Source organism: Pyrus communis, chromosome 6 (assembly GCF_963583255.1).
Source record: "Pyrus communis chromosome 6, drPyrComm1.1, whole genome shotgun sequence".
Lineage (NCBI taxonomy): Eukaryota > Viridiplantae > Streptophyta > Magnoliopsida > Rosales > Rosaceae > Pyrus > Pyrus communis.
In genome coordinates, this window is record NC_084808.1 from 10741540 (window position 1) to 10813628 (window position 72089).

The 72089-nt window shown below is 37.4% G+C and overlaps 2 protein-coding genes and 1 pseudogene across 3 annotated transcripts; all 3 read right to left on the bottom strand.

The window, feature by feature from the left end:
* Positions 1 to 6875: 6875 nt before the first annotated feature.
* Positions 6876 to 9196, bottom strand: LOC137736583 (uncharacterized). Its single transcript, XM_068475828.1, has one exon. The coding sequence runs from the start codon at positions 9025 to 9027 to the stop codon at positions 7075 to 7077; it is 1953 nt and encodes a 650-aa protein (XP_068331929.1). The 5' UTR covers positions 9028 to 9196; the 3' UTR covers positions 6876 to 7074.
* A 3087-nt stretch (positions 9197 to 12283) lies between these two features.
* On the bottom strand, positions 12284 to 20761 carry LOC137736019 (8-amino-7-oxononanoate synthase-like; annotated as a pseudogene).
* A 14078-nt stretch (positions 20762 to 34839) lies between these two features.
* Positions 34840 to 39634, bottom strand: LOC137737791 (syntaxin-61-like). Of its 2 annotated transcripts, none has more exons than XM_068477346.1 (6): positions 39407 to 39634; positions 38294 to 38408; positions 37222 to 37896; positions 36881 to 37013; positions 36192 to 36264; positions 34840 to 35254 (listed from the first exon to the last, which is right to left on the bottom strand). In XM_068477346.1, the coding sequence occupies exons 1-5, from the start codon at positions 39487 to 39489 to the stop codon at positions 36239 to 36241; spliced, it is 1032 nt and encodes a 343-aa protein (XP_068333447.1). In that variant the 5' UTR covers positions 39490 to 39634; the 3' UTR covers positions 34840 to 35254; positions 36192 to 36238. The 2 variants fall into 2 exon arrangements, with proteins under 2 accessions (XP_068333447.1, XP_068333448.1); XM_068477347.1 differs by having other exon boundaries at positions 34972 to 35187.
* Between the last annotated feature and the right edge of the window lie 32455 nt (positions 39635 to 72089).

Consider the following 72089-nt stretch of genomic DNA (forward strand, 5'->3'; position numbering starts at 1 on the left):
AAAAATCATTGAATATAATCTTTCCAAAATACATATGCATATATCATCGGAGCTCAATAGCTCAAACATCATATCATAAAACATATTCATAGTATATAGTCATTAATCATATATACTACGAAGAACGTAAAGTCGATAAAACATGAATATCATAAAGCGTAAATCCAATTTACTCATAAATGTTTCATAAAACATAACCATTAAATCATGCTTTTCATGTATGCATTTCTAATAGTAAAATATGCATTTTAGAAATGGTCCACTCACAGATATTCCATCATCGAAGAGATGTGTGAAATAAGAGGGATGGAAACGCCGCTAATAATCGTACCTAAGCACATAAAGGGTCCAACTAATAAAATTCTACCATAACGATTGAATTTCAGAAAATGGACATAATAAATGGATTCAGGACGTCAAAAAACACAAGGGGGCACCTCGAGTACCCCCCCGGGTGGTCATTGCCATGGATGATGGCAGAGCACAGTGCCTTCGGTAGAGGCGCATGTGTTCCACGTGCCGGCCAAGACCGGCGCCTACGCGTAGGCCCATGCGCGGCCCACATTCCAACTGGGATCTGGGCTTCGGCTAGGTCTAGGCTTCTGGGCTTAGGCCTAAGCTTTAGGGTTTTGGGCTAGGCTAGACAATTGGGTTGGGTAATAACTCAGGCTTGGATTGGGCTTTAGGGTTATTGGGTTCAGTTTAACCCGTTTTTAGGCCAAGGTTTGCTCGGTTTCTGGGTAACTTCAAATGCCTATAACTTCTCTGATATTCAACCAAATCAAGTGATGAAAAAACCAAAGTTGTAGTACTCAACGAGATGAAGAGAAAAACCAAAGTTGTAGTACTCAACGAGATGAAGAGAATGGTACCTTGCACAATGGCTAACTTGCTGTGATTTGGCCAGAAAACGCCTCGAAAGTGGCGGTGCTCACCTGAAAACTAGGAAAAGCTACTATGAGCTATTTTTTTGCGTTTAACAAGTATGTACAACTTAAAACAAGCTTCAATCCACTCTTAAAACACATCCCAAGTGTTTCTAGAAGCTTACCAATGTCAAAAAATCACGAAACATATCGGGGAAGATGATGAATATTGACAACGTCGCTATAAGGTTCCTCGGCTTGGCACGGGTTTCCGAAGCTTCTCCGTCCATGTGGTGGTGGTTTGGGGTTGTTTTCTGTGTGTGTTTCAGAGAGGAGAGAGGAAGTTGCAGAGAGAGAGAGGTCGGGGAGTGAAAGGGTCCAGGGGTGAGGGTTAAAGAGAATGAGAGAAGTGAGAGAAGTGAGGGGGGGAGAGAGAGAGAGAGAGAGAGAGGAAGTTATAATAATAAAAAGATATGAAAAATATCCCAAAAGGGAAAGGGGGAATCCAGGTAGGGTGAGGGGATAAAGGGACATAATTTCCATTTGGGTGCCCCTTGGTTCGTAGATTAAGAACATGAAAGACGAAGCACAAAATATCCGAAAACATTCGACGTTCAGACGTAGAATCTTCATTATAAATCTGATTTCAAATCCGTTCATGCCTACACGCTCGTGGCGATAAGTATGTTAAGAATAAATTAGTAACATTAAAACTACGCGTTTTGACGAGGCAGTCAAACAAAGTCAACTCAAGGGTAAAAAGGTAATTTCATAAATCTGGCAATATGAAAGTACACTAATTTTGGGACGGGGTTTCACATGGCTAATATGTTAGCAATGACATTCCTTTCTCGAAATATATGAGAGCAATGGAAAACCATGTATTGCAACTAGAAGCAAAGTAAGATATCACACTAGAACAGTCACTTTCAAGTCATAAATTTTGCTAACCCTGCACAAGAGCCAACTCCACAGCAAGGGTGACAGCATGAAGATTCGCATAGAAAGAAGTATGATGCCCCAAACTCAAGGAGAAAGCACCAAGAAAATAACTCGCAGGATCTCAAAAAACCCCACCACTAGCCCCAAGACTTGGTTACCTTTAGCAAGGCCATTTGTATTCATTTTGGCTCAAGAAAATAAAGAAAGATGTCAAAAAATAAGAACCCTAAAAAAAACTTTACAATACTCACCCGAGATTCCAAAAGGTTATCACCATTCTACACTTCACCAATAAAAGCAAAGAGACGCTTTACGACTTTTAGTGTACCAAAAATCACACACTTTTTAATCATACTTTGTCATTAGATTAACATCATCAACACCAAAACAGAATCTCGATCCAATAAATTTAAGGGGTTTTTGAACATTAGTCCTTGCAAAAGATTAAAGTTTAAAAAAAACCTGGTGCTAGATTAAATATTCAATTTAATCCCTTGAAGAGTGCTTTTATCAAAATTTACATTCAATTTTTGTTATTTAATGTGTATTTTTATTTAATCTCTCCATATTAAATTTTAATTTTATTAATATGCACATATTTAGTTTTTTAATTACAAATGAATGTAAATAAGAAAATATTAAAAGACATTTGTGATACAAAAGTATATAAATACATAAGTGTACAAAAATGACTGTGCCGAAATATATAAAATTGACTTTTTTGTTCCGAAATATTTGTACCTACATGATTGTAACGAAATATATTATAATGAACCTAAATGTATGTACCGAAATGTATTATATTGAATTAATGTACCTAAATGTCAATACCGAAATGTACGTACCAAAATGTATGTACGAAAATGTACGTACCTAAATGTCAATACCGAAATGTATACACCTAGATATCAATACCGAAATGTATGTACCAAAATGTACGTACCTAAATGTATTTACCGAAATATAATATATTGAATTAAAGTACCTAAAAGTCAATACTCAAATGTGTGTACCAAACTGTACGTAATGAAATGCATTATATTGAATCAATGTAATTACATGTTTGTACTGATGGATATACCGAAATATTCAAATATCTTAATGTACCTAAATAAAGAACATACAAAATTGCTACCGGAATATAAATTATAAAAGAATTGGTTACCTAAATGTAGACATTAAAATATATTATGATGAATGAAATAAAAATTAAATTTAAATGTAAATGATACATTAAAATAAAAGTAAAAAGATAAATAAAACATAAAAATATAACTAATAAATGATATGATTAAATGTACTAGGGATTAAAATTGGATTTTAATCTTACATAAAGTTCAAGTCTAAAACTCATTTTTTTAAGGATTAAAATGAATTTTTCTATAAATTTAATTACAATAAAATTAGTTGATGATATTTTCGAGACTTATTCTAAAGTTGTACGTGTGCCACCTATTTGCATTGGTTGACGCATGCGTCTTCCATGAAAAAAGAGATGAACTCTACAATAAATAACATGGGTGTTTTGTATTGTATCGAGCCCCCAACATGGTAGCGTTCCAACTAAAGTATAACTTACATATCACAGTTACATCTTCATGCAGTGGCGAAGTTATAGAGGATCAAGAGGGACGACGACCCTGTTGCCAGAAGTGATTGTCATCCCCTCGTGTGTTGTCAGAAAAACTGCAACTTGGTGAAGGCATGCCTAATGTTGCATAGCCACACATAGTGTATTTTTCTAAGAAACCCAAGACCAAAACGTAACGAACATTGTCGTTTTGCCTATGTGGTTTTGGAGAATTAAAAATAAATAAATAAATAATTAACAAAAGAATGATCACTTGTCCGAGAGAGTTTTCTGTGACAGATACATGGGGTGATATATCACGTGTCATAATATAAATGGTGGGATATGTGTGTTAAAAAGTTAATAACTTAAATAATAAAATTTCTCACCACTTACATAAAAACAAGCGGTGTAATACCTCGTATTCTGATCAAAATAAAAAATTTCTCCACTCGCGGTCCATTAACTCTCACGCATTCGCCCAATCGTCTGCTTTCTTTCTGTCCTATTCTCTCATTGATTGAAGTGCAACAACTCTCAGCATCTATTTTCCTTTTTTGCCGCCATTGCCAACCCCCTCAAAGGTAAACCTAATTTTTTAAATTATATTATTAGTTCCAAGAGTTTAATATAAAATTTTGCTCAATTAAAATAGAATTATAGCGCAATATGAAGATTAATTATTGATACGAACCATGTGATTATTGATGAATAGAATTGTTGATTACTAAAAAAATTGAATTCTTGATTATTGACTAATTAAATTATTGATTATTGAATAACCTATATCTATATAATTATTGATATTGGTCAATTGAATTGAAATTTTGCTTATTAAATAATTTATATAATTATTGGTACTGATTAATTGAGTTGTTGGTTTAATTAGTTACTAGTCATATGGTATACTCTACTCTAGGATTAAGAGTCTAAGATTTAATGGAATGATACTATAAAAAAACATTGCTTAAATCTCCCTTCAAATATTATGGGTAGTCTTCCTTCAAATATTCCGAGTAGTCCTTCGAGTATTGATACATTATAGACGTTCCTAATATTGTCTAATATATATATACGAATTTGGTTGTCTACATTTTTTCTAACTTTGCACTCTTTTAAATTCGTTCGTCCCCCAAACAATTTCTAACTTTGTCACTGTCGTCATGTGATTATTGAAATCCCACTATAGTAATGCCAATAAAAATAGAAAATGGGAGACAAAAAGTAATAAGAAAATGATTTGTAATTGTAAAGTTATAAGGTATCATACCCTGGAGATTATGAAATAACAAAAATGTAAAAGTGATCAAGATACGAGGGAAAAACTTTTGTTTAACATTTCCAAAAAGATCACCTATAAATTTTTGAATGAAAATCATGGTAGAGGCTTATTCAGCTCTATCCATGGCATTGTTGGCTTCAAAAGGTTTCTCAACTTCTCGATAATTAAGTGGAAGTTCAAAACTCATACCCGCATAAAGTAGTTTCAGCAATCTACTAAATGGAGGGAACAAGTCGTGGTTGATGCTATGAGAAATTAAAATAGGTTAGAACATTCAGGTTCTAAGACATAGTTTGGTTTAACAAATTAATTATGGAGAACTTCAGGGTTCAACATAAGTGGTGCGGTTTTAGGAAACACAAAAGGTTTCTATGGCAAGCCTCAAAATTTCGATTCGAAGTTTAGTATGAACTTCAGGTTCATTGTACATGTATTATCGTAACAATACAGTAGCACAAATACACACAAGCAATTCAATTGATAAACATGTACAATAAAATTTCCAGATATAATCCCCATTTAAAGAAACTAATTTAATAGATAACTTTGGAGCCTATGTATTTTTGGGGTGGGGGGGCTCGTCATCGGGTATTTCAAGCTTCAAGCTTAATAGGTTGGGCTACTGGCCTATAAAAGACACGGATGTGTGGGCTAGATAGGTAACTATTCCAATAGCAATATGGCCAAGATTATCAGATTTTGACACATCCGATCAATCGTATAAACCGACATACCTAAAGAGCTCCACTGATGTTATTATCATGATGTTTGCAAAGCGGTCACCTTCATAGAAAAAACCTACATCATACACCATAGTGAAGGTACCCGACCGATCAGTTGTCGATCGAGGAATGCTTATGGACCTGTTGGATATCAGGAGAAAGAAGCTCCTTCAGAGCACCTTACATCTAATTAATCTACACCATTACATTCTTGGTTTAACAATTTGCTCTTCCCAGAGAAGAGAAAAATTGAAGCTACTCCTGCATAACTAAAATTTGATTAAATACCTAAACTTATGCTTTTAATTCTTCTACTTTAGGCCTAACTGCAGGAGAAGTAAAACTAACAGGGATCAAAAGAATCAAAGCAACTACAGGAGAAGTATAACTTTTTACCCGACTTCAACTTGCTGCTACATGTTGCCCTGAAATTCTACAAGTACAAAAGCGAATTATCAAACTGAATTACCAGTAGTCATGGATCTTGGGTTCATAAAATACATTTGCAATCAATTTAGATACTACGGAGAATGACCTTTAAAGACTACAGGAGACGTCACTGAGTGCAGACTGCACTGTTAGTTATGATTGGCAGAAACCAAATGGCTAATCCATCGTATGCTTAGCAGACTATTTCAGCAAATAGGACGCTTGTGAAGAATTCTGATAAATTGTAGCCTGATTAGCCCTTATCTAACTTCTAATTCACATGTTGGAAAACAAAAGATAGCTTGCTTGCATTTTTCTGAAAGGTAGCACTTTCCAGCTAGAGCTACATCGTACAAATACAATGATACAAACTCACTCTGAATTTTGGATGCCCAAACATCGAAAACTTCAACATGTATTTGAATGAACATTTAAACAAAACAACATAACCAAATGTTCAATGTGATAGGCAAATGTAAGAGAGGTCTTTAAACTCAAAAGGAACCAATAGTGGAAGTCCAATGTTTTGACCAAGTTCACACTCGGTCATTTTACCATATTATTTCTTACATCTTTTTATTCCTGATCACAAAATAAATTATTAAACCAATGGGCAAAGATGTATGAACACAATACACAAAATGCATAAAAGCAACCCGTATTTTCAACTTTGGAAGCTCAGATTATCATTGAACTATTCAAGTAGTAACTGCTTAAATCAGTTGGACATGGAAAGAGGTATATACGATTTTGTCACTATGTTTGCAGATTCACACATGCAATACAAGAGGAATTAAATTGTTTCATGAAAGCCTCAGGCATTGGTGTCTTGCCAAAAAGAAGAAACAAATAAAAACCATTACAAAGTTTCAAGTTGAAAAGGCCATGTAAAACAAGTGAAACAGAAGTTTAGATGGTTCAAAACTTACTGACCATCTACGGCACCAACTTTTATGAACATTGCCGGTAATGTTTTATAAGTTTCATTATAATGTTTTATCAGTGAATTACAAAACCTACACGTTCATGTGATTGTAAGATTAATAAACCAAGAGACGGAAGACAGCATGTAAAGAGAAACTTGTATATCCATTCACACAATACACAAAGACATAAAGCTTTCAAATGACCGATAACTAAGCTACAAGCTCATAATCAAAGAATGTTACAACAAGATACAATCAACAGAAACCTCTCAAAATAAACAACAAAAAAGGAGACACAACCCTCTACTCTACAGTGCAACAGTGATTTCATCATGTATCAATTGCACATATATAACCCATTCTCGTACCTGTGATTAACCTCATAAAAGTCTGTATTACCCTCGGAAGCTGGCCGCAAACAAATTCCAGACAATGATTTAGTTCCTTGCCAAGAAAACTTCACATAAGCAACAACTTCAATCTCCTCACTGCCATCTCCTTCATTAGAATCCACAGGCATCCTTGCCCTCAACCGACCAGGAGATCCATTCAACGGAATCTCGGGGATATGCCATTTCAGTTCTTTGTCAGACCTACTTAATATAGCTTTTGGTGATACCTTCAACAATGTAGGATCAAGTGGGAGCTTTAAAACAAATGTCACATCAGTCAAAGGCGCTGGCAACTCAGGGTTTGACACATACTGTATCATCACAGAAAGTAAGCTTCCTGTATGGCGTTGCACAAGACGAACCCTCAAGGGCAGTGGTGTCAACCTAGGCAACAGACTGTACTTCAAAATGGGTAAAGGCTCATCGGAGGCTGCAGTCCTCACATGAAACAATCCGTTCCCTAGACTACTAACTCGAGAATTCTGCATAATAAACCTCTTAACCGGGCTGGTTCCCTCAACCCGGAAAGAAAATTCGGTTTCTTTATCAGCACTAGTTTTGGTAGGCAAAGTTCTCAAATAAACAACACCCACTAATCCTACTCTAGCAAGCAATGACTCTCTAAACTCAGCACTGATCTCTTCCACAATGTGCATCTCAGGACCCTTCATTTCGCTTTTTACAAGGGTATCAAGGGGAGTACCTGCTGCTGCACCACCTGCAGTGGCACCAGCAGTTTTTGGAGCATCAGGCCCGGTCTGCAACAATTCAAGCCCGCCCAGCCCTTCTTTCTTCGCAACCTTCTTTGATCCAACAAACTCAGAAGCATCCAACCCACCTCCCCAAGCATCACTAAACCCTTCAAAAGTCTCACCCAAAGAAGCTTGGTCATTCCCAAACTCAATCCCACCATACTCCCCTTCAAACCCTTCCACCGCAATATGGGTACTCTGGGTCGCCTCCGCGGGGGGCAATGTAGTCACTTCAAGTGTCGCCAGCGCTGTTGTTAAGTCCGTGGCGGAAGGATCCTTGTTCTTCTTGAACCCACTCACCAGCTCTTCAGGCTGATTAATCTTCTCGCTTGCGGCAAATGGGTCCTTCTCAGCTTGGCTCTCTTCCTCATTCTCTAAATTCTGATCCTTCTCCTCACTCTGCACCACCGGCGCCAAGCTAGCAGCCACCTCATCCCCAGCACCGATCGTCTCCGGCGGCAATTCAAACCCTAAATTGTTGAACGCCACAATGCCCGCCTCGTGTTCGACGGAAAGCGCCTCAACGGCTCTCCAATTCTCCGCCCCACGGATCTTGTTCTCAGTGTCCAACGCCGAGTGCACCATCTTGGCAATGCCGTCGCCGTGCATCGACGAAAGCATCGCCGCCAATCGAATATTGCTGACACCTCTCAGAACAATGTCGAGAGCCATGTAGATCTCAGCGTACTTCCGACTCAGCTTCTCCGGAGTAACATCGACGCCGCGGCAAGCGGTGACTATGACGCTGACGGCCTGGTTGACGATGTGGATGCACTCGAAGACGTTGATCGAGTTGTCGTGATCGGCGGTCGTGACGCCGAGGACGTAGATGGAGTTGACGAGGCGGTAGACGACCCGGTACCGAGATTCGACACCCACGATGAGCTGGCCGCTTGAGGCGGCGAGTGGGTCGTCCCCGAGGGAGGCGACGGAGTCGGCAGTGGTATCGGAGGAAGAGTCAGAGTGGCTGTGGGAATTGTCTTTGGTGGTGAGGAGTTGTTGCTGCTTGGCGGCGGCGAAAGCTAGGCGGGTCTGGCGGAAGGAGGAGACGGCGACGAGGGCCCGGGCAGGAGGGAACCATTCTCGGGTTTGGAGCAGGATGTCGGATCCATTGGCGGGTTGAAGAGAGAGGGCTAAGCAGGACATGGTGGGATCGGATCAAGGTCGGATCGGATCCAGGGTCTCGGGTTGCGACGTTTTGCTATGCTGTGATTCTGTGAAGTTGCGAGAGATGACGACTCGGTGAGACTCGGATGGGGAAAGCTCACAGTTTCATGGGGAAGACGGTGGTTATGGGCCGGAAGCGAATTTAACAGGCCGGCCTCACCTAGATGCAAATGACTACCCGCTGGCCCATTTAGCTCAAGCATTGATCCATCCAATTTCATGATTATTTAATTAATTTGTCTTAATTTCTAAATTAGGAGATTATTCTTCTTCAAAAGAAAAATTAGGAGATTATTCTTTTGGTCAATTAGAAAACGGAAATGTTTTTTTTTTATGCAACGATATCCATCACAACGGGCTAGCCATTCAGTATGTATCCAATACTCCAATGAACGCCTAAAGCAGCTTTAACAGAAAGTCATCGACTACCATGGTTTCTCTGTATTATTTACCACATTTCACAGAAATTTAGGGTCCGCTCAGTAACTATATGGTTTTAGGTTTTTATTTCAATTTTTATTGTTTGAAACTTGAGGCCTGTCTGGTAACCATTTGGTTTTCAATATACATCTATATACTACTAATTAATGAAACCCTCTTTATCAATCAAAAGAGGGTGAAAAGACAAATTAGTCTTCTATCACACAAATTAGTCTTCAATATATACCTATGAAATTACATTATTGCCCATCATTGTTTTTGTGTGATAGAAGATTAATTTGTCTTTTCACCCTCTTTTAATTGGCAATGAGGGTTTTATTAATTAGTACAGATAAAGTGAGAAAAATAAAAAGATAAAACATTCAAAATACCCTCATTTCAAAAGAAAAAATAATAATAATAATAATAATAATTATAGGACTATCCTAATATAATACGGTTAAATGGTAATACACAAATATAATAGGGTTAAAATTGTCATACAAAAAATAAAACATTGAGAGATGTTTAGATGCGGACAATATATCTGCACATATCATAAATGAGAATTTACAACCATCAAACGCAAGGCATCAACACTTTGAAATTAATTGAGACCCTTGGATTACCCATCACATAAATAATGAACTACATCCTTTCTTTCTACAAAAGCACCTTTCTCCATTGGAATTTCAAAAGGAAGAGAAGGACATAATCTCTTCCACATTTTCAGCATTAACAGCTCATTCTTTGCAGTTACATGGAGAAGCAATAACACTTAGTTTTAAACTGCTATTTTCGATTTCCAATCTCCCACGTATTCACATGAAACTCACATGAATTTCATTCCGATAAGTATTAGAGTTTCAGTTTTAGGCACTTTGGAAGCATGAGACCGTGCTATACTATTTGGATTAATTTGGGAAGATTCTTGACGCAAAAGGCTTTTGTTAACCATTCATATCCATCTTTGGTAAAATCTCATATCTCAAATTCTATTTTATAGTGAAAGCTTCGTGCCATTTTATTGGTTGTAATTAGATTTTTTTTTTAGTGGTTTTAAATTTGTTTAATTTAGGAAGGATGATGTTTGAAGAATTAAACAATAGATAGTTCATATTATGAACTTCAACTCTGATATGTGTATAAGGGTTGACCCAAGATTTTTCAATGGGGTGGGCTAATATATTTTTTTTTAATTCTTTTTTTTTTTTTTTAATTTTTTTTTTTTTTTGTTTTGTTTTGTTTGAACAAGTGATAATATCTACATTAAGTGCATTACATCGAAAATTTGAGTTCTAGTGCATAAAGATAAAAAAAACAATCAAGATAAAGGACTGAAATGCACGGCGTGAGCATTACAAAATCACTAAATAATATTTGTCAAATAACTCTTTTCAAGTTATTCATCTACATTAAGATCATTGCATCTAGTTATTTTAATAAAGAATTAAGTACCAAAAATCCCCCAACATTTTAATGTCAATCCAAATTAGTCTCAACCTTTTTAAACATTCCAAACAAGTCCCCAACCTATTGAAAATGTCACATCTGTTAAGCCTAGTTAAAAATCTGTTAGATTAACTAGGCTTACTTTGTTTCTAAAATCAATAGAAGGCGATGGAAGCATTTGCCTCCACCATCGGTTACCACCACTCTCATCAAGCCATCACCTCTAAACCCAACGCAACACCATCAACTACGCCTACACCTCAAGCCGCCAACATCAGAAAAAGGTCATGGAGGTTGGTGAAATAGTAGACTGCCATGGTGCGACTACAATCATGCATCTTCATCGTCCACAAAAAAGAATTGGAAGTTTTACGAATCAAGAATCGGCAAAACACGAAATCACATGAGTAGAAACAAGCTTCTTGAAACCCTATCTGAATTCTTAACCCTTTTCTTTGTTAAGAGATTTCCCTCCTAATGTAATTCTAATTTAGGTCCATGTTCTATTCAATTCAACACCTCTTTGATCATTTGGTTCCATAAATATTACATAATTTATTTTTGAAATTTAGATTTTGAGGCAACTAATTTTAATATTGTCCATGATATACCCAGTTGGTGGGGTTGAATATAATCTATGTTTGAAAAATTAATTGGGGTTTAATGAATGTTATATTTTTAATAGGTTAGGTACTTGTTTGGAATGTAGGTTGAGATCAATTTGGAATTAATGACACTAAAAGATTAGGGAGTTTTAAGTATTTAATCCTATTTTAAATCTACTTATCTAAATTTTGTATCCATTGTTACTAAGGGCTAGTTTGGTATTGTTGTGCTCTTTTTTTTTTTTTTTTTTTTTTTTAATTTATTTAAAAAAAAAAACTATTTTTGTTGTGCTGTGAGAATAAACATTTATAAAATAAAGTTATTGAGTGTTTGGTAATTTATTTATTTTTTTTTTTTTTGTAAAAGTACATTTAACAAAAAAATAGGATTTGAGTGCTTGGTAAACTTTTATATAAATTGATGTAATATGTTAAATGACTAAAAAAGATATGATATTTAATGTGATACAATAATTGTCAGAGAATAATGTAAGGGCAATGATTGTAATTTTGTAAATATTTTGGGGTATACTTGCCATTTGAAAATTTCATTAAATGGGCATTGATTACTATGTTTTGAAAAAAAAAAAAAAATTTTTAGAAGTATAGTAGGCTGTACTTCTGCTTTCCTATGATTTTTGTAGTGTCATTGACAACATTTTTTTTTTTAAAAACCACTTTTTTTTGTTTTACCAAACACATTTGATGTTCCAGATTTTTTAATAAACTTTTTTTTTTTTTTTTTAAGTACTACAATCTCAAACCAGCCCTAAAAATGATGTAGAATAGAATGGATCGAAAAGATGTGCACATATCCGATCGAAGTGATGTGCACAGATCTGACAACAAATTAAGTCCATGTGTTGTAGATCTGGTTTCTAAGTAACACTTTAGTTCGGAGTGAGGATCCTCGCTGGATCCTCTTTGTGAGGATCACGGGGATCCTCAAATCATATCCGTTCATCGTACATCGTGCGACCAATTTTTGTCAGGTACTATTTATATTCAATATTAAATAAAAAAATTTACAATGATTTTTAACCGCACGATGTACGATGAACGGATATAGTTTGAGAATCCCCGAAATCCGGACAAAGAGAATCCGGCGAGGATCCTCTCTCTTTAGTCCCATAACCCGTCATTTGAGAGAATGACGTGAACACATGGCATTTAATGCCGAATTTCCAGATTAATTTACAAGGTTGCAACAGCATTTTAAGTTGTAATGATCTTTTTGTATTTTTATTTTAGTATTTTGTTTCTCATTAGGATTCCTATCAAGCCTAGGATTGAGATACACTATAAAACGATTGGTGTTAGGGTTATTCGACTTTTCTCATGCTTTTTTGGTGAATTCCAATTTTCTAATTTGTCAAATTATACTTCGATTTCTATCTTATTGTCACCCAGCATTACAGATCAAGGTCGGACCAACAACTATATAAGATTTTCAGTACCGGTGACTTGATTAATTTAAGGAATAGAAAGGGTATGTGTGTGTAGGCTCTTTATGCAAAGGGATTCTCATTTTTTATTTTAAATGGGAATTAGGTGTGGAGCTCACTCTACATCGAGCTTCAATAATCTGAGCCGTCTATTTTGTAAGTCTCGTTTCTTAGATCATCTTTGCAAAAATACAATTTAATCCGAAATTATTTGCCTATTTAATTATCAATATAAAATTTCATTGTTTCTTATATAACAAAGTATTCGTTAATTTCTTTGCACTCAATTAGATGTCTTAAACATTTCCGATTTGGCTAATACTTTGCAAGAATGATCTATAAGGTACACCTTGAGAAATAAACGGTTCGGATCGTTAAAGTTTGATGTGGTGTGGCTCCCACAACTAATCCTCATTTTTATAATAAAAAATAGAGATTCCTTCCCTTAAAGGTTTCCTATATATATATATGGCCCTCCCGATGCCGAGCCCTTGGCAGTCGCCTAACCTGGCGCCCGACATACACGGTTAGCCTTGGTTGACTTACATCATCAATAACAAACAGAAGGTGATGCTGTTTGCGTAGCTTCACAAGCTCAACCATTGGTGCAAAGTCTCCATCCATACTAAACACGCTGTAGTCGACCATAATTTTAATAAGTTATAGAAAAGATAACAGAAAACATAAGAGACTTTATATATATAAAAGATTGATGTTGTTTTTTTTTATTTGGTCTCATATAAAGATGAAACTGATTCGAACTAAAATATAGAAAGTACGTAGAATTGTAAAAGAGCATATGACTTGCGTACCTATCAGTCACGACTACTTTCTTCCTCATTGTGCAACTTGATCTGCATGTCAAAGCACAAATGTATTATGTATCGATCCCATAAACAGTGGCATACAGAAAGATTGAAACAAAAGTTTAACTAAGACGTACAACAATGCATTAAGGTGAGCCATGTCACAATGTTTATAGATGAATGTATCTACAGATTTTTACCGTGCAGCAATACAAAGACAATCGATTATCGACCCATGGTTCAATTCGTCAGAAAAAATGGCAATCTTTTCATCTGGTAAGGGTGATTTTTTTCGCCGCCAAGAAAGAGCCAAGAGATCCCAAAGCTGCCATCAAGGCTACATTGGCAGCATATCCTGTAGGACAAAGAACACAATCCTACAAGTACAGTGGATGGAAAGTTAAACAGGATTGCATCAGTTTTCAGCTAAAACACATATAGATAGAAGAGAATTCAAACAAATCATAGAGCAAATACTTTAGACCTTCAAACAACAACAGTCCAAGGGTTTCAAATAAAAACTCAGATGCCTAAACCAGAATGAATGATAAATCATGAATGACAAATGGTGACACTTTACCTTGTGTACTATTTTACGTGTTATAACACAAAAGTACCCAAATGATATGGTTTATATGTCTCACTTTTAGAGTATATACAAAATATGCGTGTTATAATTTGAGTTGAATAATAATATCACGTGATTGTGCTCCGGATACACTGAAAAATTATTAACTATAAAAGGCATGGAATGAATAACATGGTCCACTTAAAGAACTGAAAGTAGTGAAAGCAGTAGTTTCTACATGGTATTCATCTTCAATTGTAAGTGAGAGATTTTAGATTCGAATTTTGTAAAGGAGTGTGCTATTCACACACCCCTTGTTACTTCTCACACACCCCTTGTTAAATTCTGTCATTTGATCTTATTTAATTAAGTCGATTTGACGACCGCAAATTAAGATGGTGTGTATGAAGTAAAAAGAGATATGTGGATAGGACACCCATTTTGTAAATAACAAGTTTGATATCAAATTATTAATTCACCCTTTAAAATATATTATATAACTAAAAGAATAAATATAGAGATTTCTGGTATGATATAAATATAGAGTAAATTATACCTCCAGCAGTAAATACCTCGCACGCATAGTATGTACGATATTTCTAGTATGATATTGTTTGGACCCAAATTTACACCATCGGCCCATGCAATCAAGGCCGTTGGTTGAGCATAGTTCCAGACCGACGAATGAAAAGGTGAAGATAATTTTGTTATTAAAAGATATTGTTATGATTTTATCATAATAATTATCTTTTAGTAAAGAATTGTTTTTATATAAGATAAATGGGATGCAAACTATACCTCAAGCTTTGAGACTCTTATCTGGTTAAGCAACAATTTGCGTGCAAATTAAATGTTGGTCAGATAAAGACTATGAGGAGATACATATGAGATTGAATGGGTGATTGATTGATGCCGTGCAAGAATTGGATGCCATGTATTTGATGGAAGATGGTTTTTAAAGTATCAGATAATAAGCCATGCATAATGGGATTATATTTCATTTTATTATACATGCATGGGATAAAGGCTACTGATGGAGTTTTGGTGATGAGATGAGAAGCCTAGGTGGGCTAGAAATGTGATGTGATAAGCCTAGATGGACTTTTATTAGGTTTGAAAAGTCTTGGAACAAATCCCACGGCTCAGTTTGAAGGATGTGCCTTGGTTTCTGGTTTTTGATGCGAATCAACTTCAAGAATTAGAGTTGCAATTAAACTCTGCAACATTATCTGACCGTGCCAAGCAAGTCCATCAGTCCTATAAATACAGATGCAATGGCAACTGAAGAGGCACCTCCAACTTAACACACAATTGCTCTGCGCAAACCTATCAAACATCTTGAGATTTTTTTATTTTCTTTTTCCCCCGACACATCTTCAGTTTAGATAAACAGCACTATGAAGGCAACCGGCGAACATCTTCAGTTTGGATAAACAACACTGTTGCCGTAGAATCAGCCGACCGAAGAGCACCTTCAGTTTGGATAAACAGCATTGTGTCGAGGCCGACTGGTTACCTATCCAAGTCTCGGTCGAGAAGGATTTTCGAATCCTTATTGGTAGAGGTCATCTTGATATTGAACTTCGCAGAACTAGCAGCCTTGTCTTCAGGCTCTAGAACCCGAAGGCCGAGACGTGTTCCTTCCTCGGTCGCGGTCGCAAGATCAAGAAGTTAGCAACGCACTCAACGCAGCATCAACAAATTTTACTTCTCGGCCGAGCTCGGCCAACGAGTTGGCACGCCCCACATCAACCGAATGACGTAGTTAGCTTATTAGTTACTTGGCCTGCGCGCCACGTAAACTTTGTAATTTTTAGGGGCAACATTTTGGCACGCCCGGTGGGACCCAGTGCTAAAACTACGAAGTTCATATGATATATCAAGATTCCGATTTGGCTCAACGTAGCCAATTGTATGAGTGTCTAGAGGAATTGAGAAGACACAATGAGGAACGAAAAAGATCTTTGGAAGTGGAAAAAGTTCTTCGTGGCCATAGAGAGATGCAAAAGTCATTTGCTTACATGTAGAGAATAAAAGCTCCTGTTACCCTGCAAGAGCAATGGGTAAATGAAGACAGGGCTCGATTTAATGCTTGGCTAAATGGAGAATATTTTCCTTATGTTTTCAACTACAAATTGATTCCATTTGAGGAATGGTTGGTTGAAAAGACCGGGGGGCAATTTTCCACTCTGGCCGTAATCAGACATCGGCCTAAGAAAATTGTTAATTTGGCCGAAGAACAAAGGCCACCTATTTTTTCGGTCGAGACTAAAAAGTGTGGTAGGCCTAGAAGAAAATGTTCAAGTTTCTGAGCCAAAAATTGACTCAGAAAATGATTCGTCAGAGGAGTGTTCCAATGACGAACAAGACCAATACATAACTTCAGACCATAAAACCACATCAATTGATATGGTAATTGGAGACATGGTTTTAGACGCTGAAACTACGCCAATCGATATGATTATTGGTGATAAACCTGATATGGTGATAAACCTGATATGGAGAAATCCCGTTGGCGAAGAAATTATGCTTATGGGGCATAATAATTATTCAACACATTCAGTGGCTAAAAATGAAAAATATTTCACCAAGGCAAAAATATTTGGAGAAAATTGTTTATTCGGCCTAGGGCGAAATCAATTTGAGAATTTTGCTATTAAAAGATCTTGGCTTGGAATAAAGCATCATTGGCCTCCGCTTGATTATGGTTCGACCACTTATTTATTTATTTAAAAAAAAAAAAAAAAGAACAAGAATTTATTTTCTTCACCATTTAGCTATTCAGTCGATGCTTAAGAAGATGGTATAATCGACGTTGCTGACTTTGATTGGTCGAGCTGCCATTTTTCTCAATAGGCCAAGCTATCACGAATAAGAATTTATTTTCTTAACCATTCAGCTGTTCAGCCAAGGCATAAGAAAATAAAGGGGCAACATTTTATATGCGGCAATCCAAAAGATGGCATCACATGACTTAACTCGGCCTCATTTTCCTCGGCCCCATTTGCAAGTCAGCATCCACTTTAGGTGTGTCAGATGGCCCATCAACAACATCACAACATATGAGATAGAAAAAGAGATGGCAGTTCTCGAAAAAAATTAATAATAATAAATAAATAAACATTTTGGCACAGGCCTGCACTCGGCCAACCATTAGGCCGAGGTCGAAGATACATGCATGGCAGACATCATCATTACAGCCGATAGGCCAAGATTTGAGTTTATGGCTTTGGTACCGTGTGTGTCTATATATATATATATATGCCAACTGCATGACTAGCAGATCCATTAGACAATCATGCTACTTTTATAAATATGTGTATATAGGCAGGCCGAGCTCCAGGAACAGTTTTTATCGACCTCGACCCCAGTTCTTTTCTGCCGTCTGCTCTCCATTGCAACTTTTCTGCCATCACAGATGGGCTGTTGAAAATAATTGGTCAGATAAAGACTATGAGGAGATATAGATGAGATTGAATGGGTGATTGACTGATGTCGTGCAAGAATTGGATGCCATGTATTTGATGGAAGATGGTCTTTAAAGTATTAGATAATAAGGCATGCATGATGGGATTATATTTCATTTTATTATACATGCATGGGATAAAGGCTAATGATGGAGTTTTGGTGATGAGATGAGAAGCCTAGGTGAGCTAGAAATGTGATGTGATAAGCATAGATGGACTTTTATTAGGTTTGAAAAGTCTTGGAACAAATCCCACGGCTCAGTTTGAAGAATATGGCCTGGTTTCTGGTTTTTGATGCGAATCAACTTCAGGAATTAGAGTTGCAATTAAACTCTGCAACATTATTTGACCGTGCCAAGCAAGTCCATCAGTCCTATAAATACAGATGCAATGGCAATGGAAGAGGCACCTCTAACTGAACACACAACGACCATGCCCAAACCTCTCAAACATCTTGAGATTTTTTTTTCTTTTTCTGCCGACACATCTTCAGTTTAGATAAACAGCACTGTGAAGGCAACCGGCAAACATCTTCAGTTTGGATAAACAGCACTGTTGCCGTAGAATCAGCCGATCGAGAAGCACCTTCAGTTTGGATAAACAGCACTGCGTCAAGGCCGACTGGTTACTTATCCAAGTCTCAGTCGAGAAGGGTTTTCCAATCCTTATTGGCAGAGGTCATCTCATTAGCCTTCTCGGCGAAGTGAGGTGTTACAAGTTACTACATTCGGCACATTGAAAGCCGAATTTGATATTGAACTTTGCAGAACTAGTAGCCTTGTCTTCAGGCTCTAGAACCCGAAGGCAGAGATGTGGTCCTTCCTCGGCCGCAGTTACAAGATCAAGAAGTCAGCAACGCACTCAACGCAACATCAATAAATTTTACTCCTTGGCCGAGCTTGGTCGACGAGTTGGCACGCCCCGCATCAACCGAAGGACGTAGTCAGCTCATTAGTTACTCGGTCTGTGCACCATGTAAGCTTTGTAATTTTTAGGATCAACAGATATAAATATAGAGTAAATCATACATCTTTTTTCTTTAGGCTGCCAGGCATGACTCCAGTCGCCTATGGTAATCGGTATATCCACAGGCTAAAGCAGAACCCCTTGGTCCCATTCCATGTTCAAAGGCTGCCTAGGAATCATGGTTTGCATTTAAAATTTTAATTACAACATGCATGGTTAATTCAAGATACATACAAATCTAATCACTATACACACACATACACACATATATACCTTAGCAGCAGCATTTTGAATTGCAGGATGTGAACTCAAGACCAAATAGTCATTTCTAGAAAATAGTAGTAGCTTTTTTAACTTGTGCGTGCCTTCCTCCAACTCATCTCCTATAAATTAATTCCAGCAGAAAAGGGTAACTGTAAATAGTTCATAATCTTAACCTAAAAAATTTAAAATTAATTGAATTAAACTGAACCATGCATGATGCATGCATGCATATATACCAGAACTGGGAATTTCATTGAGCCACTTTTGGAACATAGGTTCCAGAATGTGAACCTCCACAGATGATCGATCCCACGGCTGAATCTCATTGTGCACCTCGAATTCATCTTCATCGACAGGTTTTTGGGTATCATCTTGGGTTCTATGGAGGTAAATGGGTCTGATAGACCCAATGAGTTGCAAGCGTTCGAGTTTCTGAAGACCCTCTTCGACCCAACTGTCCCACGCCGCCATCATCTCAAATAGTTGTGCAATATCCCAAGAGCAAAGAGAATGTGATCGCCTCTCTACATTTGGTTAATTTGCACTTTGCTTTGGCATATGTTTCAGAACGGTACCAATTAATGTGATTTATAGTAAAGAGTTGTGGTACTTCTGGGTGAAGTCCAGTACTTCTGCATTTGTGTCAACTGTAAATTACAACTGAGGAGGATCCGATTATTTTCCCTTCTCTTACATCGTCAATATTTGGAATGGACAGAGAATTGACATTTCTTTCTCACGTGCTGGTAGGTCCTTGATCTTACGTTTTGTTCTAGAAAGGACCTCGACGTTTCTATGAGAGCAACCCGGTATTTCTAAAATGATTTATGCTAAGATAATAGGGGTGGCAATACAGCCTGTCTGAGACACAGATGTGCCATTTCTATAATCGTGAAAGTTACAGATTTTGATAATCATATACCTGTAATTTCCCTTACTTATTTCTGTTGGCGGGGCAATGCATTCCCTATTGTGCAACGTTTCTTATTATTATCAACGAAAAAATAATCTTGTAACTATGTATGAACAATTCTCTATCGAGTTTTGAGACGTTGAGGCGGTAATTTTAGCATCATAACTGAAAATATTGAATTTCAAGGTTTGTATATTTATCATGAACTTTACAAGAGAGAGAGAACAAAGCTCATAGAAAGAGCCGGAGAACAGATTACATTTTAGTGGATTTCAGCCACTACCTACCACATGATTTCTACCTTAAAAACTGGACACAACAAGGACTAAACAAATAACAATAAACAAGTAAGGAAATCCCAGATTTTAGGGAGAAATATTGACAAAGAGAGAAGTATTGTTGAACAAGAAATGAGATGACAAGTTGGAAGCTTGTAGCCATCACTTTAACCCATAACTTAGCTATAGTGATAATTACAACCCATACTTGTGATTTTGATCTATTCCAACACTTCCCCCTCAAGCTTGGATCGAGGATATTGATTGATCCAAGCTTGGACAACAGGCCTTGAAACACAATAGTAGCCAATGGCTTGGTGAAGAGATCAGCAAACTAACGAGAACTCGGAGTGTAACGAGTTTGTATGATCTTGGATTGAACCTTTTCACGGATGTAATGGCAGTCAACCTCGATATGCTTGGTCCTCTCATGGAAGATAGGATTAGAAGCTATATGCATGGCTGCTTGTTATCACACATGAGCGTCATTTGTTAAGAGCTAGGAAACCCTAAATTAGAAAGAAGACCCTTGAGCCAGATTAATTCACAAGCAGTAGTTGCCATAGCCTTATACTCAGCCTCAGCACTAGATCAAGCAATCACACTTTGCTTCTTGCTTTTTTAACTTACTAGATTACCTCCAACAATAGTTGACTTGCGATCCAAGAAGTTGCCTGCCTAGTCCACGTCACACTGCAACAGTTTGGGTCTTTTACGACTTGACAAATACGGCGTACAGTACTGGTATGCGTTAAATAATATCATTCACGACATTCATAAAGTTCATGTCGTAATACTTGTGCATAATCTCGCATTCACGGCAGTACGTTTGTGTAAGTCGTTAAACATAAATATTTACGGCTTAAGCGTTGTGTGTCGTATTTGACAATTTATACGACACATTTTCCTTCTCTTTTAAGGCTTCAGGTTATGTCGTAATGTGAATTTTTCATATATTTGTGTCCCTACCTTTTATGACACGAATGACATGTCGTAAATAATGAATTTAACTTTGGAAAATTAATATGTTAAAACAAGCCAAAATTTTCTAGTCAATCAAAGGACATTTTGGCGCTGAAATTTTTCTAGTTCCCGCAAAAATTTTCCCACCCCACATTTTATTATTTTTTATTGGACCAATTCGTGTGTTTTGGGGTGCCCAGCACCATTACACTTTAGTTTCAATTTCCAAATGCAAAAAAAAGAGCTTTTTGGTTTTTTGACTCTCTAGTTGATTCTCTTTTCTTTCTCCAAAGGATCCTCAGCTTCTACGATTCGTCAAGCTCCCCAGTGATGGTGATTTTCCTAATCCAACACATCTCTCTTTTCTCACTTGTTTATTCTTTTTAGAAAATGCAATTTCAATATTTTTCTTGAAACTTTTGTATTTTTCACAATTTGGTTTTACCCCTTTCAATGATATAAATGTTGAGTTTGCAATTATGAAAAATGAGGTTGATTTCAATCTTTTGTTTGGTGCTACATATGCATTTGTGAGTATTTGATTACTGTTGATTTTGGTTATTTGCAAATGTACAATTTCATAATTCTAAACCCTCAAAACCCTAATGGGAAATCTAAAAGAATCTTGCAAGTTTGAGCAAACCATGTCAGACGTCCCACCAGGTAGAGCTACTGTTTGAGATCCTGGTTCGTCTCCCTCCCAAAGATCTTATTCAAATCATATTTTTGAATGGTGCTCTCAATTGGGTGATGTATAACCCATTAGATATAAACCAGAACATAATTTTGACCTTAGATCTTGCTAGTGAGAAATATAACCAATTTCCGACTCATACCGTCGTTGATGCGGATATTATGTCGTTGGAGGTATTGGGAGACTCTTGGTGTTGCTGTTGTCTTTGTTGCGTGATCGATGGGGTTCTTAGGTATGGTCGACCTCTTTCTTCATACCAACTCTTGCAATTTTATATGTAAGATATGTGGTTTGTGATCCTTGTTGAAGACTAACCATTTATAGGTCTAACATGCATGTCCCGGACCTCCAGGTCACATGGGGTACTCAGCAAGGTTCTACTTTTGCAAAGAAGATGGAGATGTTACAAACTTACATTGATACTGCAATCCAAATAATCTGTTTTGGAAATCCAAATAATCTGTGAGTATGTTGTAGTAGTAGAATAACACTCGGGCTTAGCCCAGTACTTAAACTATTGACTTTGTTGATTAGCCTAGTACTCTGTGAGTTTGTTATAGTAGTAGTGTAGTACTTTGTTTAGTTTGTACTATCAAATAAAAATGATAATTTGATTGAGTTCCTATGGTATGATTTATATTCACTTATTTATTCTATTTCTTTTTACTATTTTTTAGGTGGCATTCAAGTCTTTGGTGAATTTTTAAACGAAGAGGTTGCAAATGTAGCGGTAATGAGTGGAAAAGTTTATACTTAATTTTATTAGTATTAAAGTCTTTATCAATTTCTAAGTTAACATGTTGTTTTGACTAGCTCTTAACTTACCAACCAATTCCATCTCCTTTGACTAGCTAGAGTATCTTGGTTGGGAACTCTATCCGTTCCAAGTGCCTAGTTTCCAAAGATGAAGTTGAGACATGTTGGGAACTCTCTCTTTCTCTCCTTTTGTTTTAGTTCCCAAGAAAGTTGATTGGATTGAAGAAAATGGAACAAAAAGAAATGAAAAAAAATTGAAATTTGTTGGTGTTTTTGTTGATGTTGAATTTGTAATATATTAAGACCCAAAAACTAGATAAATGGCTAACTTTGATGTAAATTGATACAGCAAGCCACTAGGTCAAAAAACAATGAGTCTTACCTTAGAGTTTTAGGGGATATCATAATTGATAACCATATCCACTGATCGAATATCCAATCTTCTACTTGCCGCATCAATTCTTCATGCGTGAAATGTTAGAGACTCATAAATTTATCTACTCGCAAGTATATGATTTTTATGCAGGTTATAGGAAACAATAAAAGTGTAAAGGCATAATTTGTGTATATTTTAGTCATTTGATACGTGTATGAGTGTAAACAATAAAACTGTGAAGGCATAATTTGGGATTTAGGTTTGTATGATAATGATTAGATTTTTCTTTCAGTGTCACTTTTCTTACTTGAGATTAAATGTGTATTTCTACATATGGCAGTACAATAGATTTTATTTTGCTTCATGTACTTATGTTTATGCAGATAGAGATAACAATTAGTGTGGTTCAAGCATTAGGAGCAGTATTTCACTCTCAAAGGATTTTGTTTGGAGGTGTTCAAGGAAGAGTGAAGTCTTTCAAGTGATAAATTTCTTTGTTATTAGAGGCTTATTTGGTATTTCATGTGTAGTTTGATATTGACCTTAGCTTTGTTCAATTTGTAATACATTTTGACAATATGATTATTTATGAAATTATTGTATTATAGTAAATGTGTAATTTTGTCGATTCTTATATATATTAATTAAAAATTAAAATTAAAATAACTGTAAATTACTGTATGCAAAATCAACAGTAATTGTTGATGCTAGTCTTCGTTTACGATGTACGATGTATGCTGTAATTACTTTCACAGTATTACAACACTCAACAAACGTCGTATCAAATATAAATTACAGCACACAGGTATGTTGTAATTGTTTTCACAGTATTACGACACTTCATTAACACTGTATCTAATACCAATTAAGGCGTACAAGAAACGCCTTATGTAAGATCCCACATCGCCCAAGGGTGAGGAACATGTAAGCCTTATATGTATATTCTCATCTCTACCTAGCACGAGGCCTTTTGGGAGCTCACTGGCTTCGAAGTCATCGAAACTCCGAAGTTAAGCGTGTTCGCGTGAGAGCAATCCCATAATGGGTGATCCACTGGGAAGTTCTTGTGTGAGTTCCCCGAAAAAAAATCGTGAAGGCGTGGTCGGGGCCTAAAGCGGACAATATCGTGCTACGGTGCAGTCGAGCCTAGGATGTGGTGGGGGCCCGGGCCGGGATGTGACAATTTGGTATCTGAGCCAATCCTTGGCCGGAAGTATGCCGACGAGGATGTCGGGCCCCTTAGGGGGGTGGATTGTAAAATCCCACATCACCTAGGGGTGAGGATCTTATAAGCCTTATATGTGTATTTCCATCTCTACCTAGTACGAGGCCTTTTGGGAGCTCGCTGGCTTTGGAGTTCATCGGAACTCCAAAGTTAAGCGAGTTCGCGTGAGAGCAATCCCAGGATGGGTGACCCCACTGGGAAGTTCTTATGTGAGTTCCTATAAACAAAACCGTGAGGGTGTGATCGGGGCCTAAAGCGGACAATATCGTGCTACAGTGGAGTCGAGCCCGGGATGTGGTACGAGGCCTTTTGGGAGTTCACTGGCTTCGGAGTTCATCGGAACTCCGAAGCTAAGCGAGTTCGTGCAAAAGCAATCCCAAGATGGGTGACCCACTGGGAAGTTCTCGTGTGAGTTCTCAGAAACAAAACTGTGAGGGCATGGTCGGGGCCCAAAGCAGACAATATCATGCTACAGTGGAGTCAAGCCCAGGATGTGGTGGGGGCCCGGGCCGGGATGTGACACCTTAAAAAGCATTTACGATGTGTTTTTCTTAAATTATTCACAGCTACTAGAAAGTGTCGTATTTGACAAAACATCTTGTACGACAGGGGCTTTTACTGCTTGGGGGCTCACGCCATGAATAACCATTTACGGCGCTCTTTGTGCGTCGCAAAAGACCAATTATGTTGTAGTGTCAGTGTAACCAAGGATGTGAGTGTGAGCATTGTTTTGCATCAAAAGACCACGTCCCACAGAACCTTTCAAGTACTACAGTCTTCTCTTAACAACTTGTAAATGATCCATTGTTGGAGAATGCATAAATTGACTCATAAGACTGAAAATAAAGGCAATGTCCGACCTTGTTATTGTAAGATAAATAAGTCTCCCAACTAACATTTGGTAGTAACTGATATCAGTGAGTGTTTCTCCATCCATGGTCATTTTATGTTTGCAGTCAAGAGATGCAGAGGCAGGCTTGCAATCTACCATATCAGCTTCTTGAAGCAAATCAAGAATATACTTTTGTTGATATAAAAACATTCCATTCTTAGAAGTTACCATTTCAATGCCAAGGAAATATTTGAGTGTCCAAAAGGTCTTTGATGGCAAACTTCTACTTGAGGTGTTCTTTAGTAACATAATTTCACTAGCATTATCACTAGTGACAATGAGATCGTCCACATAAATAAGAACCATTAGGGTTCCACTAGGACAAATTCGAATAAAGAGAGATGAATCTACATTGCTTCTCTTGAAGCCAACTTCTTTAAGAACTGAGCTCAACTTTGCATACCAAGCACGAAGGGATTGTTTTAATCCCTAAATGGATTTGTGCAACTTGCAGACTAACTCGGGGTCGCTAAATTTAGGATGACCAGGAGGGAGTTTCATGTAAACTTCTTCTTCAAGTTCACCATTCAGAAATGCATTTTTGACATCCATTTGATAAAGAGGCCATGCATGGTTAATTGCAATAGATAACAACACTTGAATTGTGTTCATCTTAGCTACAGGAGCAAAAGTCTCCTTGTAATCTATCCCAAAAGTTTGAGTAAAACCACAAGCTACCAGTCTAGCCTTGTGTTTTTCCAAGGTGCCATTAGAGTGGAACTTGGTTTTGTACACCCATCTACTTCCCACTGCCCTTTTTCCTGGTGGTAGTTTGATAACACTCCAAGTTTTATTGTCATCCAAGGTTTTCAACTCTTCCTTCATAGCTTTCTTCCACTTATCTTGCTGCTTTGCCTCCTGAAAACTTCTTGGTTCAAAAACATTGGATATGGAATTGAAAAAGGTTGCATACCTTGGTGCCATCCTTTGGTATGAAAGGTACTCAACAACTGGATACCTTGCATTGTAAGTCACATAATCCAGCAGCCTTTAAGGAGGGTGATGATCACGAGAAGGTTTTTTTCTTCCTTAAGGCAAGATAGGTGATGGTTCTGGGTCCTCGGGAGGTGAGTGGGATGTAGGTGACTGAATTGATGGTTCTAGCAAGGTTTCCTCTTCATGACTTAGAGGATTGTCATATTCTTTGTTAGTGGACATGGATATATTTACCTCACTGGTTGTTAGACTTGGTAAAGGGAAGATTTCAAAAACATTCTCCCCTTGACTTAAACCCTCCATTGATTGTTTAAAGAAAGGTGTAGTTTCATCAAACTTTACATCCCTTGAGACAATGATTTTCCTTGAAGAAGGATTGTAACACTTGTCACATTTTTGTGTTGAAAAATATCCCAAGAAAACACATTTGCTAGCTCTTGGATCAAGCTTGTCACTGTGTATTGAAGCAACATGAACGTAACAAGTACAACCAAAAATTTTCAAATGAGACATGTCAATATCTTTCTTCCTTTCACGACTTCATAGGGTGATTTTTGCTCCAACACTCTACTAGGCAGTCTATTGATCAAATAGGTAGCATAAAGCACCCATTGAGACCAAAACTTCTTGGGAACATTCATATGCAACATTAAGGCTATAGCCTTCTCAAGCAAACCCTTATTTTTTCTTTCGGCCACTCCATTTTGTTGAGGAGTGCCAACACAACTTGTTTGATGAAATATCCCATGGGAACTTAAGTATTGAGACATGTTATTTGACATGTACTCAATGCCATTGTCAAACCTTAAGGTGTGAGTATGACAACCAAAATGAGTTGTTACAAGTTTATGAAAATCTTTAAACACATTCATGACTTCATTCTTGCACTTTAAAAGGTATAACCAAGTAATCCTTGAATAATCATCCACAAATGTTACAAAGTATTTATAACCATCAAAGGATTCAATTGTAGGTCCCCAGATATCTGAATGAACAAGTTCAAATAATTTACTAGCTCTACACATTGAGGAATTGAAAGGTAACCTAGTAGAATTGGCGAAGTGATAAGTATCACACTCCAAACTACTTTTACACATTGTGGGCAGTAAAATGGACAAAACATGGTTTGAGGGATGAGCAAGACAATGATGCCAAAGTACTTGTTCCTAAGAAGGGCTTGAGTTGACTTGAAGACTCTTAGGTTTTGGAAGATCCTTTGAAAGATAGTACAACCCATTTAGGAAGAAACCCTCACCAATCTTCCTCTTGGTGACTATATCCTGAAAGACGAACTGATCAGAAGAAAAAACAGCATGACAATTTAGTTGTCTTATGATTTTTCCTACTGATAAAAGGTGAAATAGAAAGGAAGGAACATACAAGGCTGTTGACTCTATTTGATCGGAGATCAACTTAATTTTCCCTTTTCCAACAACTGAGACACCCTTACAATTTGCTACTGACACTTGTGAAGTGTTTTTCATTTTCTCGAAGTCATGTAAATGTGAAGATTTGTTTGTCATATGGTCTGTGGCTATTGAGTCTATTATCCAATAATCATGCATAAGACTAGCATTTAAAGCAGTGGAGAAAGCTTTCAATATACCTAGAATCTGTTTACTTGTGCCTCCATGATCAGAATCAGCAAGAAACCCAGCAAATTTGCTCTGCAAGGCAATAGGGTTTTCAATTTCAATTCCATTTGTGTTCTCTAGATCTTCACTTTTTTGTCTTCCTTGTAAATAAACAGCAAACTTGTTGATCAAGTTCACTGGATTGGAAGTAAAGTCAAGCAAACTTTCACTTGAGGAAGGAAGAGCAGCTAAAGCTGCATGATTAGCTTTGTACAAGGGTGGTTGTGAGTTTCTCTGGAACCCCTTGTTCTTCTGGAAGTTTGGCTTAAGCTCAAGATGTAAAATCCAACATTTATCAATGGTATGTCCACCATAGTTGCAATGTTTGCACTTCAGGTCAAACCTTTTACCCTTGTCTCTTTTATCATCTGAGAACTTGTGGTTTGAAAAATATGCCCTAGACTCAGGGAAGCTGTTTTTGGTTTCAAGATTTATCACTTTCCTTCGAGTTTCTTCACATTGAATAATGGCACATACACTTGAGAAGGAAGGCAACTTACTGTTCATCAGATTGTGACTACGTAGATCTTCATAGTTTGAGCTAAGACTAGCCAAGAGTTGAAAAATCTTATCTTCTTCAGCTCTCTTCAAAAACACGGAAACATATGTGGTGTGAGGTCTGTATACATCAAGCTCATTCCACATACTCTTGATATCACCCAAGTGCTAACAAAAGACTTACCTTCTTGTTGTAAACATGCAAGCTCCCTTTTCAGTTGAAAATTCGGGCAGCATTGTTTTGATTTCCATACATCTCGTAGACATTTTCTAGAAATGGAAAGAAGACTCTGAGTAGCAGAAGATTTTAGCTAGTTTCCTTTCCATGGAGTTGAGAAGCCATGACATGACAAGTTGATCCTTGCATAGCCATGTCTCATACAAAGGTGATGAGATTTTAGGTGCTTGAATGGTTCCATTCACGTAACCAAGCTTTAATCTTCCACCGAGAGCAAGTGAAACTACTCGAGACCATGGAAGATAGTTGAACTCATTTAGCAAAACTGAAATGAGTCTTTGATTTGGATTAACTTCTACTTCGATAAAATTTCAAGTGGGTGAAACACTAGAGCTCGCAGTATCAGGATTGGTAGGATTTTCCTTAACCATTTAAACCAGCTATGGAAAAAAAAAAAAAAAAAAAAAAAAAAAAAAAGAGGTTGAAGAAGATATGCAAAGATAGGCCACTATGGTCACTGCTCTGATACCATATTGAATTTCAAGGTTGTATAATTATCATGAACTTTACAAGAGAGAGAACAAAGCTCTTATAAAGAGCCGAAGAACAAATTACATTTTAGTGGATTTCAGCCACTACCTACCACATGATTTTTGCCCTAAAAACTGGACACAACAAGGACTAAACAAATAACAATATACAAGTAAGGAAATCCCAAATTTTAGGGAAAAAACATTGACAAAGAGAGAAGTATGGTTGAACAAGAAATGAGATGACAAGTTGGAAAGTTGTAGCCATCACTTCAACCCATAACTTAGCTATAATGATAATTACAACCAATACTTGTGATTTTGATCTACTCTAATAGAAAATGTAACTGAATCATATATTTGAATTTTCTCCAAATCTGGTAAGGCTGGTTACTCACTAGAAACAATTTTGCAAGGTCATTCCTAATCGACAATCCAACAACATTTGCCGTTTAATCATGTGATCCTTGGCAAGCAACACTAAATACTAACTAAAAAGAACAACATTAAGTAGGGAATGGAAAGGGAGGTGCAAGTCCTATATGTCAAAAACAATTACGAAGTTAGAATGATTGAATGATAATGTTTAAGTGTTTTGGAGTGAAGGTATATCAACCGACGCTTGTGTTATGAACTAAAGGCCTCGTTTAGTACAAGAGATTGGATTAAAATGAATAAGCCACGATTTTCAAGGTAGAAGATGGAATTGAAAATCAAAGTAATAAATGGACGAATAAACAAACTATGAAAATAAAATATTATTAACAGGAAAACCAAATAAAAAGATTGACAAAACGACTACAAACTGAAGACTACAAGCGGATAGGCAGGTAGGCACTGCTAAAAGCAGACAACATGCAGGCTCCACCACAAGCAGGTAGGCAGGCTCCAACAAGCAAACAGGCAGGCAGGCAGGCTTCGACAAGTAGACATGCAAATATGCAAGCATTCAGGCTCCAACAAGCGGGTAAACGAGCATGCAAGCAAGCCTCTATCATCCATCTGTAGTAAATTCTTACTCATTTTTTTTTTTTTTTGATTAATTGCATTGTCATTATTATTAGTAGTTTGCACGTAATTTCTAATAATGTTATCAATAAATCATATTTTCTGTTTTGTTTCCAACAAACTTGAGTAACAACGATGTGGGAGGCATGCCTTGAAGAAAACAATTTGAAAACCACTATTATGCTTTGGAATAATAATGGTTGTGTATTTTAATTACTTAGGAGTTTGTTAAGTTATTTTGGGAGTTGTAAGGGTGTCATGGAAACTTGAGGTCTATTAATTTGTAAACCCTTATAAATATTGTACTACAAAGCCTTGAAGGGGACTTAATTAATTAAAAATATATTTGCTTTGTGCAACCGAAGAAAGTACTTTCCTCCTTCTCAAATCAAGCGTTTGGCTTGGTTGTGTGACTAAAGCCACGATTAGCAACATTGAGTGAGCTTCGTTGCCTCTAGTTGAGCGCATCCCAGGTTATTTATTCCCGTCTCCTCGAGACCCTTGGTTTTTTCATGCATCAAGTGGTATCAGAGCAAGTTTTTTGCTGTGTTAAAAGATCATGAGTGATATTTTCTATTCGTTTGAATATGAAATGATTGAAGAGATTAGTTTGGTTGATGAAATTTCCCCAAAATTTATGACAAGTACGTTGATGATGACGAAGAACTCAATGAGAACTTGATTGATTGGACTTCTACACCAATTTTTGACAAGCAAAATGATCATTACAAGTATGCGATCAAGGTGGCTAATCAAGAGTGTTGTAGGCAGCTTGAGGTCACTTGTTTTTCATATTGGGATTCTGTACTAATTTTTGTTGACTATCATGGAGATGCAGGTAAGAGTTCACTGTTTGAACAACACTATGGACAACTCATAAAGAATGAAAAATCTATTGGATTCATCTTTCATGATTACATTTGGGATGAGGTAATTGCCTTGTGATTTGGGCAAGAAAAAAATGTTTGGTTGAGAAAGCACGTATGCATTACTAATATTTTGGTAGAAAAACAAGATTATTGGATAAGGAAACATATAGGCATCATGATTTTTTTAGTAGAAGAAGAGGCATAATGTATCCACGATGGAAGAAGAAAGGATACTATGAATTTTCTTCTTTTTGCAATATTGTGCAGATTGTGATTATTTTGCTAAATCTTTGTGGTGGAAAATATTGATTGGACACCCATAGGGTCGAAGAAGACCAAACAAAAAACTCGAGGACGAGTTTTCTTCGAGAAAAGGAGAATGATGTGGGAGGCATGCCTTGAAGAAAACAATTCGAAAACCACTATTATGCTTGGAATAATAAAGGTTGTGTATTTTAATTGCTTAGGAATTTGAGAGTTGTAAGGATGTCATAGAAACTTGAAGTCTATTAAACCCCTATAATTATTGCACTACAAAGCCTTGAAGGGAACTTGATTAATAAAAAATATATTTGCTTTGTGCAACTAAAGAAAGTATTTTCCTCCTTCTCAAATCAAGCGCGTTTGGCTTGGTTGTGTGAGTGAATCCACAATTAGCAACGTTGAGCAAGCTCCATTGCCCTTGGTTGAGCGCATCCCAGGTTATTTATCCCCATCTCCTCAAGACTCTTGGTTCTTTCCTGCATCAAAGAAAGTTGAGATGTGTTTGCATGGGTCTTGTTGGAAGTTAGCCGATCAAGCTTGTTGATTGATTCCACTTCCAGAAGAAAATATTTTTCTGCTTTAATGTAACACACAATGGAATTTTCCAAGACCTCAAAAGATTTTAATAAATAAATTCCTTCACATCATCATCATCCACTCTATATGCAGACCATGTAGTTTCTATTGCGTTATATATAACTTTCATAGTCATCTCATACTCATTTGGCCACATTCACAAATGATATGTACTTGTTTAAATATCCCACATCGACTGTACATCTAAGAAAATAAGGGTTTAAATATCGTAACCTCACTCCAACTAATACCGAGGCCTTTTGTGATAAAACCTCACACCTGACAGATTGTGTAGGTGATAATTACCAAGTTAGGATAGATCGGTGTTGTTGGAAGTGGACCTTTGGTCTATCTCTATGATAATTTGACATGGTATCAGTGCCAGGAAGCAAACCCGTACCGCCACGTAATGGGTGGGTCCCTTTGGCCCCACACGATGATGGTGGTCCCTTGGCCCTATGTGTAACGTGAGTCATCTTGGCTCCACATGGTTGTTGATGTGTGGATCTCACATGCGACCCACTATTAGGGTCCAATGTGAGGGGGCGTGTTGAGATATCCCACATCGATCGTACATCTGAGAAAAGAAAAGTTTAAATATCCTAACCCTATTCCAATTAATACTGAGGCTTTTTGTGATAAAACCTCACACTTGACGAATTGTGCTTGTGGTCCCTTGGCCCCATGTGTGGGATGAGTCCTCTTGGCTCCACATGGTTGTTGATGTGTGGATCTCATGTGCAACCCACTATTAGGGTCCCAAGTGAGGGGGCACGTTGAGATATCCCACATCGATCGTACCTCTGAGAAAAGAAGAGTTTAAGTATCCTAACCCCACTCCAACTAATACCGAAACCTTTTGTGATAAAATCTCACATCTGACGGATTGTGCATGTGGTAATTACCAAGTTGGGAATAGTACATGTGTCATTGGAAGTGGCTTTTGGTCTGTCTCTTTGTTAATTCGACATTAGTTTCCTCCGAAGCTCTACAAATGTAATTTTATTTGAAACAATTAAAGGAAAACTAATGATAAGAGCTCCAAAACTTTGAGTTGTAATAAAAAACAACCTTGTAACTTTATTTAATGGTTAGTAAAGAGCCCAATACTAAATCAGTTCAACTAGGATGGCCCAACCAAAATAACATGTTGATTTGTCAAGGATGGCCCAACTAGTGGCTTTGCTACTGTAATCCACACTTCCGCCGGAGGGAGGGGGGACTCATAGAAGTATTTCGCCTCTCTCTGAACACCATCATGTGATTCACCAACGTTAGGAATCGAACCCACGACATGTCGTGCAGAACAATGGTTTACATAGTTTACTATTTCATTGATGTTGAGTTTGTTTATGTACTTATTTATTCATAGTTACATATTATGACTTATGTTACGAAATATTAGTTATATCGTCAACAATCATTAATCATTATCATCATAAATAAATCAATAACACTACGTGACGATATAACTGACACACTCTAATTTTTTTTATGAAATGTACCTTAATTATATCTATATTTGGATGCAAGAACATGTTAGCTTATGGAGCCCATGCATAATAACATACTCAGCAAAATCTGACCAACAGACTAGTAGTCTAATCGTATCAAAAGGACGTGTTTTATTTTTTTTCCAGTTGCTCTCATATATTGTGATTGGTGGCTAACGGGCTTGGGTTAGCCCCCTTTAGGGGTAGTTATTGAAAAAGAATTTTATTGGGGGTTAGGCTTTAATCAGCTCGTGTTTTTAATGTTTGTAAGGCTGTGATACGAGTAGTTTTATCCTTATGATTAAATCTCAAATTGTTTTGGTTAAATAAAAGTTCAGGGTGATTTTTGGTTAATAAAAAATTGACCCAAACCCTCTTTATTAAAATTCGCAACAATTAATCATTTTGTTTTGCAATTTTTGTACGTTGAGTCAGTCCACCTCCCACCATAGCTTATCTAAATTGTCAAATTAGACTGCTTCCTAAAATATAACCAAAACAATAAGAAAAGAAAAAAGTGAAACACATATTGAAATATATTTTTATCTACATCATTCAATTTCCCAGACAATCCTACGAACTGCTTCTCATAAACGATTCCTCGTATGTGATAAAATGCATACATGTCAATAATAATGAAACGACTTATAGTCAAAGACTCAGATAGTCCAAAAAGAGTGCTTCATACCAAAAGAAAATGGAAAGAAAAACGGTTTTTTTTTTTTTTGGTATATTGATATTTTTACACTAAGGGGAATGGAAGTTTGGCTAAGCCACACAATGAGCAACCTAATTTGAAAAGAAAAACGGTTTGTTATCAATAAGGTGTGCCTTTTCTGCAAGTCATTATCTTTAAATTTCATATTTAGTTTGCCTTACCTTAAAATTGTGTAAGAGCTAAAATGGACGAACAACTTCATAGATCTACAATTTTGAATCTTATTGAGAATTATAACATTTTTCTACTGATGTTAAACTCGTATACCTATAAATCAATCAATAAAATGAACCACCTACCCTCATCGTCACTTAGGGCTGCACAAATCTCACTGTTTCTCACAAGTTTCCACCATTTCTTACGTCTACGGTTTTGCCTTCAGATTCTCTAATTCTTCATCTAATAGGATTTTCTGTTTTTTTAGTTTATTTGGTGTTTAATTTGAGAGTATTTGTGTCTATTTAAGTGGAATTTTTGGATATATTTGATGGTTTTTATAAAAACTAACATTGTTGAAATTAAGGGCCACTTCTTGACTTTATTTGATAATTTCTCTTTTGGATATGTATTCTATACAATTATTACTTTTGCTAAATGATCATATAGGGTTGAGCCACATTCAAGTAACCAACCTACTTATCGCTATTGGACAAGTTTAAATTTTGAGATTTGTGTCTGTCCACTACATAGATCTCGAAATTTAAACTCATTTAACGACGATAAATAGTCACCGGCATCATCATCACCTGAGGTTGGTGAACATTGGTTAGAGAAGTATTACTAGAATAACCCTTTGGCACTGAAAGATACCATAGAACTTACTTTTTTTTTTTTTTTTATCAAATCAATGTAGCTCTTACGTAAACGAAATTTACACACGTCCCACATCAATCCCAGAATTCCTTGATTCTCATCCCATAAGGGAGCTGAATTGTAATGTAATTCCCATAACATCCCACCATCCTCCCACTCTCTCACCTAAATTTTGGTAAGGAAATGCATGAATCCATCGATATCATTCGTTTTGTGTGAATCAAGCACTCCTAAAAAGCACTTTACAAGTACAAGCAAATTGGGAAGTACATCTTCGACATGGATTTTGAGTCTTCACCCCCTAACAATGTTACCATTGACATCATAATTCAAGTTTCAAGCGTGATGGGACTGTAGAATGTCTACATTTCCAAATATTTTTCTTATGTTTTAAATGCTATCTGAATGCATATACATTTTTAATGGTATCAGGAAATCTGAAAAGATCGCTACCTCATTCATGTTGACTCTTTCGCTCCTAGTGCTCAAACAAGGGGTAACTTGGCATATTCGTCCAAAGCCCTAAAAGCAACTGAGGCGATGTTAGTTACAAGCATTCCCTCTTCCGGTTCTTGTCACAATAGAAACAGCTTCAATACCTACAGAAAATTCACATGAAAGTGTTTTGAAATTGACCCAAATGATATCATTCTAACTAAATAGAATGCTCAAGCTATAATTTTTATTTACTAGTATGTGCATGTGTGGGATGCGGGATGTGAACTATGAGGCCTCTTTAGAGGAGAAATGTGGCTACATCTGGTGATCCGATCTTTTCACGTGGTTACTTACTTGTCAGTAAAGGGTAATCAAGGTCAAGTCTAAGCATCCGCATGAATAGATAGTGTTTAACTTTGAGTACAGCCTTCAAAGGCAAGTAAAACTCCTCATAAATGCTTACTCAAACTCTCTTTACTTTACTCAATTGAAGGTAAGGCATATATTCCCAAAACAAAGAGTAGAATTCATTTATTTTGGCTGTTAATTCAGTTCAAAGTATTGTCCACAAAGAAGAGGCTGAGGTAGGGTGGCTGAAATTTACTTCCTCCTCTTTGGACCAACGATGATCAGATCAAAGATCAACTTGACCATCACTGGATAGACAACATTCAGAATGATATCAAAGTTCTAACTAATTATCAAACTAATAATCGTGAAGCAAATCCTATGAAAACTATACACATCTACTATCAACTGGAATGGCATTCTGGCAATGATTATGGCACATGATTCATATTTCAAGATATCGTCATTCACCAAGACAAAATCCTCGCTAACAGTCAAAAATTCATTCTAAGAGCATGCAATCTAGAACAATTGTAGGCCATATAAAAGATACTTAGGATATCCTATACATTTTAACCAAGTTTTCCACAGTATTTGACCAAGATAGGACTTTCGATAATAAATAAGGAACGCTTTTTTGTTTTTATTTTTATCCCCTTTTGACATACAACTGAATTGTGAATCTTATTCCACTTTAGGAATTGTCAATATTTATAAGATAATATATGAGCGTCAAAGCGGTAAAATTACCTTTCAGTCTTCATCCTGCTCGGGTACAATGTGTTTACCACTTTTTCTTAACTTGAATAAAATACAAACGGTACTGCATAAAGAGAACCATTCATAAGCACATTTTTATAGAACTAAACGTATGTTAGCACTTCCAGAAAGTAATATCTAAATAATTGCAAGCCCGTATTGATTTTCTAGCCATGGTAACAGAGGTAAGACAATATACAACTGGAAGAGTGCAAGTGAGGCAGCAGCCGTGCATTCTTAATTGCAAAAGTCCATAGACATTAGATATTATAAAATCTAATTATGTGTCTACATAAGCTAGGCCAGAAACAATATTCTAGCCGCTGTTAAAAGACTTTCTTACTAAATTATGCCAGCAGATACAAATTATGATAATCCCCAAACAGTTCTCCTACAATCAAGTGTTCATTAAAAAAGTATGATTTGTTTGAAACATGAATACTATCACCTAAGCCTGATACGATGAAGTATGATTTTCAAAAATGTTACATACAGTTGGCTCAGTGTACATTTAATATTTATACTATTTCATCTAAATAAGCCATGTTGCCTGAGAGGATTATATTTTTGAGCAATTGATTAAAATGGTTTCGAAAGTATTGTAAGGTCATTTTCAGTTTAGCATACAGCACATTGACTTCTTAATGACTGAGATAAGTTCAAGCAAATCTACAGCTTACCAAGCAAAAAAACAGTGAGCATCAAACCAAGGGTAGCTTGAACTGAACAACGATTGTTCAAGCGCAGTGGTGTCTGCCATTGCTTCCGTGGACTTTGCAATTGCTTCTGAGATGCACCAACCCGACCAAACATCTGCAAAGACAATATATGAGTTTTTCTAAAAATTAATAAAAAATAAACAAACAAAAAAAATCTATCAACTGAAAGAAAGCAAAGGAGAGAGGATGAAAAGAACAAAAACCAAATTCGTTCTTTTCTTTCTCCTTGCATGTGAAAGATATATTGCCTTTTATTCACATGTTATAATCAACTCTTCCCTTCAAGTACGTAATAATCTGACCTGGTTGAACAAATTAACTGCTCCAGTTCCCAGATGCAATTGCCCACACTTTTGCCTCCAGAAGACAAGTTTGGATCGTTTTTCTTTGGGTGTGTCCTCATATCCTGGAATTAGATTTCTTCTCTGTTCAACTTCATCCGCTATTACAATCCTCAGCTCACCGTAATTTGGTGAGCTGCATGCCTTCCTTGTATTAGTTGTTTTTTCTGTATCATAAAATATATCATCCCTCATTCCTGCAATTTCTTTTCCTTTCGATTCCATGACGAAATTTGGATCCTTGGAAAGAGTAATAACATCTTTAACACCCTTTATTTCATCAGAGATGTCTCCATTGCATGCAGCACTAGATTTAAGGTTCATCTCTTTTCTTCTAATGTCACTTTCCCCAGAGCTGCTCCTACAAGGTCCTAGTTCTAGACATTCATTTTTGGCAGTTTGCATACTTTGGGATGTCCCAGAGAGAAATGCAGCAAAATCATCATGTTCTTCTTCATCCAGCTGTACCCATCGAAGGGGTTGCTTTCCTTCCACACTAAACGATTCCCTTAGTGCTGTTTCAACTTGGGAAATTTGGTTTTCAATAGCAGTAATAAATTGTCCATGTCTAGCTGCTGTATGATCATCACCACGTTGTCCATAGCTCAATCTGACAGCCTTCTCAAACTCTTCCAACTAAAACGCATTCACAATTCAACACGACAGAATACAGTTAGAAAAAGTGCAATACCAGCTAAACCACTTATATAAAACACTTTCTCTGATTTCTAATTGGTAATAATATCTAACAGTCCAAATCAGGATTGAAATGCTAACAGAGATTGGCGGCAAAGAAAGTATATGTCTCATCTTAGGGAACAAAATATCCAACAATGGTTAAAGCTGAGATGAGTTTTTTCACTTTCAAAAGAATCGATGGAAAACTTATCTAAATTGGATTCTTCCTTGTTCAACTTTATTAACAATCACCAGGATAGTATCGATACAATCATAAATTCTGATCATATTTTTGTACAGTGAATAAACAAGAGAGGAAGAAGAGTAGATAGCTGAAGAGAGACAAGAGACATACCTGCCATTTGGCAGTACCTAAAGCAGTTTGCAGCTCCCTACAGAGTTCATCCAAATGTTTTGGTGCTAGCCTTTCACTCCTCTGTCGAACCCATACCCTGTACGTAGATTCCATTCTGGAAAACAAAATAAACGGAAAATAAAAGGGGGAGTTAGAGAATAAGTTATTTCGAGTACCAATTTTACTGAGCTTTCTAAAAAAACATATATCAAGATGGTGGTAGTTTCCAAGTATCCGAAAACGAGAATGGGCTCCCTATGCAAAAACTTATAGAGAGAGTAGCAGTATAATACCACTAAATCCCTATAGTCACTGACTAAACATCAGGAGTTGACAATCTGTAGAATAAACACTCAAATTTTAAACTGGAAGAAAATGGTCTTTTTCGTAGGCCGCGAAGAATGTGACCTTTCAATTATAGTTCACCTCTCCATGGGATATAGGGCGGTCTACCATCTACCATCACCTTCACAGTGCAATCACCAAACATGACTGGCTCACAAAGTCATCCAACATCATGAGAGCATTTCCCTTAATGATTAGAATACAAACAATTTATCATTTCCCCATTCCCAGTACAGTTGAGAATATTTTTTCTTATCATCCAAAATGAAGGGTAAAATCACGCTAACGCACTGCATTACAGCGTACAGAAGCTATATCCGTAAACAAGTTATCATTTCCAAACCATCATGAGAGAGTATTCATCATAAACCTATCTAGAATTTCAAATTCAACCCACAATAAACATCAGGCACATCATCAAAACTTTGAAATAATGGGAAAAGGGGAGAGAAACACACAACCCAGAATTCCAACAAATTGACACTCAAAAACCAGCAGCACAACCGCCCAAATGAAAATTTTTCCAACAAATTATATATTTTAAGCACTATGAAAGATAAAGCACAAATAATTAATGCGTATTTCACTTCCAAAAATCTCGCAAAAACATAATTCAAAAAACCCATATCCAATTTCCAATAACACAGTCCAAATAAACACAGAAACCAATCCAAGCAGCTGAACCCACATGATAAAAATTATAAATAAATAAAATAAAATTAGGAAAAACAAAAAACAATGAAAAGCAGAAGGAAAACATGAACATACATGTCAGCTGATTCTTGGACCTCCTCAGCTGCAGGAAAGAAGACGTCCTTTTTCCAAAGATCAAAACTGCTTGCGACCATCATCTTGATTCTTCACCAACAACAAAAACCCACCAATGAAAATGAAAACAAGGACCCCCAATTCCCTTCCGAGCCTTCAAAGTTCAAGCTAACGAAAAAATGCTTCAAAAATTTTCATATAAACGGGTATTTATGATGCTCCGGCAGGTGGCTTTTTGTTGCTTGGCCGTCTCCTTTCCTCTCTTCTCTTCTTCGCTAGGGAGGAAGCAAAGAAGGAAGAGAAAGACGAAAGAAAGGTAACAAACAGAGAGAGAGGAGACGTAGTATTTATTTCTCTTTTTTCTCACTACATTCTTTCCCTCTGTATCTTTGTGTCTATGTTTCTTTCTTTTTCTTTTTCTTTATTTCAAAAAAATTTAATATTCGACCAAAACAAATATTAAATAAAACCTTATACTATAAGGTGGTAATCTGCTGCAGCAGCCAAAGAAAGATGTAGCAAGTCATCACTGAGATTTGTTCTTGTGATTCTATAACATCAAGTCTTGAACGAGCATCAATTAATGATACAGTCCCATGATAATTTTATAGCATTTAAGTTGGAATCAAGTGAATCGCTAGTTCGTTTCGATATCAATTTATTCTTAAATCCGTCAAAAAAATCTGATTTGTTTTGCAATCAAAATACTAAATTTAAACTAGTTAGCCAATTACTACTTAATACAACGGATTAGTGATATTTCTCATCATTTGTAAGTGAAAGGTCTTAAGTTCGATTCTCGTCTAAGGCGAATTTGAACCACATTATTGTTAGCCTATTGTGAAGCTTAGCCTACCCTATTTTTCTCTAAATGTAGATAATTTCGTTTGTTAAAAAAAAAAAAAAAAAAAAAAAAAAAAACCGATTTAGCCAATTTTTCGGTTACTTTTTTTGACAAAACTGCCTTATAAATATTTTTTTAAACAAACGATGTTGTTTACATTAAGGAGGTAGAGAAGTAGGTTGAGTCTCACAATGAGCTAACAACAATGTGGTTTAAATTCGTTTTTAACGATAATTGAACATAAAATGTTTTACTTATAAATAAAGAAAAATATCACTGGATCATATTATAGCGTTTAAGTTGGAATCAAGTGAATAGCTAGTTCGTTTCGATATCAATTTATTCTTAAATCCGTCAAAGAAATCTGATTTGTTTTGCAATCAAAATATTAAATTAAAACTAGTTAGCCAATTACTACTTAATACAACGGATTAGTGATATTTCTCATCATTTGTAGGTGAGAGGTCTTAGGTTCGATTCTCGCCTAAGACGAATATGAACCACATTATTGTTAGCCTATTGTCAAGCTTAGCCTACCCTATTTCTCTCTAAATGTAGATAATTTCGATTGTTAAAAAAAAAACCGATTTAGCCAATGGACATTAGCCGATTTAACCGATTGACAAAACTGCCTTATTACATTAAGGAGGTAGAGAAGTAGGTTGAGTCTCAAAATGAGCTAACAACAATATGGTTTAAATTCGTTTTTAACGATAATCAAACTTAAAATGTTTTACTTATAAATAAAAAAAAATACTACTGGATCATATTACTAAATGACAATTGCCCTATATTTTTTAGGTATGTGGATTTTGTATTGGTTGGCAGGAGATGATGTCGGCGGTTGGAGACAGGTCAAGAAGAACTAATAGACAAAAAAGGGATGGTGGGCAGCCCACTTGGCTACAGCCAATGTGTGTGCCCCTTATTGGGACTTTGCCAGCTCGGTCCTCACAACATTACCAAAATGGGTGATGAGTCACATTATGCCATCTCAACTCCATTATCAATTAATTTTACACATTTAAAACAATATCTGGCTTTTTTTTTTTTTTTTTTGTCAGTTTAAACTCTACATTTGTGAATAATTCAACTCTAATACTTGAAATTTGATTATGATTAATCCATCACAAGTGCAGATGTGACTCAAACTCACGAGATATTCTTTCATATATCTAATTCACTGAATAATAATTGTCTACTAAATGAGTAGTGCACCTTTTTGACATGTAATAAAAATCAAGATCAAGCGATGAATTTTTATTTAACTCATCTAAATTTACACAAGCGATATAGAAAGAGCATGTGCGCTCTAACCAATGCGGCTACACTTACAACTGCATCTTAATGCAAGTATTACAAATAATTCATTAAGATGGATACAACTCTTAAATTTGTTTGTCCTTCTTTAGCAGTCGTAGTTAGATTAATCACACATAATCCAAAAATCCTAATTAATTTCTAAGACGTGAAGTATGATGATGGAGGATAATGTTTGTTTTGATCAAATTGATGGAGAATAATATCGCATTGGGAAGGAAAGACATAACATGTCAACCTCACAATTAAGTCACAACCTCCTTAACCACCACTTCAACTACCACCATTCCCACTCACTCACATGTGTAAACGTTACATTACATTATTAATATGACTTCTCTTTCTTTTGTTTTTTTTCTAAACGTTACATTACATTATTTTTACACAAGCAATATTGAAGTAGGGCGAATAGAATATAATACGTCGAGTGAAAGTTAAGTGAATTCTCTGATCAACTAAGCCACATATACATTTTGCTTATTTCACATGAATTTTTCTTGAGCAATTTTCCTTCTTCATTTTCATCCTTTTTCTTTTTTTTTTTTTTTTTTTTTTTTTTTGTGGCCAACTATTTTATTTATTATTTCAGTAGGCTATAGCATGACCTACACTACCAATTATTTATAAAGAGTGCTGATAAACTCATATCACTGTGTTATCTCCTCATTCACTTTTTAATTGAAATTTTGATATCAATTTTACTTCTTGTAAAATGACATTTGAGGACCTAAGCTTAATAAATAAATAAATAAATCCTCTTCTATGTATACCATCTCTGACACACCCCGATCCGGGATATCCACTAGGACTCCGAATCGAGCTGTGTTGGTCAACACCTGGAAAGTGATAAAGCCATAAAGTGTATTGATATGAAAGATGTGAATAAATTTGAAACTAAAAGTGCCTAAGTACAAGAGTGCGCTGTGAGCGGGTATGAACTCATTTCACATGTGATGACAGAGCATAATTACAATACAGTAAAATAGGGTGAGAATTATACCATCGATGGTAATCGTCTACCCCAAGATTTGCCGATAATCCTCGTCGGTACGAAAACTCTGCTACTAGAATCTGGAGGGACGAAAAACAAGGGTGAGTGAGCCTGAAAATAAAGTTTTAATTCTCCAACATTATCCAATTGAATATATTTGATTGGATAATCAGGGTGGTGAGCCCTGAGCTTGATAACCTGAGCCAACAGTTTGGAAAATGCAGCAATCATTGTGGAAAATAAGCACACGTGTGACTAATGTGTATAAGCTGTCATCCAAAACCATAAAGTACATAAATGGTTCATAGGGAGGAGGGTAAATCAATCCACAAATGTCCCCCTGAATCCGTTGTAGAAAAATGGAAGGATTCGAACGAATCTTGTCATAAGAAGGCTTAGTAATAAGCTTTCCCATAGAACATGTTTGACATGAGATTCCTTGGGTCGAACCTAAACTACAGGTTAATGGATGCCCGTGTGATGATTTAAGGATATGGCGCATCGTTATTCGTCCAGGATGTCCCAAACGATCATGCCAATATGTAATTTCGTGCATGTTCCCAATAGTAGGGCCAGCCACATAGTGGCATTCTATGAGGCGTATAGTTGTAGTATATAGACCACTCAGGATATGCTCAATCTTCTTTAGAATATGCTTCTGGCCATATTTGTAGGAAGTTATGCATAGAAATTTGATAGGAGCATATTTAGGCGACTTACTTAGCTTGTTTTCGTGCATTTATGTTGTAAATTCATAGTTGTTTTAGTAGTTTAAGCTATTTTCGTTTGTTTTTAGGTCCTAATGGCAAAGGGAGCAAGAAAGTGCATTTTGAGGCTATTTGGAGCATTTTTGGGCATGGATTGGATAGCTTAACCATGGAGCCAAGAGGATGGACGAAATTGAAGGCCACTTATGCACTTTAGGACATAAAACAAAGGGCCTAGCCCAATCAAACAAAGCCTTAAAACCAGAAATTCCCATACACACACCAACACACCCTAGTTGTCATTCCACATGCATTCCCTTTGCATTTCCCTTTCATTTCAGCCACATGTATCCTTCAATTCAGCCACACTTCCACATGCATTCATCATCATTCACCCTAGTTGTCCCTCACATGCTTTTCCAACAAAGAATTCAGCCAACACATGCACCCATCACCCAAAACAAGTCCATGCCGTGAGCTTCCCTTGTATTTTCAGCTTTCCTCCTTGCAATTCCACATGCATTTCCAACCTAGCAACACCCCTTTAATCATTCCTAGCTGCAATTCACATGCTCTCCCATCCATTCTCTCCCTATAAAAACCACACACACTTCATTCATTTGGCATTCATTCCATTCACAACACAACACACAACACAAACACTTCCCCTTTGTTGTGCATTACCTTCCATTTCTGTGCAGTTTTTCTCCTCCATTGCAGCCACTATCCAACCACTTCCCATCCCTCCAAAACACTTCATACCATCACACAACCTATCCTTAAACCTTGTGCTACAACAACGAGGAAGAGAAGAGTGCCTAAACGTTCATACAATTCAAGTTTGAGTTGTTGGAATGTTTAGGTGATTATTTGATTTCAATGTTTCATTTTAATTCTCTTTGTTTTGTACGTATGAGGAATGGAAGAGAAGAGTGCCTAAACGTTCATACAATTCAAGTTTGAGTTGTTGGAATGTTTAGGTGTTTCTTTGATTTCAAAGTTATGAGGAACTAAACCCCCTTTAGCTAGGGGGTGATTCGAAACTATGTTTATATTTGCAATATGAATTGATTAACTTTCGTTGGAATTTCATAAGTTGTGGATTCAATTTGTTTAACCGTTTGATTGATAACTTATTTATGTATGTTTATTGAGAATGCGCGCTTAATTTTCATGCATGAATATGACGCTAGAATATAAGTGAGTTTCACCTAATCGTTATGAACTTATATTCACAAGTAGTGGAGGTTGCTTATAAACAATCGCGTTAAATGAATTCTTGGCACGAGTTTCATGCTCATCGTAGTAACGAATGCCTCGTCAACACTTATAGTTTTCATAATGCTTAATGATCTTTGATTGTATCTTTATTGTGCTTTTCACGTAAAGGACTTTTGGAGAATGTGGTGAATTGCGTTGCGCTAACCCATCCAATTCATTAACTTAAGGAGAACTTGACGGTTAATTTAAGCGGACCTAATTAACCCGGGGTGTTGAGTTTCATAATTTATCGAAAGACCAACTGAGAATCAATCTTGTATGCAAGTGTAACATGTGTGGAGAAGAACCCCTTGGCTATTCCATCATCCATATTTTCATCACATTCATATTTACGTTTTGCCTTTAATTACAATTTGTGCAATTTAGTTAATTTCGTCAAATCAAACCCCCCTTTACTTTCTTGTTCTTTAGTGCTTAGAATCTGTTTAGTTTATGTTTTAAAGTATTTTTGAATTCTTTGAGTCTAGTATAGTGTTTTATATTGTGTTTTTACGTTTTTGAGTCAAATCCAAGTGATTAACAATCCCTCCTAATCCCCGGTCCAGAACGATCCCTACTTACATCATTACTACAATTGTCAAAAAGAGGGTTTAATTTGTGTGCGTATAAATCTCGCATCAAATTTTGGCGCCGTTGCCGGGGATTAGCAACTTTGCTAATCCCTTGGTTCTTTTCTTTTTTTTGGTTTAGTTGTTTTCGTTTTAGTTTCTAACTTAGTGTTGTTTTCCTTGTTTGTTGTTACTTTTGATATTTGATTTAGTTCTTTTTCTTTGATTTTAGGTACTAGAGAAGTAAGATATGGATTTTGCTAGCATTCAAGCTCAATTGGCAAATCTTACTTCTCAATTGTCACCGTATGCCGAAAGGACCACAATGCAGAGTGTCCCTACATTTGGTGCTCCATATAGGCAAGGATTTCAAGCCAATCAATGTCCACAAAGAGATTGGAGGGATCATTCAAACTCTATGTGGTGGGAAGATCAACAAGTTCAACGTGAAACATATTGGCAACCATATGAGGAGTTCTATTCAAGACCTATGCAGCCACCACAACTTCATATGCAATATGCTCAATTAAATTCAAGTTCGCCAATAGATTATAATCAAATTCTTAATGAATTAAATTCTTTGGCGCAGTGGTCACAAAATCAAGCCAAGGAGGCTCAACAAGAAGCATATTGGCAACCATATGAGGAGTTCAATACAACACCTATGCAGCCACCACAACCTCCCCCACAACAATTCCAATCAAGTTCAAGTATGTCCATGGATAATGATAAAAATTTTCAATCACTAACCTCTTTGACGCAGGACGAACAAAATCAAGACAAGAAGTTGGGTAAATTGGAGGAGCAAATTGGGCAGATTATGGAGTTCATGAAACAAATTCAAGAGCAAAGTGAACTCTCCAACTCAACTATTGAAAACTCGAAGGAAGATTTTGAAATCCATAATGCTATCACTTTGGGAAGTGCTATGGAGGTTGGAGCTGACCTAAAAATGTCCAAACATAGCCTAGAAGTGGATAAGGAGCTGTTAATTGAGGAGGAGGAAGAAGACATGCACACAGCAAAGGTAGAACAACCCTTGCCGCAGCCCCCTAAGCCCTCTAAACCACCCACCACAAGTAAGGACGTCCCAATTCCATGTTATTCTAATGTTATTCCACCCAATGTCCCTTTTCCTAGCAGGTTTTTGATTCCCAATCAAGAAGAGAGTAAAAAGGACATCGTGGAAGCCTTCCCAAAGGTGCAAAATGCTATTCAAATTCTTGGTGCAACACAGCAAATTTTAGATGGTGTTGAATTCTTCAAAGGACTTTGTACACCAAGAAGAATGATTCAAGAGAAGGTAGTGGCTGGAGAAGATGTAGAAGGCATCAAAGAGGACATATTTGAAACCACAATTCCCAAAGAAGTTGGATTTTATGACACGGGACAAGTCATAACTTTCGAAGGGGTGTTTATTCTTGAGTTCATATCGGAGCACACAGGTAAGCTGCCTCCCCGAATTTCAATTTTCTTTTATACTAACATGTTGTTAATGATTCAGGCACCCAATCTTGAATTTAAACTATTACCGGATCATTTCAAGTATCACCTTCCATTCAAAGATAAAGTCCATGCCATTTGATTCATGAAAAAAAAAAAAAAAAAAAAAAAAAAAAAAAAAGAAGATACTAAACATGGAGAAAGATGGAGCTTCACAAAGGTTGTTTACGTGAAGCCCCACTACGAGGCGTCGGAGCGGAAGGCATCGAAGCAGAAGGCGTCGGAGAGGGAGGCATCGGAGCTAGAGCATTCCAGGCCTCAATACTTGGCCAAACGCTGGATGACCCAGGAAAAAGGTGCCTCTGGAGATAAGTCGCAAGCCTTTGACGGTCACTTTGAATTCGACCCTCAGATTCTTGCAGCTCATCAAGCTTCCTCTTCATGCCCGACGAATAGTTATTTGCAAGCACATGCAAACTTCTATTCTCGTACTTAAGCTGCTGGATCTCTTGCTTAAGACTTTCCACCTCTGCCATCAATGATTCCACCTGACGGGAGCGGGCAAGCAGGCGTTGGCCCATGTTGGACACAGAGCTCGCACACTGAACACTAAGTGCGAGGGACTCTTGAACGGCCAACTCATCGGACCGTCCTGACAGTAGCCTACTATCTTTTGGAGTGAGGAGGTTCCTAGCTACTATTGTAGCTGTTGTGGCGTCCTGCATCACGGAGTCTTCACCTGTAAGAAGACCGTTAGAAGATAAAAAAGAAGGGCGCCATACATTACCTTGACGGGGCGCAACCGGATCGCTGCTGAGACTCAAATCTAAGCTAAGGTTCGATGAGTTTGCCATTTTTTTTCAAAAGTGTTCAAAGAGAAGGGGTGGATGGAGTAAATTTTCAAAGGGCCGGAGACGATTTTCAAGAATGGGAAATCTTCAGAGTGTGTATGTTGGCGGTGATCGATAGCTCTATAAAAAGCCAAGGCGACGCGTCCACCGATTCAAAGAGCCGGATTTTCCGGCGTAAGTTAGGCGACGCTCCATCGGCTTTTCAGAAAACGCGTTCAACTTTGTCAAAAGATTTCTGACAAAGCTGAAAACACGTGGAGGCCATCATCGCAACTACACATCTTTAGCCGACAAGCGCAAAGTTCGGCGACGCTTTCTCTGCTTTTCAGAAGACGCGTGCAGCTTTGTCAAAAGGAGCCGCATCCGCACTACTACGTGTCGTTCAGAAAGCGAAGGGGCGCCTGCTCAGAAATCGAAGAGGCGTCTTCAAAGATCGAAGAGGCGCCACTATTTCAAAAAGCCGGATTTGCGGGATCAAAACGTTTGTCGACAAGGGTAAAAGAACAGTACCACCACTTGCTATTATCTCTATATATGTCGACCTTCATCTTTTATGGCAAGGCAGACCTGAAGAAAATGCCCAACTCGTCCTCACCTCTCAGGGCGCACTCCCAGCAAAGCCTTTCGAAATACTCAATTTTTTCTTCTTCCCCAAAGATGATACCAGATGCCTGGAGTAAAGATGACCCAGGAGGAAATACATGTGCTGATTCATGCACCGCTTCTTCAAAAGCAAAGGTATCTCATATCATCAAGGTCAAAAGCAAAAGTATCTCATATCATGCTCTTTCCCTGTCTTTTTCTTTGTCCTTGTTCTTACTCGCATGGCAAAGTGAAAGAAGCAATCAGCCGGCACTTGGAGTCAGTCTTTCGATCTGGAGCCGACTGCCTGGAATCTATTCCTGGTTGCTTACCTAGCGTTGCTCTCGAGTAGTCATCTTCAACCGAGCAAGTAAGGCAAGTGAAAATGATACATTGAAGCATGTGGAGACAAGCAACAACTGCATATGCTGAGCTATCCTCTAACCCTCTTCAATACGAATTGGAAAGATTGAACAAAGAAACAGATAAAAGGAGGAAGCTCAGACCTTCGGGGGAGACCAAAAGAAATCCTGCTGCCCAGTTCAAGAGTAGCACAAAGGAAAATCAACGAGTTGGAGGAGACCAAAAGAATCCTCCAGCCCAGTTCAAGAGTAAGCCTGTGGAATCACCATGATCAAAGCCTCAATGCAATCACCAAGGAGAAGAGGGAATTTACACTCCATAACCAGATTTGCGTCCCTAAACTCTTCTCTTTGTTAAGTTACATTCTGCCATGTTTAGTATGTTTAGTTGCTTTTTGTGTGTTTACTTATGTTTTGTGTGAATCTATGCTTAAAACATTGAGGACAATGTTTGATTTAAGTGTGGGGGGGGGGGGGGGGGGGGTAACTAAGTATATTTAATGCAAATTCGTGGGATTTTATCACCCATAACTTCAAATGTTGTTCCTTGCTGTTTTAAGGTGTTTTTAAGTTGTTTTAAGAATGTTTTAGTGTGTTTTGTTTTATAACTCCGAAAATCACATAAAAATTTGAAAAAAAAAAATGTTTTGAAAAGCCTAAAAAGAGTGTTTTGAGTCGTTTTTGTGTGTTTGTATCTTAGGGTACCTTCCAACACAATGATAAGGATTTGGTTTGTAATTGCATGACTGTTAAAAAGAGTTATAAACATAGAGAAAAGTTTGATTTACTCTTGGTATATGCTTGGTTATGGTTATAATGTATGACTTCACATGCAATCATAAAAGAAAAATTCGTTTTTGTAACATGCTTGAAGGAAGGAACTCAAACAAACGCTACAACCCTGTGAGACTCGAGCCATTACCTTCTTTGGAGAGTTATAATCTGTGATTCTTTGTTTTCTAAAGTTGTTGCATGATCTCATTATTCCTTGTTTGGTTGCTACTTAGAATGCAATTGTATCATGATAGAACTAAATGCTAGAACTTATATCCGTTTCATTCAAAGCATGACATTGAATTGCATAACACATATTCAAGATGAAGTTGTGTAGTGACCACCATAGCCAAATTGCCATATTTCCCTATTTCATTTGTTTTGTAGGATTTAACCCCGTTGAGCCTTGTGTAGCCTACTTTCTTTGTTAACCCGCAATTATCCTCACCTAGCCTAGAGTAGGACCACCCATACCTTTGTTCTTGAAGCATAGTAAAAGCATAACTCAAGATGATTTCCTTTTGATCATTGCATTGCAGAAAACAAGTGTGGGGGAAGGATTCTTGATATATGGGTGTGCCAAAAGTCTTGAATGAGGCACGGCAAAGAAAAGAAAAAAAAAAAAAAAAAAAAAAAGAGTTGAAAAGATGTGAAAAAGTGTTCTCAAGTGTTGTTTGTTGAAGGAAGGGTCCAAAACGTTGAATTCGGCCCTAATTGATTGCTTGAACCTTCTAAGGGGAATTCTAAGTTCAATTTCATTATGTTGCTTACTATTGCTTTAAAGAACTTTTGTTTATCCTTACCTTTCTTTGTTAGCCAATACCTAAGCCTCGTTACAACCCTCAACTTCTATCTTGATGTTATGTGTTCAATATGTGGAGTTTGAATTTGGTATGAGCATATGGAATCACTGGTTCTCGTTCTAAGTAGTAGCATTCCATTCATGAGATCATATTCATGTCATTGTCGTAAATCCAGAAAATGCTTTCTTTGATATAACATATGTGAGTGTTAGTCTTCAGATTTACATCAATCTTCTCACATATACCTAGTGTAGGGTGTGAAGTTAGAAAATCTGTGTGAAAATAGAGTGCATTCTAGTGAGGAATTGAGGGAATTCTCTAAGGCATGTTACTACATTCAAAACATTGTTTTAATTGATTCTATGTGAACTAATAAGTAGTAACCATGATTAAGTGTTTGTTGAAGTATAAAGAAAGCTAAAAACCGTGGGAATGATGTTCTTTAATGTGTCATGTTCGTTGGAAATCCCTGAGGTACATGTTGGAAGGTCTAGAATGTGTTTGATTCGTTTTGGTTATTTTGTTTTGCTCGAGGACTAGCAAAAGCTAAGTGTGGGGGAATTTGATAGGAGCATATTTAGGCGACTTACTTAGCTTGTTTTCGTGCATTTATGTTGTAAATTCATAGTTGTTTTAGTAGTTTAAGCTATTTTCGTTTGTTTTTAGGTCCTAATGGCAAAGGGAGCAAGAAAGTGCATTTTGAGGCTATTTGGAGCATTTTTGGGCATGGATTGGATAGCTTAACCATGGAGCCAAGAGGATGGACGAAATTGAAGGCCACTTATGCACTTTAGGACATAAAACAAAGGGCCTAGCCCAATCAAACAAAGCCTTAAAACCAGAAATTCCCATACACACACCAACACACCCTAGTTGTCATTCCACATGCATTCCCTTTGCATTTCCCTTTCATTTCAGCCACATGTATCCTTCAATTCAGCCACACTTCCACATGCATTCATCATCATTCACCCTAGTTGTCCCTCACATGCTTTTCCAACAAAGAATTCAGCCAACACATGCACCCATCACCCAAAACAAGTCCATGCCGTGAGCTTCCCTTGTATTTTCAGCTTTCCTCCTTGCAATTCCACATGCATTTCCAACCTAGCAACACCCCTTTAATCATTCCTAGCTGCAATTCACATGCTCTCCCATCCATTCTCTCCCTATAAAAACCACACACACTTCATTCATTTGGCATTCATTCCATTCACAACACAACACACAACACAAACACTTCCCCTTTGTTGTGCATTACCTTCCATTTCTGTGCAGTTTTTCTCCTCCATTGCAGCCACTATCCAACCACTTCCCATCCCTCCAAAACACTTCATACCATCACACAACCTATCCTTAAACCTTGTGCTACAACAACGAGGAAGAGAAGAGTGCCTAAACGTTCATACAATTCAAGTTTGAGTTGTTGGAATGTTTAGGTGATTATTTGATTTCAATGTTTCATTTTAATTCTCTTTGTTTTGTACGTATGAGGAATGGAAGAGAAGAGTGCCTAAACGTTCATACAATTCAAGTTTGAGTTGTTGGAATGTTTAGGTGTTTCTTTGATTTCAAAGTTATGAGGAACTAAACCCCCTTTAGCTAGGGGGTGATTCGAAACTATGTTTATATTTGCAATATGAATTGATTAACTTTCGTTGGAATTTCATAAGTTGTGGATTCAATTTGTTTAACCGTTTGATTGATAACTTATTTATGTATGTTTATTGAGAATGCGCGCTTAATTTTCATGCATGAATATGACGCTAGAATATAAGTGAGTTTCACCTAATCGTTATGAACTTATATTCACAAGTAGTGGAGGTTGCTTATAAACAATCGCGTTAAATGAATTCTTGGCACGAGTTTCATGCTCATCGTAGTAACGAATGCCTCGTCAACACTTATAGTTTTCATAATGCTTAATGATCTTTGATTGTATCTTTATTGTGCTTTTCACGTAAAGGACTTTTGGAGAATGTGGTGAATTGCGTTGCGCTAACCCATCCAATTCATTAACTTAAGGAGAACTTGACGGTTAATTTAAGCGGACCTAATTAACCCGGGGTGTTGAGTTTCATAATTTATCGAAAGACCAACTGAGAATCAATCTTGTATGCAAGTGTAACATGTGTGGAGAAGAACCCCTTGGCTATTCCATCATCCATATTTTCATCACATTCATATTTACGTTTTGCCTTTAATTACAATTTGTGCAATTTAGTTAATTTCGTCAAATCAAACCCCCCCTTTACTTTCTTGTTCTTTAGTGCTTAGAATCTGTTTAGTTTATGTTTTAAAGTATTTTTGAATTCTTTGAGTCTAGTATAGTGTTTTATATTGTGTTTTTACATTTTTGAGTCAAATCCAAGTGATTAACAATCCCTCCTAATCCCCGGTCCAGAACGATCCCTACTTACATCATTACTACAATTGTCAAAAAGAGGGTTTAATTTGTGTGCGTATAAATCTCGCATCAAAATTCAACTCCGTTTTCTATGTGGGTTTTAGTGTGGTAATTGTTATCTCTAATGTCCTTGAAACTTAACAACGTTCTTCCGGAACGTGGAGAATAGAGTGCCTAAGAAATCGTGAAGATTGTACCATTGGACAACATTATACGTGCCTTACCGTATATTTCTATCAGGTTGGATGAGCCTGAGAGGGTTGTCAGAGGTGCAATCTTAGGTATGAAGTTAGTGAAATAGATGTATTCAGGCAAAACTGTGTGCGTGGTTGCACTATCTGCCAGACAACTAACTTCCCCATTAGTCATACCTAGAATGAAAAATTAATTTGAATCGATCACATGCATAAAAGTTCTAAAAACAAATATCAATTCAAAATAATTTCATTTATTCAAGGATGGTAATTAATTAAATCTTAATATCCAAAAACAAATCACCAACAAATAATCCAAACATAACGGAAAATTGTTCAAAAATCAACCAAAAAACAAAAAGGGGTTTGGCCACTAGGTGGAATTCGACCCCATTGTGCAATTTTAACCAACTAAAATTGTTTATGTCTAAGATTCTAATCTTCAATAGGGGTGGTATCCTCTTGCAAGTCAGAAACCTTCATCTTTGTAGCCTCTGGTTCGTCCATTTGCACGAAGTTTCATTCAAACTTCTTACGATGAGAATGATATTCAGCTACAACCTTCTAGGGAGCTCAGCAAACATGGGACTAATGGTCCTTTTGAACCATAGCGATAACACATATCCATATCCATGGTTTCAGGTGTTTTGCCTTTATTCTTGAAGTTCGGGGCCTTGGGAGCGAGGTTTGAGCATTTCTGGGCTTTGTTTTGTCCCTTAGATGGACCTTGACTCTGTTGACCTTCGCAAGGTGGCTTTTGGCCGCCCCTACCACGCCTCTTTTGGTGTTTTGGGCATTGGTTTGTGCTATAATGTGCTTTAGGCATAGCAATCACCCCAGTAGGTCGAGCTTGATGATTCTTCATCAACAGCTAGTTCTGCATTTCAGCAAGAAGTAAAACAGAGATCAAATCTAAGAGCTTAGGTCTTCTCCAGGAGATCCACTTCGGTCAAGTTTCATTACAAAACTTGAGAAGTGATCGGATTCGACAAACTTCAGAATTATATTCATTCATAAACTTAAACTCTTAGAAGCGCAAATGTTGGTAGTCATGTCTTGTTTCAGGCAAGAATATGTCATTTTGGTGATCAAAACGATCAGCTAAAGCAACCCATAGTGCACGTGGATCCTCCTTAGCAAAGTATTCAGTTTGCAAGGCGTCATGGATATGTCTTCGGATGAAGTTCATAGCGGTGGCTTTTTCAGCTTCTCCAACAGGATTGTCCATCTCTTTTTCAATGGTGGGATGAAAGTTCATTGCAATGAGTTGGAGCTTCACATCTTGGACACACTTGAGGTAGTTCCTTCCAGAAACCTCCAAAGTGGTGAAGTTGAGTCTGTTCAAATTTGACATGTTCCTATCACAAAATAGATGGACAAGATGTGTTGAGTGTAATGGAGAAAAATCAATCCATTCACATATGAGTAGAAGATACAGGTTCTAATTTACATGTATTGGTTTAATTTTGCATGAAAAAACTTTGGGTTTTCATGGGTGATGTTTTTAAAGAAAACTTCAAGTTTTCAAACAAGGCACGTTTATAAGAAACTTCAGGTTTCAAAATAATTATGAACTTCAGGTTCATATGTTCTTGCAGATAAACACAAATATATACACACAAAAAATGCAACAAAAATATGCAAACAGAACTTCAGGTCTATTGTTATAATTGAATTAAGTATTTGGACTTCGGGCCAAAATTTAAAGTGTGGGTGAAAAAAAAATATAAAACCCAAACTGTCTAAAAATATTAAAAAGCGAAGCTCGGGGCCCAAAAATATAGGCCAAAGCCCACGGGGGGCTGAGCAAATTTGGTCCATGTGACCCAAGCCCAAAAATTGGGATAGGATTTCTCTGGTGCAGGCTTCAGGCCCACGGGTAGGAGAAGGACAAAATGGGCCGCTGATAGGAGCATATTTATGCTACTTAGTTATGTTGTTTCCTTGCATTTAGATAGTTAATTACTACTTATTATAGTCTTTCAAGCTATTTTCGTATGTTTTTAGGTCCTAATGGCAAAGGGAGCAAGAAAGTGCATTTTGGAGCTATTTGGAGCAGTTTTGGGCATGGATTGGATAGCTTAACTATGGAGCAAAATGGGAAGACGAAATTGAAGTCAAGAGAAGCTAGGAAAGGCTACAAATCTGGTGAATAGAGTTCAAATACAAAGAAGATAAGGAAAGAGCAAGAAATAAGGAACCTTATCCAACCTTATCTTATCATATCCTAACCAACGTTATCCTTTCCTAAATCTAGCATTATCCTATCTTATCTTATCCAAATCAGTTTGTGCCTTGATATTAGGATCCTTGTGCATGCTGCATATAGGCCATTCCTTGGAGGTTTAGGAGTTGAAATCCCTTTCCTACACCTATGTCATGAGTCCTTATCCATTTAGGTCCAGAAATCTGCCCTAAACATCCTTTCTAGAAGCCCTATCTTCCTCCTACAAAGGTGCCGCACCTATCCTTCTAGAAATCCCAAAAACCTTGTCGTGTATTCCCTATCCCATTCCCTTTTGGTTTCTGACAAGCCTTAACCTTTTTCCCCTAAGATTGTGCAATCCCTTTCCTTCTAAAATTGTGTGTCCCTAGCCCTATAAATACAAGCCTTTGCCGCACCATTCAAACCATCCATTCACTCATTCATTCATTCATACTTTCAGCCATCAAACACCATAATTCACACCACATCACCCTAGTGTCGTAAGCAAGAAAGGAAGGAGAGGAGGACTTGCGCAATCTTGGTTCTTTCTATCCTTAGTTTTAGTTCAATGTTTATGTTAATTTGGTTTTCAATTATGATGAACATGTGGAACTAATTTCTTTTTAGTTGAAAGTGATTTCGAAGCCATGATTATATGTTTTATATGAATTGATTACATCCAGTTATTGTTTCTTGAGTCTTGAATGTGATTTGCTTATCTGAAATTATCAAAACTTGTTTTTGTATGTTGGTTAAGAGTCGACACTTAATTTGCATGCATAAATTTGATGCTAGAGTATAAGAGAATTTCACCTAATCGATATTTGCTTATATTCACAAGTAGTGGAAGTCACTTGTCATGATTGTGTTAAGTAAATCCTTGGTATGAGTATCATGCTTTTCATAGTTACGAATGCCTTGTCAATGCTTATGGTTTTCAAAGAACTTAATGACCTTTGATATGTTTTTCTATCATGCTTTTCATAGTTAGGGAACTTGATAATGATAATTTGGTTGTGATGCGTATCCCATCGAATACAATGAATTAAGGAAAATCTGAAAGTTAACTTATGCTTTTCATGGTTAATTTGTGGCATTGTCATTCATAGTCTAGAGGAATAATAATTGGAAATTGGTTTATGTGTATATATCATGTGTGGAGAAGGACCCTCTAACTAGCCTTTCACCCATTTAATTCAACCAAACTCGTTTTTGCAAAGTGTTTTATATAAAGTTTTTGTTTTAAGTTTTAAATTCATCAAAAACAATCCACCTTTCATTTAGTCTTCTTATTTAAGTCAAAATCTGTTTTCTTTGAGTCCTTTGAGTCAAGTTAAGTTATATTTTCGTCTAAATCACTTGTTAGGTCTAGAATTGAGTCTTTTTGAGTGTTTGTTGCTGTTTTAAGTGTTTTGAGTTAGTTTTAAGTCTATAGAGTCTCGTTTAGTGTTTTTGAGTCTTAATTGTGTCGATTAGCATCCCTAGTTAATCCCCGGTTTAGAATGATCCATACTTGCATATATACTACAATTGTCACAAATAGGGTTTAATTTGTGTGTCAAGTTAATTTTCACATCAGCCGCATTAGGCGAGCCCCCTAAAAAATCCACATGGCCTGCTGCAGGCGGCCCCAATTTTATTTTTTTCACAGGCTAATCAGGCCCTAATATTAATAGTGGGTTGAAGGCCCAATGTAGTAAACCGACTGTATAAAAGGAGCAGGGCCCCAAAGGGTGGCCCAAACGAGGGTCGGATCATGTGTAATGCAATACGGGGGAACACAGATTCGCCAACGAAGCTAGGATCTGGTGCGGCACACAACGCCAGGACACCGTGGCCCCTCTGAAGGAAAAAATTTGTCCTAGTTAAGAATATGTGAGAACATTTGAACACATAAGCAAACTAATAACACTTTAAATTAGGCATGCATTCAAAAACAATTCTAAAACCCATGATTTTCAAAGCCTAGTGAATGGTGAAACAAAAGACTCTTTAACAAATTAAAGAGAAGAGAGAGTTTGAGTTTCATTACCCTTGAAGCTCATCCTTGTTTACACAAGGGATTCACCCAAGTGGAGGGCCTTCAAGTCACCTCCTTTGCTCCTTGGATGGTTGCTTCTTTGCTTCTCCTTTGCTCTTTGAGGATTTGAGGATACGAACTCCAAGAACACCAAAAGTTTGGTGTCTCTACGTCTCCACACCAAGGATAAAGTGTGAAGATGAAATGGATGACTTAGAGGAAGGAAGATTGCTAGCTATTTTTCTCTAAGTGTGGCCGGCCTCTTTGGAAGACAAAGAGAGAAAGAGTTTTGCTCTTTTGCCTCAAAGAAAACCCTTAATGTGGTAAAGCTATAAAGTTCCTTTTATAGCACCTCACATTTGAGTGGCAAACTTGCAATTATGCCAGGTTCACTACCACTCACCCTATGGCCGGCCATCCTTTAGTTATTGGGCTAATTGCCCATTTTGCTTTAGTTGTCATACAACTTAAACATAATGGGCTTGTGGACCAAAACCCTTTTGGGCCCCGAGCCCCGAAACTAACTTGAAAGCCCAATATGAACCTTTCATATAATTAATTAACTTATTAATTGATCTTGACCATTCTTAATTAAACTATTTAATTGCTTATCCATCTCATTTATATTTCTTCACTTTCATCCTTACTCGGTGTACGATTCATTAGGTTCCAATTAGCGAGGTAGTGGGCGATTGTTACTCTTAACAATCGATTTGAAACTACATTTCAATTCTCCCTTTGATGAATATTAGTGTTTGCTAATCTTCAGAGCTTCCACAAACCAGAGTGACACCTAGCAGTATGTCATGGCTACCCAAGCTAAGTAGAAGTAGTTGGATAACCTATCCAGTTACAATTACAATGCAATACGGTTTTTCTCTAATATAATACTCTTAATCAAATTGTTTCAGTGATAGTTTGTTTCATGTCTACTATCCAATGTGATACTTCTCTATATGATTCAATTGAATATGATTTGGAACAAACTTCCTAAATCATATTTGTGTGCTTTGGCCAAAGACTCCCAAGTCATATCTTAGAGTATTCTCCCTCCACCATGGAAGGTTAGAGATCCCTTGTTGTGCATTCATATGCCTACATGACTAGATAGCTTGACCCCAACAATGTCGTGGACACTCTCGATGGAATACCTTTGACATGATCAAAGATCAAGGACCTAACCATTAGGCATCTATGATGCCTCAGGTCAAAGGACTAATTTGCATATTGCAACTTACGAGTTCTTACATGACATGTATGTTCGAACTCTCTTTTCATCGTAGTTTAGTGTACTCGATTAACATTTTAAGCATCTATATGTTTGTCTCAATGTCCAACATTAAATGACTTGAGACTAGTCATACTAACGCTTGAGTTAACATAACACATACTAACCTTAGCGAATTGTCACTGCCCAATTTGCAATCCTATGGCTAGGAACGTTTGAGGAATGAACATAAGAGAAAGGTCTCATCAATCTAACTTACTTAGATCACTTCTCTCTTAGATTAAACACATTCCTTGGATTCCCTCATTGCTTAAACACATAATACAATAAACAGTGATTAACAATAAGTTTTGCCCTTCATCAAACATATAATTGTTTAACACAATAAGTATTCCAAAAGCTATTACATCAAATGAGTGGCTTTGTGGACGAGAAGGTCAGCCCAAAGATTTGGGGCTTAGGGTTTCAACGAAAAAAAAACACCCCAGTTGGAGCTAGGTGCAGTCACTGGGGACGAAGGCCAGTGCCGCCGCCCCAGGCGGTCGTGTTTTGGGAAAAATTTCTCGATGCAAGGTCATAGGTTCAACGACGAGCAAGTTCTGGGGGATGGAGAGAGTACCTTGACATTGGGGAAAAAACAACCTAAGAAATTCAAACTGGAATTTCACCCAAATTCGATGAAATTTCTTTGGGAATTTCAATGCTATTGAATCAAAAATACGATACCATGTCGAATTTGGTCAGAAAATTGCACGGCAAAGTCATGGTCTCGTTTTATGCGATGTGGATTTTCTAGGTTTGGACGTTATGGGCGTCGGGTTTCAAAGGAGCTTGATGCTCCATGCTTGCCCGGGGTCACGGGTTCGAAGAACCCAAGCAGCGATTTTTGATTTTTTTTTTTCAATTATGAAATTCAATTATATGCATATTCAAATCAATAATATTTTAAGGCATGTACATATATTTGATGCAATTCATGGCAAATATCAAATTCACATAATTTAACAATTATGAATATAAGGCATACACAATTTATGTAGAATGTAAAATTCGAAAAACGTAAAGTTGGGTCATGCATTATGGTGAATGTTCATGCTATCAAGGCTGCAAAAATATCGAGATAAAAACTGTTGTTTTGAAAGAATTTGATTGTGTGATGATATGGATGAACTGGTTTGATGCAGAAAAAAAAAACTTCAACGTCAGATTCCTAAGCGCAACGGTAGGAGCGTGCTGATAATGTGTTTGTAGCCTATTTTATCTAACAAAGGGAATAGGGCCGGTGGCAAGGGTAGAGAAATTGAAAGAGAAGTGTTTGTAGAATTGTAGGGGAATGTGTATGTTATCTCTCCTACATAGTGCCTTTATTTATAGTAGTAAAAGGAGAGAAGAAATTCCTTCATCCCCAGGGAATACAAGTTGTAATAGGAAATGATAACTAGAATCAAATCTAATCTAGGATTCACACAATCACACTTAAACTAGAAAAGTTTACAACACATTTCAATTTTATAACCTTTTGTGGTAGGTGGAATTATAATGTGGGTGATGAAATAAGACATTGGAGTAGTCTAGCGGCACTCTTTATAAATTAGCAGCATGATTACATGTTATTAGATTACATAATCAAAAGATATATAAAACAATTAAAATAGGGAAATTTTGGTTTCGGGTTGACTAAAATCTTACATTGAAACTTTATTAAGATTGAATACTTTGATAGGAGGGTGAACCGTTCAATTTCAATATTAATTAAGAAATTTAACAACGGAAATTAATAATTCTTTTCTATAATCATGCAAAGTTGATACCATATAAGAATTTTTCATATTTTCTTAAATTTGAATTCTGATTAAATATTTTATTTTTTCAAAAGTAAAATGTTTTATTTTATTAAAAATTATGGGCATGTTATAGTTTAAAAAAAAAAAAAAGTGAATAGATTTTACAATAAAAAACTGGGTGCATTTTATGTAAAAAAAAATTAGTACATTTTACATAACAAAATGTTCAATTTTTATGAAAAATGGGAGCGTTATAAATTAATTATGGGTACAAACAAAAGATTAAAAACATTATGAGTACAAATAAAAGTTACAAACCAAAATAATGGTTGCAAATGAAAATGAAAATATTTGAAAATTAAAACTTGACGTGGATAAAATTCTAAGAATCTTGACCAAAAATAAAAAAGAAATAAGGTTTCAATTAATAAAATAGAAAAAAGAGGAACATAAACCTAATTTTTTTATAAACTTTGTATTTAAGTGTGATTGTATAAATCCTAAATTAGATTTAATTCTAGTTATTATTCCCTATTAGGAATTTTATTCCTTGAAGGACAAAGATTCTTCCTCCCTTATTACTATAAATAAGGGCATTGTGTAGTGGGAATAACAACATGCTCTACACAACCTTACAAACACATCTCTTTATTCTCTCTCTGTGTCGCCGACCTTCTCTCTCCCTGTCAGATAAAATAATCCACAACACGTTATCAGCACGCTCCTACCGCTGCGCTTAGGAATCTGACGTGGAAGTTTTCTGCATCAAGCCAGTTCATTAATATCATCACGCAATCAGGTTCTTTCAAAACAATGGTTTTTATCTTAAATATTTTTGCCGCCCTAATAGTGTGAACAGTCACCATAATGCATGACCAAACTTTACATTTTTCGAATTTTAGAATCTAGATAAATTGTGTATGCATTATATCCATAATTGTTGAATTATGTGAATTGATATTGCTATGAATTGCATCAAATATCTGTATTATATGTTGAATATGCATTGAAATATAATTTGGAAATTGGAAAAATTGGAAAAATATTAAGGTTTCGTTGGGAACCCTGAGTGCCACGGTTGGAAGTAGAGTTGATGGGCTCCCTACACCGAGCCAAGTGAACCAAGCCATGGAGCCAGAAGCTCCAGACTTGGCAACCTAGAAAAACCCAATGCCATAATGGCGTCCTTATCCACGACCACCACGAGCATGGCCTGCAATCGTCGCCCCAAGCCTCTGGTCACTGTCACCAACAACCAGAAGTAATCCCTGACAAAAATTTGACCAAGATTCAATTGAATCTCATCAAAATTTCTTGAAAATCCGATTTGAAATTTCTAGGGTTTGGTTTTTGAACGTCGAGATTAACCTTCTCTGTTCACCACCGCGGTTCTCCGTTCACCACTGTGGTCGTCGTTGACCCTCATGACTTACCCCGAGTTGTTTGAACCCACACACAACAGCTAGAAGTGGTTACGCTGGTCCTCTTCTCCGATGCGCACACCTAGCATAGCTGGGGTTGGTGTTTGGTCTGATCCACGGCCCGCTGCTGACCACCCTAAGCCTATGTGACACCAACTCATTAGGCTTTGGTGTTCCCCCTGCATCCACGTTGCACCGAGTCCTAGCCCCGTGCTGGTGCATCCGTGTCTTCGCATGCACTCGATCCAAGCTTGTTGCTCACATGCAAAGATTGTGCCTACTCCCAGCCCGTTTTTGGGCATGGACCTCACGACACCAATTTTCTCAGCCCACCCATGGACTTTGGTCCATATTTTTAGGCCTCAAGTTTAATTGCCTATTTTTTTAGGCCTTATGGGTTTTATAATTTTTCACCAACACTTTAATTTTGGCTGAAGTCTAAATAATTAATTCAATCATAATTCTAGACTTGAAAATCTATTTGTATATTTTCTTGTTGCATATTTCTATATATATATATTTACGTTTGTCTGCAGGAACATATGAACTTAAAGTTAATAATTCTTTCAAAACCTGAAGTTTCTAGAAACATGCCTTGTTTGAAAACCTGAAGTTTTCCTTAAAAACATCACCCATGAAAACTTGAAGTTTTTTTCATGTAAATTTAAACCAATACATGTCTATTTGAACCTGAATGTTCTACTCCTATGTGAATGGATTGATTTTTTCTCCATTACACTAACCACATCCTTGTCCATTTATTTTGTGATAGAAACATGTTGAATTTGAACAGACTCGACTTCACTGCTTTAGATGTCTCTGGAAGAAACTACCTCAAGTGGGTCCAAGATGTGAAGCTCCACCTCACCGCAAAGAATTTGCGTCCTGCCATTGAAGATGAAATAGACAACCTGGTTAGCGAAGCTAAGAAAGCCATTGCCATGATCTTCATCCAAAGACACATTCATGATGCATTGTAAACCAAGTACCTTGCTCATGAGGATTCACGAGCACTTCGTGTTGCTTTGGCTAATCGCTTTGATCACCAAAAGGTCATCTTCTTGCCTAAAGCAAGATATAACTGGCAGCATCTGCGTATTATCAAGCTCGACTTACTGGGCGATTGTTGTGCTTGAAACACATTATAGCACAAACCAAAGCCCAAAACGCCAACATAGGCATGGTTGGGACGGCTAAAAGCCACCCCCGTTAAGGTCAACAGGGCTAAGGACCATCTAAGGGAGGAAAACAGAAGTGCCCTAACCTCACTCCTAAGGCCCCAAACTTCAAGAATAAAGGCAAAGCACCTGAAACCATGGATGCGAACATGTGTTACCACTGTGGTTCAAAGGACCATTGGTCCCTTGTTTGTCGTGCTCCTCATAAGGTTGTAGCTAAATATCATTCTCGTCGTAAGAAGTTTGAATCAAATTTTATACAAGTGAATGAACCAGAGAGTACTAAGATGGAGGTTTCTGACTTTTAGGAGGCTATTACCCCTATGGAAGATTAGAATCTTAGACATGAACTATTTTTAGTTGAATTTTGGAACAATGGGGCTGAATTCCACATAGTAGCTGAACCACCCTTGTTTTTTTTGGTTTAAGTTTGAACAATTTTCCTTTATGTTTGGATTATTTGCAGGTGATTTGTTTTGGGACATTAATTTTTTTTTTTTAATTATCATCCTTGAATACTTAAATTATTTTGAATGGATATTTGTTTTAAGAACTTTTATGCATGAGACCTATTCAAATTAATTTTTATTTCTAGGTATGACTAGTGGGAAAGTTAGTTGTCTGGTAGATAGTGCAACCATGCACACCGTTTTGCATGACTGCATCTATTTCACTAACTTCATACCTAAGAATGCACCTGTGGCAACCCTCTCAGGCCCATCAAATATGATCGAAGGATATGGAAGGCACATACAATCTTGACCATTAATGAGGCACTTTGTTGTCCACGTTCTGGAAGAACGTTGTTGAGTTTCAAGGACATAAGAGATAATAATTACCATGCTGAAACCTATGTAGAAAATGAAGTTGAATTTCTGTGCATCACTTCCTACGAATATGTCGAGAAGCGTATTCTAGATAAGATTGAGTGTATCCCGAAGGGTCTGTATATTACGACCATACGCCCTATAGAAAGCCACTATGTCACCAGCCCTACCTCTGGGACCGCACATAAGATTACATTTTGGCATGATCGTTTGGGACACCCTGGATGAACAAAGATGTGACGTCTCCTCAAATCATCATACGGGCATTCATTAACTCGAAGTTTAAGTTCGATCCAAGGAATTGCATGTCAAACCTGCTCCATAGGAAAGCTTATTATTAGGCCTTCTTATGACAAGATACGTTTGAATCCTCCTATTTTTCTACAAAGGATTCAGGAGGACTTTTGTGGACCGATCCACCCTCCTTGCGGACCATTTAGATATTTTATGGTTTTGGTTAATGGTTCCACACATTCGTCATTCATATGCTTGTTGTCCACAAGGAACGCTACATTCTCCAAATTGTTGGCTCAGGTTATCAAGCTCAGGGCTCACCACCCTAATTGTCCGATTAAATTTATTCGATTGGATAATGTTGAAGAATTCGCATCTAAAACTTTTGATGACTATGCATGTCAGTTGGGGTTGAATTGAACATCCAGTACCCCATGTTCACACCCAGAATGGCCTGGCAGAGGCGTTCATTAGGCACTTACAAATGATTACTTGATTGTTAGTCATAAGTACCAAGCTCTAAATTGCTGCTACGGGCCATGCAATATTGCATGCAGTCATGTTGGTCCGCCCGAGGCTTGTTGCGACTCAACCATACGGTGCTCTTCAATTGATTACCAGATACAAACCCAACATATGGCATTTACGCGTTTTTGGTTGTGCGGTCTATGTGCCGATTTCGCCGTCCTTACGTACAAAAATAAGGCCTCAGCTAAGGATCGAAATATATGTCGAATATGATTCTCCTTCAATTATTCGTTACTTAGAACCTTTGACAGGTGATCTTTTACCGCTCGTTTTGCAAATTATCACTTCTATGAGATAGTATTCTCGTCGTTAGGGGGAGATAAGAACATCACCGTTCTTAAAGAACGACGCGAATTACCGTGGACGACTCTAAGTGTGTCTCATTTACATCCTTGCACCCCTCGGTTTGAAACTGCAGTGCAACGCATATTAGATCTCTAGAGTGCAGCTCAGAGCGTGCCAGATGCTTTCACAGATCTAGCGCTAGTGACAAGATCACATATTCCAGCTGTGAATGTGCCTGCAAAGATGGATGTACCAAATGTACGACATACTTCCCTCTTGGAAGCTCGGGACTCCACCCTGGCCGATCCAAGTACATTAGCAACTAGCTAATCCTCTACCCCTACACAAAAGCGTGGCATACTACTTGGTTCAAAAGATTCACACCCCTGAAAGAGGAAATTCACAGCACAGGCTCTTCCTAAACCTACAGTGAATCCGACTGTTGCCTACTCATTCTATCTAACTCATAAGGAAATTCTAGATTACGGAAGCGTCCTTGAAGAGAAAAATCCACCTCCCGAGAATCGCAATATTTCGGTTATGCTAGCTTGGATGATGATTGGTGTAGAAATGAGATGATCATCAGTGATGCATTAGCATATGTAGTAGCTATTGAGATCATGTTGAGCGTGTTCCATTGATGAATGTCGATGTAGAATTGATTGGTCAAACTGAAAACAAACAATCCAAGTCGAACTCGATTCGCTTGTGAAACGTAAGGTGTTCAAACCTATAACTCCTACTCCTCCACATGTGAAGTCTGTTGGCTACAAGTGGGTTTTCGTTTGGAAGCGTAATGAGAAGAACGAAATTGTGCATTACAAAGCTCGTCTTGTTGCACAAGGCTTCTCACAACACCTTGGGATTGACTATGACGATACTTATTCACCCGTTATGGATGTGATTATTTTTCGTTTCCTTATTAGTTTGGTAGTTTCCGGAAAACTGAGTATGCAGCTGATGGACATACTAACTGCGTATTTCTATGGGGATCTTGATACGAAAATTTATGTGGAAGTTCCTGAAGAACTTACATTGATTGGATCAAATATTTTCAAACCTCAGAACACACTTGTAGAGAAAAAAATAATCAAGAAAATTATGGAGGTGACCCGTGGACTTTTAGCTTAAAAGGAAAAAATTACCCTCGAGGCAAATCGGGATTCCCACATGCATGCAACGGATAATAACAGCTCAATCAAGGAAGAGTCAAAGGTGATCAAAATGGTATTTATTCAAATCCCTCTCATCACTCTTCTTCGCAGGCCCAAGGCGCACCAATAATCCTCTCGACCCAAGTTGCTACCCCAGCAGTGCAGATCTAAAGCTCTCCCAGCATTGCACCGCGCCCACACGCCCTACACTTGGCTCGGCCCACTTTCGCAGCCCAACCCACTTTCGTGGCCCATTTGGCGATCCCTACCTGCCCAGAACGGTTCAACCACCCCGGCTTTAAATTTTCGAACAAACAATTGAACCGGGGGTATTTTCACCCCATTTTTCTCTCAGGTTTGACATATCCCAACTCAAATCTCGTGCCTGGAGTCCATTGCATTTCCACTACTTCAGGTATCACATACAATCCAAGCTCTTCCATCCCAAATGGCAAGTAACACTTGTCTCAACATGTCATGGAGTTAACAAGCACCCTCGCACAGCAGACGACCTTGGTGAATCAGCTTTTGCAGCGCACCGAAATGTAGGATGCCCTAAACGAGGTATCCTGAAGTAGGACAAGGGCAGACAATAAACCTCTCCAGCCGCGACTAGCCACAAACCAAGCGTTTTGGCAGTGTACACTCCTGTCTGGGCCACCAAGATAACGTACACTCTCATCTTAATGCGTGGAGGAGCATGCACTCCATGTTAGGCCTACGGAAGAGCATACATTCACAGTTAAGGCCACACTCCAATAATCAGCATGGACAACCTTCCACCCGAAATGTTCATTCGCAGCTAGGCCTACAAGGAGCATCTTCCACCTCACATCGGAGTATGTAGCACAGTAGACGGAGAGAAGCACTCACTCAATCTGGCTTAAGTTTAACCAGCAGCCTGCGAAAGACCTGCTTGCTTGCCAGGAACATACCACATGCACCGCAGCCGTGGCATAGACGAGCCAAGCACAGGGAAGACCAACTTAGACCAATAGGTCACGACCGGTGGCAGTCAAAAGCTCTGCTGCCCTAGGGAAGCAAATTCAGGAAGAAGTTAAAAGGCTCATGACTGTATGATTGCGTGATTTCCAATGCAACAAAGCTACTAACATAACGCTTCAACGAGACATGACCAACATAAGCAAGTCACATTTCATTGACAATATCGAGCAAATGGAACCATCCCATATATATTAGAGGATACAATGATCACTTCTGTTCTGACAAATGCAGTAACTCAGCCTAATCACGCGCCGGGGGCAAACAGGTACCAGAATGACACACCAGCCAAACCACTAAGAACCAAGGGCATGTTTTGTTTTCATCACAACTCCACGCTTAAAGTCATGCCTATCTGCTCCATGGCTTCTGGCCACCCTTGATTTATCACCATGGTTCCCAGCCATGCCAATCTTACACCACAGCTTCCAATCGTGCCACCTTGCATTTCTTATTTATGCCGACCAAGCCCACAACACTTTAAACTTCAAAGCATCCAACAACGGAGTAGAATACGAGACCTTACTGGCAGCCTCTGTTAGCAAAAGACTTAGCAGTGGAGAAGCTTACAATCCATTCAAATTCTCAGCTGGCCACTAACCAAGCCTCAGAAGAACACATGATGAAACATCTAAGGATGACACAATACTTGGAGAAGGTCCAGGAACAACTTACTATGCTTCCCACTTACACCCTTACGTAGGGTCCACAAGCAGTTCGAAGTCTAAAGGAGATCACCAAACAAGACCTCACAGGCTGAGGATTATTTTAGTTATCCAGCAATTTAGCTTTCCTCAACTGCGCTCACGACAACGACTTCCATGCTCTCCAATGCGATAGGGTAAACGAATTCCCTGACACCCATTTGGGTCTGTTCTCTAGTGCGAAAGGATAAACTAATTGTTTTCCAGTGCGAAAGGGTAAACTAATTCTCCGATACCCATCTGGGTCTACTATCCAGTGCGAAAGGATAAATTAATTGCTTTCTAGTGCGAGAGGATAAACTAATTGCTCTCTAGTACGAGATGCTAAACTAATTCCCTGACACCCATCTAGGTCTGATCTCTAGTGCGAGAGGATAAACTAATTGCCTTCTAGTGCGATAGAGTAAGCTAATTCTCCGACGCCCATCTGGGTCTACTCTTCAACGGAAGGGAGCAAACTGCCAATGAATTTCCACATAACTACTCATTTTGATGTGATTAGTTAACGATTTTCATATTCCACAGATTTTTGTCATGTTGTGATTTAGGCCATATAGCTCAAAAGATTGAATACTCGAAAATTAGCTAAACAGCAAATGGTCAGGGGCAGCAGCCACTTCGCACTCAACAGTTTGCTCATCCGGCACTTCATATTCAGCAGCTCTAATCTTGGCAACTCCATCCTCGATTGCTTCATCTACGGTAGTTGAGAAATTAAACTCAAGCAATTTCCTCATTCTTTGTAAGCATCACAGACGAGGCAGCCCAAACTGTGGCCCATGCCAAGCCATTTCCTCGACCCATGCTAAGCTAGCCCTTGGTTCCAGTCAAATTGAGTAGCAAAAGCCGTGGCCCCTACCACACCACCTCTTTCGCCCTTGCTGAGTCGACTTTTGGCCCCTGCAAGCCAACGTGTCGTACCACCTCGACAGCCGCCCCGCGGCAGCATCACCCAAGAAGAAGACAAAGAAAATTAAGTTTTTCTTACGTTGGTGTGGCATAGAGAATACCAAGAAATCAATGGAATACGATTCATTGCACGGGCAAGCAAAGAAGAATGCTAAGGGAGGGGGAACAAATATCCTCTAGCTTTCTCTCTTTCTTGTAGGGATAAATAATTACCTTCAGGAGTTGATTTAATCACCTACTTAATGTAGGCTTAAATAGGCTTTGGAGGCGATTTATTTCCCTCTCCTAGAAGAATCTAATTCCAAGTCCAAGTGGGAATCTACGTCAAAGTTGGAGATCTTTACACCTGCTATCCTATTCCTGCAAGCAGCCTAACAATTGTGGGAGCATTTATGGAGCAAAAAATAATCAAGAAAATTATGGAGGTTACATGTGGACTTTTGGGTTAAAAGGATAAAATTACCCTCGAGGCACACTAGATTCCCACGCACATGCAACAGACAATAACAACTCAATCAAGGAAGAGTCAAAGGTGAACAAAATGGTATTTATTTTATTCAAATTCCTTTCATCATTTCTCATCAAATCCTTATTCAAAAGGTAACTCCTAAAACTTCCTATTTAATTTGGGATTAATTACCATGTTAATTGCAAGATATTATTTCACACAATATCTTGCAATTATTCTCCAATTACACCACATATGAACGGCCATTATTCTCCAAATAGGGCTGGCCACTCCCCTATAAATAGCCATATTATCCCACTAAAAAGAAAAGCCATTTGCTACCCACAAACTTCTAAACACATTCTTTTCAGAATTCTAACTTTGGCATCGGAGATTCTTTGGCCAAAGCCCCCCATTCATCGTGGGCGTATGAGACTTTTGCCTTAATCTTAGTTGTTATTACTTTGCAGGTGCATTTTCATCAAAAGAGAAGATGGTGGAAATTTGCATCCACAATGCTCTCAATTCGGCTAAGGCATTCACTCTACAGTTTAAAGCAATCTGAAAGAATGTGGTATAACCATTTGAGTGAGTATTTGACTAATCGGGGATATGTGAACAGCAAACTATGCCCTTGTGTGTTCATTAAGAGTTCACTTTCTGGTTTTCCGATTGTTGTAATGTATGTCTGTTGGAAATGTGCCCTAAAACAAATCATATGATGATACTTTACGGACATTTCACATGTTAAAGTAATCTACTTTAATATAAAGGGCAAAGATTATTGTTTTAAGTCGTTTCATATAAATGTTATATGCTTAAACAATAAGTCCAAGGAATATGCAACTGAGAGAATGTGATCTAAAGAAGTTAGATACATGAGACCATTCTCTTTCGTATACATATTCTAAATGTTCCTGATCATAGGATTGCCAATTGGGCAATGATAGTCCGTTAAGATCAGTACGTGTTATGTCTTCTCTTAGGGAGAGTGACTAGTCTTGAGTCATTGGTGTGACTGACACCAAAACAAGCATGTAGGTGCTCAATAGATAATGAGTCCATTGAACACGATCAACGAGGAGTTCTCATACCCATGTCACATGAGAACTCATGGTTAGGATAATGCAAAACAGTCCTTTGACCTGAGACATCATAGTTGTCTTATGGTTAGGTCCTTGAGCTTTGACTATGTCAAAGTCACTCCATTAGAGGGTGTCTATGACATAGTTGGGGTTAAGCCACTTAGCCATGTAGGCAAGTAAATGTGCAACAAGGGATCTCTAACCTTTAAATCGTTTGAGAGAGAATACTCTATGATATGATTAAGAATCTCTGGCCAGAGTCTGAATGAGATTTAGGAAGTCGTTCCAAATCACATTCAAGGTAATCATATAAGTAAAGGAATCACATTGGATAGTAGACATGAATAAACTATCAAACCAAACAATGTGGTCAAGAGTATTGTATTAGAGAAAGACCGTATTGCATTGTAATCCTAAACTAAATAGGTTCTCCACTTTTTCTGATTAGCTTGGGTAACCATGACATACTGCTAGGTGTCACTCATGGTTTGTGGAAGCCCTAAACGTGTATAATCACTAAGGGGAGAATTGAAAATAAGTTTCAATTCACAATCAATATGAAGAGTTATAATCGCCCACTGATAGGAGCATATTCATGCGACTTAAATGGCTTGTTCTCGTACATTTACATTATGTTTCTTTAATTATTTTAGTCCTTTATGCTTCTTTCGTGTGTTTTTAGGTTTACATGGCTAAGGAAGCAAAAAGATGCATTTTGGAGCATTTTGGAGCAAAATCGGACTTGGAATGGATAGCTTATGTTTGGAGCAAAAGGAATGGACGAAATTGAAGACCAACTTATCATCACCACATATCATTCATTTATCACTTAACATATCATTCATTTATCACTTATCATAACCATACACTTATCACTTATCATACTCATAATCATCTACACATTTCAACCATTTAAACACATGCATTTCAACTCACATGCACACCCACCTCTTTCCACCTAATCCACATGCTTTCACAACCTAATTCACATGCATTCCATCCTTTAATTCACCCACATGCCCCTTTAAATCATTCAATCACACCATCACACATTCATCCTCCAACATTGCACTTGCACTTTGCCTTTCATCATTGCACAACAAATAAAGCCAACACATGCACCCATCACCTAACATAAATCCATTGTCGTGTATAACCTTGGCAATCCCATCTTTCCCCCTTGCACTTCCACATGCATTCCCTCTTTTCCTAGCTGTTTTTCCATCATTATTTCAACCTAACATTCACCCACATGCACCCTTTAAACAAACCCAAACATACAGCCACACAAACACCAACCCTTGCCGTGGCTTTCACATCTCCATTTCAGCACACTCCACATGCAATTCCAGCTTTCCCACCTAGCCACATTCACATGCATTCACTCATAATCATTCACCAAACTTGCAGCCACATTTCCACCTATTCCTAGCTGTCATGTTCCCTCTCATTTACCTATAAATAAGCATGCATTGCAGCCACAATTCATTGATTCCATTCACAACACAACACACAACACAAACACTTCCCCTTGCCGCAAATCCCCTTCCATTTCTACACCATTTCTTCTCCTCCATTGCAGCCACTCCAACCATTCCCCACTCCATTCCACATACACCTAAAGCCCTAAACATCTCCTTAGACCTTGTGCTACAACAACGAGGAAGAGAAGAGTGCCTAAACGTTCATACAATTCAAGTTTGAGTTGTTGGAATGTTTAGGTGTTTCTTTGATTTCAATGTTTAATTTCAATTCTTTTTGTTTTGTACGTATGAGGAATGGAAGAGAAGAGTGCCTAAACGTTCATACAATTCAAGTTTGAGTTGTTGGAATGTTTAGGTGTTTCTTTGATTTCAAAGTTATGAGGAACTAAACCCCCTTTAGCTAGGGGGTGATTCGAAACTATGTTTATATTTGCAATATGAATTGATTAACTTTCGTTGGAATTTCATAAGTTGTGGATTCAATTTGTTTAACCTTTTGATTGATAACTTATTTATGAATGTTTATTAAGAATGCGCGCTTAATTTTCATGCATGAATATGACGCTAGAATATAAGTGAGTTTCACCTAATCGTTATGAACTTATATTCACAAGTAGTGGAGGTTGCTTATAAACAATCGCGTTAAATGAATTCTTGGCACGAGTTTCATGCTCATCATAGTAACAAATGCCTCGTCAACACTTATAGTTTTCATAATGCTTAATGATCTTTGATTGTATCTTTATTGTGCTGTTCACGTAAATGACTTTTGGAGAATGTTGTGAATTGCGTTGCGCAAACCCATCCAATTCATTAACTTAAAGAAAACTTGACGGTTAATTTAAGCGGACCTAATTAACCCGGAGTGTTGAGTTTCATAATTTATCGAAAGACCAACTGAGAATCAATCTTGTATGCAAGTGTAACATGTGTGGAGAAGAACCCCTTGGCTATTCCATCATTCATATTTTCATCACATTCATATTTACGTTTTGCCTTTAATTACAATTTGTGCATTTTAGTTAATTTCGTCAAATCAAACTCCCTCCCCATATTTTGTTAAGTCTTAGCCATTTGAT

Excerpts from the sequence above, each read along its gene's own strand:
- LOC137737791 (XM_068477346.1), bottom strand. The coding sequence starts at position 39,489 with ATGATGGTCGCAAGCAGTTTTGATCTTTGGAAAAAGGACGTCTTCTTT. Across the intron at positions 38,409-39,406 it reads GTCCAAGAATCAGCTGACAT|AATGGAATCTACGTACAGGG; the intron begins GTATGTTCATGT and ends TTTGTTTTCCAG. Across the intron at positions 36,265-36,880 it reads GCTCACTGTTTTTTTGCTTG|TACCGTTTGTATTTTATTCA; the intron begins GTAAGCTGTAGA and ends CTCTTTATGCAG.
- LOC137736583 (XM_068475828.1), bottom strand. The coding sequence starts at position 9,027 with ATGTCCTGCTTAGCCCTCTCTCTTCAACCCGCCAATGGATCCGACATC.